This window comes from Triticum urartu, chromosome 2 (assembly GCF_003073215.2).
Source record: "Triticum urartu cultivar G1812 chromosome 2, Tu2.1, whole genome shotgun sequence".
NCBI classification, from domain to species: Eukaryota; Viridiplantae; Streptophyta; class Magnoliopsida; order Poales; family Poaceae; genus Triticum; species Triticum urartu.
This window is the reverse complement of record NC_053023.1, coordinates 725,072,752-725,143,427: the sequence shown is the minus strand read 5'-3', so window position 1 is coordinate 725,143,427 and position 70,676 is coordinate 725,072,752. Positions and strand designations below refer to the sequence as shown.

Genomic DNA, 70,676 nt, shown 5'->3' with positions numbered 1-70,676 from the left:
AACCAAACTCGCGGTCCCACTACGAGATCACGGGAGCAAGGATATGGATGACAATTGGATCAAGCGCAAATTCCTCAAGGCAATGATGCCCTACCACAAGGCCATGTCCTCCGTCATTCGTCAAAGACCGGACTTCCACACTTTAACCTCAAGCAAAGTGTTGGATGAGTTTGTGGCCATGAACATTTTGGACAAGACCGCCGACAATGCGGTGCTCCGTTCTCAACGGGCAAAGAAGCCTAACCTTGCATTGAAGGCCAAGCTCACCGTTGAAGAAGAAGAAGAGGAAGAAGAGGAGAGCAACCCCGAAGATACGAAGTATGCGTATCATGAACACATGGCACTTGCTTCAAGGCAATTTTGGAGCAAGAAAAACTCGAGGCCAAACTTTAGCAAAAACAACTCGAGTGGCACGAAGAGCAAGCAACGTGTAAGGACTTGCTACAATTGTGGCAATGTGAGTCATTTTGTCGCGGAGTGCCCGTATGAGAAGAGGGAAGACAATGGTGGCAAGCTCATTCGAAAGGACAAGGCCAAGTCATTCCCCAACAAGAGCAACTTCACCAAGAAGACTCCTCCCAAGGCATTGGTGGTACAAGAAGAGTACAATGAGGATGATGACGATGATGAAGGTGATGAGTCAGTTGCCATGGCCTCCGTTGCCATTGCGACGACTTCACGGGTGTCTCTCTTCGACTCACCCAATGAGAGCATCACCTCCAAGTGCCTCATGGCTAAAGCCACCAACAAGGTGTTTGCTTCCGGTGGGGGGTCATGGTTGCTCGATAGCGGAGCTACAAATCATATGACCGGAAGCAAGGACTTGGTGGTGGACGTGCACAAGATTCCATCTATGCCCACCAATGTCAAGTGGGGTGACGCCTCATCCTCCAAGGTATTGGGACTTGGCAAGGTGGTCATCTCTCATGATCTCATGATCGAGAAGGTCAAGCTTGTTGAGTCCCTTGCATACAATTTACTTTCCGTTCGTCAACTTGCAATCATGGGCTTTGCCACTTTCTTTGATATCGATACCGTGGCCCTCTTGTGGAGCAAGACTCTTAAAGTAGCCTTTGTTGGGCATGTCGAGAACGGTCTATATGTGATTAACTTTTCAGAGCGACCCACTAAGACCGCGACATGCCTAATGGCGAAAGTTGATGTGGGATGGCTTTGGCATCACCGTTTAGCCCATGTCAATATGAGATCTTTGCAAAGTCTCCTCAAGGGGGACCATGTCCGTGGACTAACGAATGTTAGTTTTGGTAAAGATCGTGCTTGCAGTGCTTGTATCGAAGGAAAGCTACATGAGAAGGCTCACCCTCCCACGACTATCATTTATTCAAAGAGGCCTTTGGAGCTCCTTCACATGGATCTCTTTGGGCCTCCATCCTTCGATAGTCTTGGAGGTAGGAAGTATTGCTTGGTGATTGTGGATGACTACTCAAGGTACACGTGGGTGTTTTTCTTCAAGAGAAAGAGCAAGACCCAACAAACCATCATTGACTTTGCAAATGAAGCACAATGTCAATACAATGCAAAGATCTTGACAATAAGAAGTGGCAACGGCACCGAGTTCAAGAACTACACCTTGGATGAGTTTCTTAGTGATGAGGGGATCAAGCATCAATATTCCGCACCTTACACCCCTCAACAAAACGGTGTTGCGGAGAGGAAGAACCGGACGTTGATGGATGCGACAAGGACCATGACGGCGGAGTTCAAGTCTCCGTACAACTTTTGGGCCGAAGCCATCAACACCGCGTGTCATGCATCCAATCGGCTCTACCTCCGCAAGGGCTTGAACAAGACTCCATATGAGATACTCACCGATAACAAGCCCAACCTCAAGTACTTACGGGTATTCGGGTGTAAGTGTTTCATTCTCAAGAAAGGTGTTCGGTTGTCTAAATTTGAGGCTAGAGCTTATGAGGGCATATTTGTTGGTTATGCTACAAACTCTCATGCTTACCGTGTCCTCAATAAATCCACGGGACTTATTGAGGAGACGTGTAACGTGGAGTTTGATGAGAATAACGGCTCCCAAGTGGAGCAAAGTGGCACTTGTGATGTAGGTGATGAAATTCCTCCCCAAGCCATAAGAAGAATGGGTGTTGGCTTTATCCTACCCATTGAGGAACCCCTTGTGGCCGAAGGAGAAGGACAAAGCTCCACTCAAGTGGAGCCATCACCAACCCAAGGCCCACACGCTTCCGAAGAACAACATGAAGGCCCTCATCCTCAAGGATATGATCAAGGGCAAGATCACGCTCAAGACGGTGTTGACACATCAAGTGATGCCCAAGGTCAAGTTCTCTCCTCCGAGCAAGTTCAAGAACAAGAACAATCCCAAGACAACGCTCAAGATGATCAAGTGACCACTCCTCGTCTCACCCCCGAGGAGGAATTAGAGCGTCGTGCCGCCAAGGTTGCTTCCAAACTCTCCACCAAGGATCATCTGATGATGAATGTGCTTGGAAGCTTGAGAAAGGGGGTAAGAACTCGTAGACAATTAGCAAATTATTGTGAGCATCACACATTTGTCTCTTGTGTGGAACCCCACAAGGTCTATGAGGCGCTAGAAGATTTGGATTGGCTCAATGCCATGCATGAAGAACTCAACAACTTCGAGCACAACAAAGTGTGGAGATTGGTGCCAAGACCGGCCGGGAATCACAATGTCATTGGAACCAAGTGGATATTTAAGAACAAGCAAGATGCCCATGGGATTATCATTCGCAACAAGGCTCGTTTGGTAGCACAAGGCTACTCCCAAGTCGAGGGTATCGACTACGGTGAAACCTTTGCTCCCGTTGCTCGTCTTGAATCCATTCGCATGTTGATTGCATATGCTTCTCATCATAACTTTAAGTTACAACAAATGGATGTGAAGAGTGCTTTTCTTAATGGTCCTATTAATGAATTGGTTTACGTAAAGCAACCCCCCGGGTTCGAGGATCCCTACTTTCCCGATCATGTGTATCAACTCGATAAGGCACTCTATGGCCTTAAACAAGCCCCACGTGCGTGGTATGACCACCTTACCGAGTTGTTACAAGACTGTGGTTTTGAAGTTGGGTTAATCGACCCCACTCTTTTTACTAAGAAGGTCAAAGGGGAGTTGTTTGTGTGCCAATTATATGTTGATGATATTATATTTGGTTCACCTAACAAAGCTTTCAATGAGGAATTTGCCGCTCTCATGACCTCAAAGTTCGAGATGTCCTCCATGGGAGAGTTGAAGTTCTTTCTAGGTTTCGAAGTGAAGCAAAGAAGAGAAGAAACCTTCATCAACGAATCCAAATACACTCAAGACATGCTCAAGAGATTCAAGCTAAGTGACGTCAAGCCGGATTCCACTCCAATGCCCACCAAGTGCCAACTTGACTTAGATCCCAATGGTAAAGTGGTGGATCAAAAGGTATATTGCTCCATGATTGGATCCTTGCTTTACCTTTGTGCATCTAGACTGGATATCATGTTGAGTGTGGGAATTTGTGCACGGTTTCAAGCCGCACCTAAGGAAAGTCACTATGTGGCGGTCAAACGAATCTTTCTATATTTGGCTCATACCCCAAACTTTGGCTTATGGTACCCAAGAGGATCAAACTTCAAGCTTGTAGGGTACTCGGATTCCGATTGGGCGGGAGACAAAGTGGATAGGAAGTACACTTCCGGAGGGTGCCAATTCCTTGGGTTGCTCTTTGGTAAGTTGGTCTTCCAAAAAGCAAAGTTGTGTGTCTCTCTCATCCACCGAGGCAGAGTATGTTGAAGCCGGTAGTTTTTGTGCACAACTCCTATGGATGAGGCAAACTTTAAAGGATTACGGTGTCACTTGTGACAAAGCGCCTCTTTGGTGTGACAATGAAAGTGCCATCAAGATCTCTCTCAACCTGGTGCAACACTTCAAGACGAAGCATATTGAGATTCGGTATCACTTCATCCGGGATCACATTAGGCAAGGAGAGATCGAGCTCAACTATGTCAACACTCATGACAACCTTGCAGATATTTTCACGAAGCCCTTGGATGAAGCAAGATTTCGCGAGTTAAGGCATGAGCTAAATATCATTGATTTGAGCAATGTGGCTTGAAACCTTGCAGACCCCACCACGCTCAATTTGCTGTCTAGTTTAGGTGTAGGCATGGACATAGGGGGAGTGTTGTTCTCTCAATGAACTCTCCCTCCCCCCATTATGCATAAATTGATCAAGTCTTTCACTTTAGCCATTGTTGATGGTAGTTGTGTTTCAAAGACGAGTTTTGGTCATGGGCCCAAGGTTAAAATCTTCGTGGCGCCATACCTCTTGACTCAAACATAGGTGGCCTCGGCCACCGCCCTCTCTTGAAGAGGTGTGTCTTGGTCGTTTGCTGGTGTGCTCTCTTTTCTTGTTGTTTTGTTTTTCCTCGAGCTAAGTCGTGTTCTTTGGTTGCCGTGGCATACTAGGCGGTACTACCGCTGGTGGTGCGTGGTACTACCGCTTATAAGCGGTACTACCGCCCCCCAGCGCGGTACTACCACTGAGGGACGGGACCAGGGGGTTATATCGGGGCAGGGGGAGGTTTCTTCTCCCCCATACCCATTCGCTTCGTCCCTCTTTCCTCTTCCTCTCTCCAGCCTCCTCTCGCCCCAGGAGGGCTCCGGCGGATCTCCGTCTCCGGGGCGTCCCTCTCCATTTCCTTCGGTGGAGTCGATCCCCACCTCGTTCTCTTGCCATGGATGCCGGTATTGCCCCCGTTCCTTCTCTCCTTTTGTCTTGTTTTTCAGATCTTGTTCTTAGGGGCATTGGTGGTTGCATCTCTAGATTTTTGGCTAAATCTAGGCTTGAGTAGGTTGGAGAAGGAAACTAGACTATCTTGATTAGAGTTTGGTAGGAATATTTTTGAATTTGGCAGGGCGGTAGTGCCGGATATGACCACGGTAGCAAGAAACTGTTGTTTCCCCGTCTCGAGCAGTACTACCGCTTGGGCGGTACTACCGCGAGCATGTCACGGTACTACCGCTGCCTGCCAAGCTCCATCATATTCCTGCCTTTTCTTTGATCCTTTTTGTTGTGTTTGTTAGCTTGTGCTCGTTCTTTCTAGTTGTGTTGCGTGTTCTTGTGTTTGGCTCCAGGTGATGAACATCCTGAGCATCAAGCTCGCCGTATCAACCCCGGGCGTGCAACATCAAAATGCTACCGCACCTCTAAGCCAGCCGGTGGTTCCTCTAGCACCCAACCGCCTCCAGCAAGTGCATCCGCAAGTGTTCCTCCACCTCCTCAGCACTCGCAGAGATCCTCCACCAAGCCAAAGGGGAAGACTGTGACTGAGATGACCAACAAGGAGTTTTGGGAAAGGCGTCGCCGCAGTCCCTATGAGGTGGACCAAGAACCCACTTTGGTCAACCGCCTGTTCTGGAACCGATTTCAGTTTGCCATCTATTTTGATGTGATCAAGGCCAAGAAGAATCTCTTTGTTGATGTTCGCTCCATTGACACTGATGCTATGGAGAAGGACCCGGAGTACTTTGGCGAAGCCCTTCAGATGTGCACTCAGCTGAACATTCTCAGGATCATGCAACTCAACAAGGATTTCGATGCAGATTTGGTGGCTCAATTCTTTGCCACCGTTCATCTTGGGACGGATGTCGACAGAACTCTGACATGGATGACCAATGGCAAGCTGCTTTCCGTCAAGTGGAAGGCTTTCATGGAGTTACTTGATGTGGTGGATCACGGGCTTGAGACTCCAATCGGTTTCCGCCCTCACCGCAATGCTACGTCCACCCACAAGCAAGCCCTTTGGCCCTACTGCACTGTGAAAGTTCACCCAGTGACTGAGAAGAAAACCTATGAGTTGTCTCCGTATCTGGACATTCTTCATCGCATCTTTCGTGAGACTCTCTTCCCTCGAATCGGGAATCTGGATATGGTCCACTCTTATCTCGTGGACATACTTCTTTTCTGTCAGCATGAGAAGGAAGCAAACACTGGAGAGCCTGGATATTTCTCATGTCATGTGGTCTGAACTTCTCTCTGCCGTGTCTGAGTGCAAGTGCCCGATATATGGTCCATTCATCATGAGGCTCATTGAGAGGGCCTGGGCACAGATCTATCCCAGAGTGTTGCTGGAAACTGGAGACTTGGTTTCCCATGAGATCAAGCGTTTGAGGAAGAAGGACAATTGGGTCACCCCAGAACCTCAATCCGGGGTCTGTCTACTGCTGCTGCTGCTGCCATGGACACCGAGGGTGGGGCAGCCACTGATGATCACGAGGAGGATCTTGGGCCCTCTAGTGTTGAACCCTCATGGGCGAAGAAGCTTAAACACAAGTTGAAGAAGCTTTTATGCATGGAGTCTCATGGTCAGTACATGACTCATGTGGCGGAGAAGCATGCCAGGGTGCGCCACAAGGAGCTCATGCGTCAGATGGGAGCGACAGTTGCCAGTGGATCTGAGGGTCAGATCACTGAAGAGGATGAGTGGATTCATCAGCATTGCCCTTGGACCGACTCCGACGCCGAGCAGTTTTCGACCAACGACGGAGATGCAGACGATCACGCTGAGATATGATGTTCGAGATCCTCAGCTTGCCATCACCTGGAGTCGTAGCATCGCCCTTTTACCTTTTTGGTGCCTCACTGCCAAAGGGGGAGAGAGTGTAGGGATTTGTGTTGCCGAGCTTTGAGTTTGTCGTCCTGTCATCTTGTGTTTTCTTGTGTGTTCTCTCGGTGTCTTTGTTTGGTTTGGTTTGGTGCCCGTGAGACCTAAGTTCTAGACATATGGTGTGAGACATATGCTCCCTATCGCTACCTTATTTCTTATGTCTATTCAGTATTGTAGTATATTATGAGTTGCATGCTTGTCCTGTTTTATACTCTTCTCTCATATATCTTGTGCTTAGAATTGTTGGACTATAAAATATAGGGGGGGGGTGTTGATCCGGATATGTGTGTCTTGCTTTCCTTTTGCTCCTTGAGGGAGTCCTGGATTAGGGGGTGTCCGGATGGCCGGACTGTACCTTCAGCCAGACTCCTGGACTATGAAGATACAAGATTGAAGACTTCGTCCCGTGTCCGGAAGGGATTTTCCTTGGCGTGGAGGCAAGCTTGGCGATACGGATATGTAGATCTTCTACCATTGTAACCGACTTTGTGTAACCCTAACCCTCTCCGGTGTCTATATAAACCGGAGGGTTTTAGTCCGTAGGACAACATACAGAACAACAATCATACCATAGGCTAGCTTCTAGGGTTTAGCCTCTCCGATCTCGTGGTAGATCTACTCTTGTACTACCCATATCATCAAGATTAATCAAGCAGGACGTAGGGTTTTTGTTGGGGAACGCAGCCAAAAAAATTCCTACGCACACGCAAGATCATGGTGATGCATAGCAACGAGAGGGGAGAGTGTTGTCTACGTACCCTCGTAGACCGCAACGGAAGCGTTGACGCAACGTAGAGGAAGTAGCCATACGTCTTCCCGATCCGACCTATCCAAGCACCGTTACTCCGGCACCTCCGAGTTCTTAGCACACGTACAGATCGATGACGCTCCCCGGGCTCCGATCCAGCAAAGCTTCGGGGATGAGTTCCGTCAGCACAACGGCGTGGTGACGATAATGATGTTCTACCGACGCAGGGCTTCGCCTAAGCACTACAACGATATGATCGAAGTGGAATATGGTGGCAGGGGGCACCGCACACGGCTAAGGAACGATCACGTGGATCAACTTGTGTGTCTAGAGGTGCCCCCTGCCCCCGTATATAAAGGATCCAAGGGGGGGAGGTGCGGCCGGCCCTATGGTGGCGCGCAGGAGGAGTCCTACTCCTACCGGGAGTAGGACTCCCCTCCCGTTTCCTTTTCCAACTAGGAGAGGTGGAGGGAGATTAGGAAAAGGGGGGGCGCCGCCCCTCCCTCCTTGTCCAATTCGGACTGGGGAGAGGGGGCGCGCGGCCTGCCCTGGCAGCCCCTTCCTCTTCTCCACATTAGGCCCATAAGGCCCATTAACCCCCGGGGGGTTCCGGTAACCCCCGGTGCTCCGGTTTTATCCGATACTTCATCCGGAACCTTCCGGTGTCCGAATATAGTCCCAATATATCAATCTTTATGTCTCGACCATTTCGAGACTCCTCGTCATGTCCGTGATCACATCCGGGACTCCGAACTAACTTCGGTACATCAAAATGCATAAACTCATAATAACTGTCATCGTAACGTTAAGCGTGCGGACCCTACGGTTCGAGAACAATGTAGACATGACTGAGACAAATCTCCGGTCAATAACCAATAGCGGGACCTGGATGCCCATATTGGCTCCTACATATTCTACGAAGATCTTTATCGGTCAGACCGCATAACAACATACGTTGTTCCCTTTGTCATCGGTATGTTACTTGCCCGAGATTCGATCGTCGGTATCCAATACCTAGTTCAATCTCGTTACCGGCAAGTCTCTTTACTCGTTCCGTAATACATCATCCGCAACTAACTCATTAGTTGCAATGCTTGCAAGGCTTATGTGATGTGCATTACCGAGAGGGCCCAGAGATACCTCTCCGACAATCGGAGTGACAAATCCTAATCTCGAAATACGCCAACCCAACATGTACCTTTGGAGACACCTGTAGAGCTCCTTTATAATCACCCAGTTACGTTGTGACGTTTGGTATCACACAAAGTGTTCCTCCGGCAAACGGGAGTTGCATAATCTCATAGTCATAGGAACATGTATAAGTCATGAAGAAAGCAAATAGCAACATACTAAACGATCGGGTGCTAAGCTAATGGAATGGGTCATGTCAATCAGATCATTCAACTAATGATGTGACCTCGTTAATCAAATAACAACACTTTGTTCATGGTTAGGAAACATAACCATCTTTGATTAACGAGCTAGTCAAGTAGAGGCATACTAGTGACACTTAGTTTGTCTATGTATTCACACATGTATTATGTTTCCGGTTAATACAATTCTAGCATGAATAATAAACATTTATCATGATATAAGGAAATAAATAATAACTTTATTATTGCCTCTAGGGCATATTTCCTTCAGTTTTACCTCCATCAAGAGGGCCCGAACCTGGGTAAAACTTCGTGTCCCTTGCCTCCTGTTACCATCCGGCCTAGACGCACAGTTCGGGACCCCCTACCCGAGATCCGCTGGTTTTGACACCGACATTGGTGCTTTCATTGAGAGTTCCTTCAGTCTCCCACTTGCACTAGAGTCAATAATCTAGATTACACAGTAATGATTCTAACACCCATGGAGCCTTGGTGCTGATCATGTTTTGCTCGTGGAAGAGGCTTAGTCAACGGGTCTGCAACATTCAGATCCGTATGTATCTTGCAAATCTCTATGTCTCCCACCTGGACTAGATCCCGGATGGAATTGAAGCGTCTCTTGATGTGCTTGGTTCTCTTGTGAAATCTGGATTCCTTTGCCAAGGCAATTGCACCAGTATTGTCACAAAAGATTTTCATTGGACCCGATGCACTAGGTATAACACCTAGATCGGATATGAACTCCTTCATCCAGATTCCTTCGTTCGCTGCTTCCGAAGCAGCTATGTACTCCGCTTCACATGAAGATCCCGCTACGACGCTTTGTTTAGAACTGCACCAACTGACAGCTCCACCGTTTAATGTAAACACATATCCGGTTTGCGATTTAGAATTGTCCGGATCAGTGTCAAAGCTTGCATCAACGTAACTTTTTACTGTGAGCTCTTTGTCACCTCCATACACGAGAAACATATCCTTAGTCCTTTTCAGGTATTTCAGGATGTTCTTGACCGGTGTCCAGTGATCCACTCCTGGATTACTTTGGTACCTCCCTGCTAAGCTTATAGCAAGGCACACATCAGGTCTGGTACACAGCATTGCATACATGATAGAGCCTATGGCTGAAGCATAGGGAACATCTTTCATTTTCTCTCTATCTTCTGTAGTGGTCGGGCATTGAGTCTGACTCAACTTCACACCTTGTAACACAGGCAAGAACCCTTTCTTCGCCTGATCCATTTTGAACTTTTTCAAAATCTTGTCAAGGTATGTGCTTTGTGAAAGTCCAATTAAGCGTCTTGATCTATCTCTATAGATCTTTATGCCTAATATGTAAGCAGCTTCACCGAGGTCTTTCATTGAAAAACTCTTATTCAAGTATCCCTTTATGCTATCCAGAAATTCTATATCATTTCCAATCAGTAATATGTCATCCACATATAACATCAGAAATGCTACAGAGCTCCCACTCACTTTCTTGTAAATACAGGCTTCTCCGAAAGTCTATATAAAACCAAATGTTTTGATCACACTATCAAAGCGTTTATTCCAACTCCAAGAGGCTTGCACCAGTCCATAAATGGATCGCTGGAGCTTGCACACTTTGTTAGCTCCCTTTGGATCGACAAAACCTTCCGGTTGCATCATATACAACTCTTCTTCCAGAAATCCATTCAGGAATGCAGTTTTGACATCCATCTACCAAATTTCATAATCATAAAATGCGGCAATTGCTAACATGATTCGGACAGACTTTAAGCATCGCTACGGGTGAGAAAGTCTCATCGTAGTCAACCCCTTGAACTTGTCGAAAACCTTTTGCGACAAGTCAAGCTTTGTAGACAGTAACATTACCGTCAGCGTCAGTCTTCTTCTTGAAGATCCATTTATTCTCAATTGCTTGCCAATCATCGGGCAAGTCAACCAAAGTCCATACTTTGTTCTCATACATGGATCCCATCTCAGATTTCATGGCTTCAAGCCATTTTGCGGAATCTGGGCTCACCATCGCTTCTTCATAGTTCGTAGGTTCATCATGATCCAGTAGCATGACTTCCAGAACTGGATTACCGTACCACTCTGGCGCGGATCTCACTCTGGTTGATCTACGAGGTTCAGTAGTATCTTGTTCTGAAGTTTCATGATCATTATCATTAACTTCCTCACTTATTGGTGTAGGTGTCGCAGAAACAGTTTTCTGTGATGTACTACTTTCCAATAAGGGAGCAGGTACAGTTACCTCGTCAAGTTCTACTTTCCTCCCACTCACTTCTTTCGAGAGAAACTCCTTCTCCAGAAAGTTTCCGAATTTAGCAACAAAAGTCTTGCCTTCGGATCTGTGATAGAAGGTGTATCCAATAGTTTCCTTCGGATATCCTATGAAGACACATTTCTCCGATTTGGGTTCGAGCTTATCAGGTTGAAGCTTTTTCACATAAGCATCGCAGCCCCAAACTTTCAGAAACGACAACTTTGGTTTCTTGCAAAACCACAGTTCATAAGGCGTCGTCTCAATGGATTTTGATGGTGCCCTATTTAACGTGAATGCGGCCGTCTCTAGAGCGTATCCCCAAAACGATAGCGGTAAATCAGTAAGAGACATCATAGATCGCACCATATCTAGTAAAGTACGATTACGACATTCGGACACACCATTACGTTGTTGTGTTCCGGGTGGCTTGAGTTGCGAAACTATTCCACAATTTTTCAAATGTACACCAAACTCGTAAATCAAATATTCTCCTCCACGATCAGATCGTAGAAACTTTATTTTCTTGTTACGATGATTTTCAACTTCACTCTGAAATTCTTTGAAATTTTCAAATGTTTCAGACTTGTGTTTCATTAAGTAGATATACCCATATCTGCTTAAGTCATCTGTGAAGGTGAGAAAATAACGATATCCACCATGAGCCTCAATATTCATCGGACCACATACATCCGTATGTATGATTTCCAACAAATCTGTTGCTGTCTCCATAGTACCGGAGAACGGTGTTTTAGTCATCTTGCCCATGAGGCACGGTTCGCAAGTACCAAGTGATTCATAATCAAGTGGTTCCAAAAGTCCATCAGTATGGAGTTTCTTCATGCGCTTTACACTGATATGACCTAAACGGCAGTGCCACAAATAAGTTGCACTATCATTATCAACTCTGCATCTTTTGGCTTCAACATTATGAATATGTGTATCACTACTGTCGAGATTCATCAAAAATAGACCACTCTTCAAAGGTGCATGACCATAAAAGATATTACTCATATAAATAGAACAACCATTATTCTCTGATTTAAATGAATAACCGTCTCGCATCAAACAAGATCCAGATATAATGTTCATGCTCAACGCTAGCACCAAATAACAATTATTTAGGTCTAATATTAATCCCGAAGGTAGATGTAGAGGTAGCGTGCCGACCGCGATCACATCGACTTTGGAACCATTTCCCACGCGCATCGTCACCTCGTCCTTTGCTAGTGTCCGCTTATTCTGTAGTCCCTGTTTCGAGTTGCAAATATTAGCAACAGAACCAGTATCAAATACCCAGGTGCTACTGCGAGCTCTAGTAAGGTACACATCAATAACATGTATATCACATATACCTTTGTTCACCTTGCCATCCTTCTTATCCGCCAAATACTTGGGGCAGTTCCGCTTCCAGTGACCAGTCTGCTTGCAGTAGAAGCACTCAGTTTCAGGCTTAGGTCCAGACTTGGGTTTCTTCTCCTGAGCAGCAACTTGCTTGCCGTTCTTCTTGAAGTTCCCCTTCTTCTTCCCTTTGCCCTTTTTCTTGAAACTAGTGGTCTTGTTGACCATCAACACCTGATGCTCCTTTTTGATTTCTACCTCCGCAGCTTTCAGCATTGCGAAGAGCTCGGGAATAGTCTTGTTCATCCCTTGCATATTATAGTTCATCACGAAGCTCTTGTAGCTTGGTGGCAGTGATTGGAGAATTCTGTCAATGACGCAATCATCTGGAAGATTAACTCCCATCTGAATCAAGTGATTATTATACCCAGACATTTTGAGTATATGATCACTGACAGAACTGTTCTCCTCCATCTTGCAGCTATAGAACTTATTGGAGACTTCATATCTCTCAATCCGGGCATTTGCTTGAAATATTAACTTCAACTCCTGGAACATCTCATATGCTCCATGACGTTCAAAACGTCGTTGAAGTCCCGATTCTAAGCCGTAAAGCATGGCACACTGAACTATCGAGTAGTCATCAGCTTTGCTCTGCCAGACGTTCATAACATCTGGTGTTTCTCCAGCAGCAGGCCTGGCACCCAGCGGTGCTTCCAGGACGTAATTCTTCTGAGCAGCAATGAGGATAATCCTCAAGTTACGGACCCAGTCCGTGTAATTGCTACCATCATCTTTCAACTTTGCTTTCTCAAGGAACGCATTAAAATTCAACGGAACAACAGCACGAGCCATCTATCTACAATCAAACATAAACAAGCAAGATACTATCAGGTACTAAGTTCATGATAAGTTTAAGTTCAGTTAATCAAATTACTTAAGAACTCCCACTTAGATAGACATCCCTCTAATCCTCTAAGTGATCACGTGATCCAAATCAACTAAACCATGTCCGATCATCACGTGAGATGGAGTAGTTTCATTGGTGAACATCGCTATGTTGATCATATCTACTATATGATTCACGCTCGACCTTTCGGTCTCCGTGTTCTGAGGCCATATCTGTATATGCTTGGCTTGTCAAGTATAACCTGAGTATTCCGCGTGTGCAACTTTTTTGCACCCGTTGTATTTGAACGTAGAGCCTATCACACCCGATCATCACATGGTGTCTCAGCACGAAGAACTTTCGCAATGGTGCATACTCAGGGAGAACACTTCTTGATAATTTAGTGAGAGATCATCTTATAATGCTACCGTCAATCAAAGCAAGATAAGATGCATAAAAGATAAACATCACATGCAATCAATATAAGTGATATGATATGGCCATCATCATCTTGTGCCTGTGATCTCCATCTCCGAAGCACCGTCATGATCACCATCGTCACCGGCGCGACACCTTGATCTCCATCGTAGCATCGTTGTCGTCTCGCCAATCTTATGCTTCCACGACTATCGCTACCGCTTAGTGATAAAGTAAAGCATTACATCGCGATTGCATTGCATACAATAAAGCGACAACCATATGGCTCCTGCCAGTTGCCGATAACTCGGTTACAAAACATGATCATTTCATACAATAAAATTTAGCATCATGTCTTGACCATATCACATCACAACATGCCCTGCAAAAACAAGTTAGACGTCCTCTACTTTGTTGTTGCAAATTTTACGTGGCTGCTACGGGCTTAAGCAAGAACCAATCTCACCTACGCATCAAAATCACAACGATAGTTTGTCAATTTGACTCCGTTTTAACCTTCGCAAGGACCGGGCGTAGCCACACTCGGTTCAACTAAAGTTGGAGAAACAGTCACCCGCAAGCCACCTATGTGCAAAGCACGTCGGGAGAATCGGTCTCGCGTAAGCGTACGCGTAATGTCGGTCCGGGCCGCTTCATCCAACAATACCGCCGAACCAAAGTATGACATGATGGTAGGCAGTATGACTTATATCGCCCACAACTCACTTGTGTTCTACTCGTGCATATAACATCAAACCATAAAACCTAGGCTCTGATACCACTGTTGGGGAACGCAGTAATTTCAAAAAAATTCCTACGCACACGCAAGATCATGGTGATGCATAGCAACGAGAGGGGAGAGTGTTGTCTACGTACCCTCGTAGACCGCAACGGAAGCGTTGACGCAACGTAGAGGAAGTAGCCGTACGTCTTCCTGATCCGACCTATCCAAGCACCGTTACTCCGGCACCTCTGAGTTCTTAGCACACGTACAGATCGATGACGCTCCCCGGGCTCCGATCCAGCAAAGCTTCAGGGATGAGTTCCGTCAGCACAACGGCGTGGTGACGATAATGATGTTCTACCGACGCAGGGCTTCGCCTAAGCACTACAACGATATGATCGAGGTGGAATATGGTGGCAGGGGGCACCGCACACGGCTAAGGAACGATCACGTGGATCAACTTGTGTGTCTAGAGGTGCCCCCTGCCCCCGTATATAAAGGATCCAAGGGGGGGAGGTGCGGCCGGCCCTATGGTGGCGCGCAGGAGGAGTCCTACTCCTACCGGGAGTAGGACTCCCCTCCCGTTTCCTTTTCCAACTAGGAGAGGTGGAGGGAGATTAGGAAAAGGGGGGGCGCCGCCCCTCCCTCCTTGTCCAATTCGGACTAGGGGGAGAGGGGGCGCGCGGCCTGCCCTGGCAGCCCCTTCCTCTTCTCCACATTAGGCCCATAAGGCCCATTAACCCCCCGGGGGGTTCCGGTAACCCCCCGGTGCTCCGGTTTTATCCGATACTTCTACGGAACCCTTCCGGTGTCCGAATATAGTTATCCAATATATCAATCTTTATGTCTCGACCATTTCGAGACTCCTCATCATGTCCATGATCACATCCGGGACTCCGAACTAACTTCGGTACATCAAAATGCATAAACACATAATAACTGTCATCGTAACGTTAAGCGTGCGGACCCTACGGTTCGAGAACAATGTAGACATGACTGAGACACATCTCCGGTCAATAACCAATAGCGGGACCTGGATGCCCATATTGGCTCCTACATATTCTATGAAGATCTTTATCGGTCAGACCACCGCATAACAACATACGTTGTTCCCTTTGTCATCGGTATGTTACTTGCTCGAGATTCGATCGTCGGTATCCAATACCTAGTTCAATCTCGTTACCGGCAAGTCTCTTTACTCGTTCCGTAATACATCATCTCGCAACTAACTCATTAGTTGTAATGCTTGCAAGGCTTATGTGATGTGTATTACCGAGAGGGCCCAGAGATACCTCTCCGACAATCGGAGTGACAAATCCTAATCTCGAAATACGCCAACCCAACATCTACCTTTGGAGACACCTGTAGAGCACCTTTATAATCACCCAGTTACATTGTGACGTTTGGTAGCACACAAAGTGTTCCTCCGGTAAACGGGAGTTGCATAATCTCATAGTCATAGGAACATGTATAAGTCATGAAGAAAGCAATAGCAACATACTAAACGATCGGGTGCTAAGCTAATGGAATGGGTCATGTCAATCAGATCATTCAACTAATGATGTGACCTCGTTAATCAAATAACAACTCTTTGTTCATGGTTAGGAAACATAACCATCTTTGATTAACGAGCTAGTCAAGTAGAGGCATACTAGTGACACTCTGTTTGTCTATGTATTCACACATGTATTATGTTTCCGGTTAATACAATTCTAGCATGAATAATAAACATTTATCATGATGTAAGGAAATAAATAATAATATTATTGCCTCTAGGGCATTATATTTCCTTCAGTTTTACCTCCATCAAGAGGGCCCGAACCTGGGTAAAACTTCGTGTCCCTTGCCTCCTATTACCATCCGGCCTAGACGCACAGTTCGGGACCCCCTACCCGAGATCCGCTGGTTTTGACACCGACATTGGTGCTTTCATTGAGAGTTCCTCTGTGTCGTCGCCGTTAGGCTTGATGGCTCCTACGATCATTAATGGCGATGCAGTCCAGGGTGAGACCTTCCTCCCCGGACAGATCTTCGTCTTCGGTGGCTTCGCACTGCGGGCCAATTCACTTGGCCATCTGGAGCAGATCGAAAGCTATGCCCCTGACCGTCAGGTCAGATTTGGAAGTTTAAACTACACAGCTGACATCTGCGGGGACTTGATCTTCGACGGATTCGAGCCACTGCCGAGCGCGCCGCACTGTCACGACGAGCATGATCTAGCTCTGCCGCCGAACAGTGCCCTGGAGGCCACACCCGCATCAGCTTCGACCCTTAATTCGGAGCCAACTGCGCCGATCGAGGATGGGTGGTTGGACGCCGCCTCGGGGGCTGCGATCCCAACGGCGATCGAGCCGAACACCAGCCCCGCACTTCGCGAGACTCGTGACTCCAAGGAGCCGGACTCCTCTCCGGACTCCGAACCCTCCGCGCCCCTGCCGATCGAATCCGATTGGGCGCCAATCATGGAGTTTACTGCCGCGGACATCTTTCAGCACTCGCCTTTCGACGATATTCTGAAGACACTAAAGTCTCTCTCTTTATCAGGAGATCCCTGGCCGGACTACGGTCAGCAAGGTTGGGATACGGACGATGAAGAAATTCAAAGCCCACCCACCACCCACTTTGTAGCCACTGTCGACGATTTAACCGACATGCTCGACTTCGACTTCGAAGACATCGACGGTATGGACGCCGATGCAGGAGACGATGAAGAACCAACGCCTATTGGGCCCTGGAAAGCCACCTCGTCATATGACATATACATGGTGGACACCCCAAAAGAAGGAGATGGCGATGGAATAGCGGAGGATGACCCCTCCAAGAAACAGCCTAAGCGCCGGCGTCAGCGGCGCCGCTCAAAATCCCGCCAAAGCAAATACGGTGATTCCAGCACGGGAGATAATAATACTCCTGAGAGTGCCGAAGAAAACCCCCTCCAGCAAGATTCAGCACAGGAGGATGGAGAAGCCAGCCCTCATGAGAGAGCGGCAGACAGAGAGGTCGAGGACGATAATTATATGCCTCCCTCCGAAGACGAGGCAAGCCTCGACGACGACGAATTCGTCGTGCCAGAGGATCCCATCGAGCAAGAGCGTTTTCAATGCAGGCTTATGGCCATGGCAAGAAGCCTCAAGAAAAAACAGCAACAGCTTAGAGCTGATCAAGATTTGCTAGTCGACAGATGGACTGAAGTCCTTGCGGCCGAAGAGCATAAACTCGAATGCCCCTCCAAGAGCTACCCAAAGCGCAGGTCGCTACCCCAATTAGAGGAGGAAGCACTTAAACCTACATCACCAGCACTTGATACGGCCGACCGGCCACCTCGTGGCCGCGACAGAGAGGCCTTTCGGCCCTCCACTCAAGCCGCACCTCGTACCAAGGCACAGGAAAATGCGCCAGACCTGCGAGACATGTTGGAGGACAAGGCAAGGCAAACAAGATCGATCTACAGATCGCGTGGGCGCCCCACGACTCGAGACGATAACCGTCACGCCGAACACAAATCTGGTAGGGCCGAACACAGTAGACAAAGCTCATTGGAGCTACGTCGTGATATAGCCCAGTACAGAGGCGCCGCACACCCACTATGCTTCACAGACGAAGTAATGGATCATCAAATCCCCGAGGGTTTCAAACCCATAAACATCGAATCATATGATGCCACAACAGATCCTGCGGTATGAATCGAGGATTATCTCCTTCATATCCACATGGCCCGCTGCGATGATCTCCACGCCATCAAATACCTCCCACTCAAGCTTAAAGGACCAGCTCGGCATTGGCTTAACAGCTTGCCAGCAGGGTCAATCAGTTGTTGGGAGGACCTGAAAGCCGCATTCCTCGACAACTTTCAGGGCACTTATGTGCGACCACCAGACGCCGATGACCTAAGCCACGTAATTCAGCAGCCAGAGGAATCGGCCAGGCAATTCTGGACATGGTTCCTAACAAAGAAAAATCAAATAGTCGAGTGTCCGGACGCAGAGGCCCTAGCAGCCTTCAAGCACAATATCCGTGACGAGTGGCTTGCCCGGCACCTTGGACAGGAAAAGCCGAAATCTATGGCAGCACTCACGACACTCATGACCCACTTTTGCGCGGGAGAAGACAGCTGGCTTGCTCGTAGCAACAATATGACCAAGAACCCTGGTAATTCGAATACCAGGGACAGTAGTGGCAGGTCGCGTCACAACAAGCAAAAGCGCCGCATTAACGGCGACAATGCTGAGGATACGGCAGTTAATGCCGGATTCAGAGGCTATAAATCCGGTCAGCGGAAAAAGCCATTCAAAAGAAATCCTAGGGGCCCGTCCAGTTTGGACCGAATACTCGACCGCTTGTGCCAGATACATGGCACCCCCGAAAAGCCGGCCAATCACACCAACAGGGATTGTTGGGTGTTCAAGCAGGCAGGCAAGTTAAATGCCGAAAACAAAGACGAGGGGCTGCATAGCGATGACGACGAAGAGCCCCGGCCGCCGAACAACAGTGGACAGAAGGGTTTTCCCCCACAAGTGCGGATGGTGAACATGATATACGCAACCCACATCCCCAAGAGGGAGCGAAAGCGCGCGTTAAGGGACGTATACGCGGTAGAGCCAGTCGCCCCAAAGTTCAACCCATGGTCCTCCTACCCGATCACCTTTGATCGAAGGGACCATCCCACTAGCACCCGTCATGGCGGATTCGCCGCATTGGTTCTAGACCCAATTATTGACGGATTTCATCTCACTAGAGTCCTTATGGACGGCGGCAGCAGCCTGAACCTGCTTTACCAGGATACAGTGCGGAAAATGGGCATAGATCCCTCGAGGATTAAGCCCACCAAAACGACCTTCAAAGGCGTAATACCAGGTGTAGAGGCCAACTGTACAGGCTCAGTCACACTTGAAGTGGTCTTCGGATCTCCGGATAATTTCCGAAGCGAGGAGTTAATCTTCGACATAGTCCCATTCCGCAGTGGCTATCACGCACTGCTCGGGCGAACCGCATTCGCCAAGTTCAATGCGGTACCACACTACGCATACCTTAAGCTCAAGATGCCAGGCCCTCGAGGAGTAATTACGGTCAATGGAAACACCGAACGCTCCCTCCGAATGGAGGAGCACACAGCGGCCCTTGCAGCGGAAGTACAAAGCAGCCTCTCCAGGCAGTTCTCCAGTCCGGCCATTAAACGTCCGGACACCATCAAGCGCGCCCGGAGTAACCTACAACAAGACCGCCTGGCACGTTCCGAGCAGGCGTAGCAATGCGGCCCCAACCCCAGCCCTCGCAAAAATGCGACACCAGTGCTTCGCGTACATAACTACGCTCTAGAAATACCATGGGTACAGGGGGAGGGGCACCATCATGGCACGCCAGAAACACGGCTTAAACCGCACCAGGGGCTGCCGATTTTTTAATTTTCTCTTACTTTCAGGACTCCATTCTTCGGAAGGCCTGTTCGACAGTTCAAGTGCCGCACAAACGATGCAAGAGCCAGGGAAGCAGACAAGCCATGCCGCATTACGGAACTCCCAGGTGGTCTCTATCATGAGCAGTATACCTGTTTCGCATACCATTCCGCAGCCTGCCCCTGGAACGGACATGTTAAATAGTCCAACCTTTTGCTTATCGCATTATTTGTATTGTTCTGCTTTGATCGCAACCCCTTTTTAATAAACAATGCATAGCTTTTGTCTATTTTTGCATTACTCTTTTTTTTACAAATATATGTTCCTTAATGACATGTTGCACCCGTACACTTTGGTACGGCCAAAATATTCCAGGGGCTTTAGTACCCCTCAATATGGTGTGAGAAGTCCGAACACTTTAACAAGTGCGGCACCCCGAACTTATAGCATTATATGCATCGGCTCCGAATCATGTCTTGGGTAATAGTTGGGTTTGCCCGGCTCCTATGTTTTGGTGCCTTACGTTCCGCTATATCGGCTAAGGTAGCACTAGGAGAACTACTGCGATTGTGCCCCAGTTGAGCTGGGTCGAGCACCTTAGTAGAGAAAGCTAAAACTGACTGTCATGATGAAGCGAGAGCTGGTCGCTGTTCGAGAGGTTTTTCGAGTCCCTAAAGACTTATGCCGCTTAGAGCGAGGAGTCGGCTCTGTCCGGCCAAGGCGTGGATAGCGCCCCGAAATCGGTCTTCCGAATACCAGGGGCTTCGCCGAAATTTAAAATTATAGAATTCTATGGCTAAGTGAGAGTGTTCACGCATTATAGTCTGATTGCCTTGTTCGTTGTGCTGAGCGCCTCCCACGAAGGACCCAAACATGGGGAAAAGAGCGCTCAGGTTTATCCCCGAACACCCCAGCACTAGCGGCACGGGGACAGAAACCGACGACTCGCCATCTCTCAGAATTGATAAACAGCCGCACAGAAGGTAATATTTTAAATTCCAACAACATTGCTTAGCGCACATGAACAAGTTTTCAGCGCACAGGACAAAACGAGCGAGTTTTACTCAAAAATTACATCCCCGGAACATTCATCCGCCATAAGGCGGGCACCCTTCAGAACATCCTTATAATAATTCTCGGGCTTGCGATGCTCTTTCCCCGGCGGTGGCCCGTCCTTCACAAGCTTCTCAGCATTCAGCTTGCCCCAGTGCACCTTAGCACGGGCAAGGGCCCTACGGGCACCTTCAATGCAGACGGAGCGCTTGATGACTTCGAGCCTTGGACATGCCGCCACCAGCCGCCGCACCAGCCCAAAATAGCTCCCAGGCAGAGCCTCTCCAGGCCACAGCCGAACTATGAGGCCCTTCATGGCCTGTTCGGCCGCCTTGTGGGGCTCGACCAGTTGCTTCAGCTGGTCGCTCAGGGGCACGGGGTGTCCGGCCTCAGCATACTGAGACCAGAACACCTTCTCTGTCGAGCTGCCCTCCTCGGCTCGATAGAAGGCGGCGACATCGGACACGCTACGGGGAAGATCTGCGAATGCTCCTGGAGAGCTCCGGATTCGGGTAAGTAACAAGTAACTCACGTTTATGTGTTTGCTTTGCATAAAGAATGCCTTACCCGCCACTATCTTTTTCACCTCATCCAACTCCTGGAGGGTCTTCTGGGATTTGGCCTTGGCAGACTTGGCATTTTCAATAGCCACCGCGAGCTCGGACGCCCGCGTCTTTGAGTTAAGCTCCAAACTCTCATGTTTTTCCATGCGAGCCTGGAGCTCTTGCCGCACCTTGCCAACCTGGGCCTCGTACTTCTCCCGCTCGGTGCGCTCCGTGGCCGCCCTCTTCTTGGCCTCGAGCAGCGCTTGCTTCAGGGTCGCCACCTCAGACGTGGCCCCTACAATAGCCACGATAATCATGTCATTTTTTGCAATTGCACCTTTTTTTATATATTTAAACAAGGTATTTCTTACCTTCCTTGTCCTCGAGCTGCTTCTTGGCACGCCCGAGCTCTTGCTCGGACTGCTCGAGGTTCTACTTTAGCGTGTCCACTTCCGCAGTTAGTACGGCGGACGCCAGCAGAGAAGCCTGCATACGCATATTGACTCCTTTTTGTTAGACTCCTGCGAATTTTATTTGATCCTCTATTCGGCTTTTTCTTCCCGAGCGCCAAACAGAGCATCAGGGGCTACTGTCTATGCGGTAATATTATTTACACATTCTTTACTTACCTCAAAGCCTGTTAAAAGGCTAGCACAAGCTTCAGTCAGTCCGCTCTTGGCGGACTGAACCTTCTGGACCACCGCACTCATAATGGTGCGGTGCTCCTCGTCGATGGAGGCGCCTTTGAGCACCTCCAACAGATTGTCCGGCGCCTCCGGTTGGACGGGGGTCACCGGCACGGTGGGCTTGCTCCTCTTGGAAGGAGGTCGCCCGCCGGACTTTGGAACCTTTGAAGGTTCCGGAGCGGTGTCCGGCCTAGAGCCGGACTTGGAGCCTTGGGGGGTTTTATCCCCTTTACTCCTGGAGTCCGGGAGGTCGCCTTGCGGCGCCTCCGGGACCACCTCCTCCTGGCTTGGAACCTGTTGGGACAACACTTCGGCGTCGTCCGTAGGGCGGAAGCCGTCGGAAGCGAATTCACATCCGACGAGTCTAGTGAACCGCTCGATGACGCGTCGAGCCGGTCTTTGGGTGGGCTGCATAATCATATTCGACATAAGGGAAAGCTGTACAATAAAGGAATACTATGAATTACTTTGGTATCTGGATACTTACGATTTCGCCAGGGGCTTGGCCCTGAGCGGCCACTCCTCTCCGCCGTCGTCGGCGTTGATGGAGTAGTCCGGAGGAAGGGTTTTCCCCTTCTTGGACCCTTCAGCCTCCCCAGTAAGGGCGGCCTTCCTTTTCTTCTCTCCCCCCGCTGGAGGGGGAGAGGTCTCTTCTTCCTCCTCCTCGTCTTCACGGGAGGAATGCGCCTTGGAGCCGTCGGATGATGAACCCGACACCTCCTGGCGCCGGGCACTTTTTCGAGTCCCCGTGGCCTTCTTCATGGCCTTCTTCTCCGGCACCACGTAGGGTGCCGGAACCAGCAGCTTTGCCAAGCGGGCATCGGCTGGGTCTTCGGGCAAAGGAGCCGGACAGTCGATCTGTCCGGACTTCGCCTGCCAATTCTGTCAAAGGAAAGGGAGCTTAGATCTCGCATAGAGTTAAACTATGGAAAACTAATACCCTGTAAAAGGTACAAACAACTTACCGCGCTAGCGTGACGCTGCGCGCTGAATCCGCGATCCTCGGTAGCGGATGCGGGAGCCTCAGCGCCCTTGAAAAGCACCTTCCAGGCATCTTCGTACGTCGTGTCGAAGAGCCTGCTCAGAGTTCGGTGCTGCGCCGGGTTGAACTCCCACAGATTGAAGGCCCGTTCTTGACACGGGAGGATCCGGCAGATGAGCATAACCTGGACTACGTTGACAAGCTTGAGCTGCTTGTCCACCAGGGTTTGGATGCATGTTTGCAGTCCAGTCACCTCTTCTTTGCTGCCCCACGACAGACCCGTCTCTTTCCAGGACGTGAGCCGCGTTGGGGGTCCGGACCGGAACTCGGGGGCTGCGACCCACTCAGGGTCGCGCGGCTCGGTGATGTAAAACCACCCAGATTGCCACCCCTTCAGGGTCTCCATGAAGGAGCCCTCGAGCCATAAGACGTTGGGCATCTTGCCCACCATGGCGCCTCCGCACTCCGCCTGGTTGCCGCGCACCACCTTCGGCTTGACATTGAAAGTCTTGAGCCATAGGCCGAAATGGGGACGGATGCGGAGGAAAGCCTCGCACACGATGATAAACGCCGAGATGTTGAGGATGAAGTTCGGGGTCAGATCATGGAAATCCAGGCCGTAGTAGAACATGAGTCCCCGGACGAATGGATGGATAGGAAAGCCCAGTCCACGGAGGAAGTGGGGAAGGAACACTACCCTCTCATGGGGCCTTGGGGTGGGGAGGAGCTGCCCCTCTTCGGGAAGCCGGTACGTGATGTCGTTAGACAAGTATCCGGCCTTCCTCAATTTTTTGATGTGTCCCTCCGTGACGGAGGAGACCATCCACTTGCCTCCCGCTCCGGACATGGCTGGAGAAGGTTGAGGTGGGGAGTGCGGACTTGGGCGCTGGAGCTCGAGTGCGCGAAAATGGATAGGCAAAGGATGAAGAAGGCGTAGGTGAAAAGGTGGATCCTTATTCCCTTATATGGGTGGACGCAACTACGTGTCCCCACCAGCCTGGTAAAACTCGCTTATCTCCAAGCGCCGTAATCAATGGCGCTGTTGGGTTACCCACGCCCGTATTGATGAGAATCCCGGAATAAGGGGACACGATCTCTGTTTTAACAAGACGTGCCAAGGAAACCGCCTCGCATGACACGCCGAGGTGGGACAATAAAACGATTCGAATAAAGGCTTGGCCGTGGTGCGATGTCACACTACGGAATACATCAGCAGATTAGATTTGTGTAAATATTATTCTCTCTATAGCAATATGTGAAAACTTATTTTGCAGAGCCGAACACTATCTTTGTGTTCAAAATCTTCTATGAAGTACTTGGAGGAGGAACCCGCCTTGCAATGCCGAAGACAAACTGCGCACCGGACTCGTCGTCATTGAAGCCTGGTTCAGGGCCTACTGAAGGAGTCCTGGATTAGGGGGTGTCCGGATGGCCGGACTGTACCTTCAGTCGGACTCCTGGACTATGAAGATACAAAATTGAAGACTTCGTCTCGTGTCCGGAAGTGATTTTCCTTGGCGTGGAAGGCAAGCTTGGCGATACGGATATGTAGATCTCCTACCATTGTAACCGACTTTGTATAACCCTAACTCTCTCCGGTGTCTATATAAATATTAATCAATATTAATCAAGCAGGACGTAGAGTTTTACCTCCATAAAGAGGGCCCGAACCTGGGTAAAACTTCGTGTCCCTTGCCTCCTGTTACCATCCGGCCTAGATGCACAGTTCGGGACCCCCTACCTCTTCCCCCTCAAAGCTCCATTAATGCTCAAGCATTAAATGCTCCAAACTCCATTTTCGCCCGATCTATTGATTTGCTCGGGAGTGGTTGAGAAGGCCCTGGTCTACACTTCCACAAAGGGATTTTCGATTCCCTCATTCATCCCTAGCGGATCTTGTTACTCTTGGGTGTTTGAGCACCCTAGACGGGTTGAGGTCGCCACGGAGCCATAGTCCATTGTGGTGAAGCTTCGTGGTTTTGTTGGGAGCCTCCGATTAAGTTGTGGAGATTGCCCCAACCTAGACAACCTTCTTTGATAGATATTAGTTCGTTTTAGTTCAATTTCTTGGGTTCAACTGTTTTGTTATTTAATTAAAAAATATAGAAGTTTGAGGTAAAGAGCTAAGATGACCATTGCATGTATGTGCAACAAATGTGATCTTACATCACAATGCTCATTTTGATCATAGAAGAGGGCATCAAAACAAATTTTATTGAGTGCGCGTTTAGTTTAACCTTCCACACTTCAGGCATGATGCTCCCAAAATTTCAGGCACAACAATGGGAGGTAGTTAAAATATGTGCATGTCATTAATCTCACAAGAATTACAAGGACTCTAGCCAATATGACCAGGCAAGCCTACAGATCACAGTAAAATGTTCCCTCTGTATCATTGGTACAAGGCTACAATCATGATACAGAAGTAGAGCACCATCTGCTTCATATCATCCAGTAGGTTCAGCAGCTCCTTGCGCTTGACATGGCTTTCTGCAATCAGGAGAAAGAAAAAACATTTGAGAAACCACATCTAAGCAAAGCTGATACATGATTGGCGTGTACAATTGTCAAAAAAAGAAGAGATGAAACACTTAATTAGGAAATACAAGCTCCAGTAAAAGTTTTGGTTTTACAATGCCTCAGGTTTGTCGATTGATGTCATTTTCTCGAGAGGTTCTCCCTGAAAACAGGGGCTCGAGCGTCCATTTTGCAGACAGAAACATCATTGGCAAAACCGTTTTGAACCAAATTCCCAGTACATTCATAACAGGGAGGAAAAACCATTGAAAGATATGGAGGATTGGGAAGAAGAACCATCAGCGGCAAATGTTTTGACCTCAATGTAATTCAGTCCGCATCATGGTAGGATCGCTCACAGGCAACCCTCATCATCTGGTTCTATACATTATTCCTCCAAATCCAGTTAATATCCAAGACTACAGTATTCTCACAAAGGCAAAAGCTGAAAACGGTTTCTCAAAACCAATAAGAAAATACGAAAGTCATGAGATGGCTCAGAATTAAAATGGGTTGTAAGTTTGTTTATCAGCACAAAGAGATAAATCTCTTCAGAGTGGTGCATGACTTTTCTCATCATAGCCATTATCATCATTGGAAAACTAAGGACAAACTCCATTCAAGACTGGGGGGTATTGGAAAGAAGAACCATCTGCGGCAAATGTATTTGACCTCAATGTAAATTCAGTCCGCATCATGGTAGGATCGCTCATAGGCAACCCTCATCATCTGGCTCTGTTATTATCCCTCCAAAATCCAGTTATTACCTTAAATTACTTGGTTTCCCAAAAACCAATAGACAAATCAGAAAATACAAACACGCGAAGCGGCTCAGATGTAAAATGGGTTGTAAGTTTGTTTATCAGCACAAAGAGAAATCTCTTCAGAGTGGTGCATGACTTTTCTCATCATAGCCTTTACAAAGCACCTATTAGGAGACATAAATATCAACAGAAAACAAAGTAATTCATATGCAATGCAACAAGGTTCACGAAACAAGTTACCAAGAACTGCACTGGCATTCAAAATATAAGGGACTGTAAAGAAGAACCATCAGCGGCAAATGTATTTGACCTCAATGAAATTTCAGTCCGCATCATGGTAGGATTGCACTGGGGCAACCCTCATCATCTGGTTCTGTACACTATTTACCCAAACTGGTTTATAAAAACAACTATCTATGGCATGAAAAGCAAATAAAGAAGAAATACAAAAGTAGGTATCCAAGAGGTGGCTCAGATGTAAAATGGGTTGTAAGTTTGTTTATCAGCACAAAGAGATGAATCTCTTAAGAGTGGTGCATGACTTTTCTCATCATAGCCACAATGTCATTGAATACCTCAGATTTGTCCATTGATGTCATAATACTAGGAAGTACAATATGGAATACCTCAGATTTGTCATTTGATGTCATTTTACATCTGCTTTCTCAAGAGGTTCTCCCTGAAACAGGGGCTTGAGTCCACAGGGCATCCATTTTGCAGACAGAATCATCATAGGAAAACGACAAGTAATTCATACATATCATGCAACAAAGGAAGCTAAATAAAAACGCAAATCTCAATTCAATCACTAGAACAAACTATTGTCTCAGATTTGTCAATTGATGTCACATTATATCTGCTTCATCAAGAGGTTCTCCCTGAAACAAGGGCTTGAATCCACAGAGCATACATTTTGCAGACAAAATCATCATTGGCAAAACTTAAGAAAATGATGGTTAAGGCAACAAAGATAGTTGCAAAATCAGAAGTCACACCTCAATACATTCTAACTACAAAAATAACACGGCAATAAGCAGAACAATGCTATACTATTGTCTCAGATTTGTCAATTGATGTCACATTATATCTGCTTCATCAAGAGGTTCTCCCTGAAACAGGGGCTTGAATCCACAGAGCATACATTTTGCAGACAAAATCATCATTGGCAAAACTTAAGAAAATGATGGTTAAGGCAACAAAGATAGTTGCAAAATCAGAAGTCACACCTCAATACATTCTAACTACAAAAATAACACGGCAATAAGCAGAACAATGCTATACTATTGTCTCAGATTTGTCAATTGATGTCACATTATATCTGCTTCATCAAGAGGTTCTCCCTGAAACAGGGGCTTGAATCCACAGAGCATACATTTTGCAGACAAAATCATCATTGGCAAAACTTAAGAAAATGATGGTTAAGGTATCAGGCAACAAAGATAGTTGCAAAATCAGTAAGTCGACAGACCTCAATAGATTTAACTTCTAAAATAACCACGCAAAAAGCAGAACAGTGCAAAAAGATGTCTCAGATTTGTCAACTGATGTCCTATTATATCTGCTTTATCAAGAGGTTCTCCCTGAAACAGGGGCTTGAATCCACAGAGCATACATTTTGCAGACAGAATCATCATTGGCAAAACTTCAGAAAATGATGGTTAAGGTATCAGGCTATAAAGATGGTTGCAAAACAATGCACTTAACTACTAAAATAACAAGGCAATAAGCAAAACAATGCGACAAGATGTCTCAGATATGTCAATTGATGTCATATTATATCTGCTTCATCAAGAGGTTCTCCCTGAAACAGGGGCTTGAATCCACAGAGCATACATTTTGCAGACAGAAATCATCATTGACAAAACTTGGCAAGATGCAACAAATTCAAGCCACAATAGTTTTACATAACTTAATTGCACATAACCAATATATTCACAATACAATTAGAAGAACAGTGATTTGATCCAACAGATGTAGCGAGAGATTTTGGAAGCATAACCATAAAGAGTGACCTCCCACGTTAAACTCACCAGGAATTACTATGTGCCACTATGACTGGGCAACTTTGAGAAAGAACAATCTCAAGATGCCAAAGGTGAGAGAGGCACCGGAGCACATTATAGCTCCGGTAAGCATAAGGTCAGAACTAATGAATGCTCATCAAACCACATGAAATCAAAAAAGTATTTTTTTGTTGTGATAACAATAGATGTGGCGAGAGATTTTGGAAGCATGGCAACAAACTGCTAGCAACCACGTTAAACCGGCCAGTGACTACTATGCGCCTCCATGACTGGGCAACTTTGAGAAAGGTCAATCTCAAGAAGCCAAAGGTGAGAGAGGCGCCGCACACACAAGATCCAACAGCAAGATTTGGCTATGATGGTCATCGCACGGCTCTATTCAATTCATCAGTAGGAAAGCAGCGTTGCCACAAGCATCAACTTAATTTTCCTAGCAAAATCCAAGATCCAACAGCAAGATTTGACTTTGTTATTTTCCTAGCAAAATCACGACTGAAATCATTATACAGCAGACCTCGTTTGGTTCTAGAGTAAACACATGTATCGAATTTCTGCAGTTTATTGTGCAAAAAGTAACAGATCGAGAGGAGGCAGCAGCTTACCCTCTCATGATTCGGCCTTCTTCTCCGGCGAAGCAGAACTCGGGGACGAGCCGGCCGCCGCAGCAGGGGCGTCGTGGGAGCAGCAGCCGCCGCCGGCGTGGTGGTGGTGGTGGTGCTTCTTGGGGACGGGCTGGCGCAGCATCTTGCGCATATCATAGGCGTCCTCGCCGTCGGCGTAGTACTTGGCCTCGATATCATGGATCTGGTAGCCGAGGGTGGAGGTGTACAGGTTGAAGGCGGCGCGGTTGGAGCGGCGGACGTGGAGCGAGACGTACTCGGCGCCGAAGACCTGGTCCATGGCGGCCTGCGCGGCCGACATGAGCTTGGTGGCGAGGCCGAGCTTGCGGTGGGAGCGGAGCACGGCGAGCGAGGTGATGTGGCCGTGGCAGGGCTCCGAGGGGTCCTCCTCCATCTTGGCCAGCACGTAGCCGACGATGCGGCCGCCGTAGTCCTCGGCGACGAACAGGAGCTGCGGCCACGACAGCATGTGGTAGAAGTAGTACTTCATCTGGTAGTTCTCCGGCAGGCACATCAGGTTGCACGCCTGCATCGCCAGCAGGTCGTCGATCGTCGCCTGCCGGATGCACACCATCGTGGACTCGCCGGCGATCGAAATCTAACTACTGTATGGATCTAGGGTTGGGTGGTGGTGAGGCTTCGCCGGCGGGATGGGATGAGGTGATGGTGATGGAATCGGCGGCGGTGGAGGGTATTAATAGAGGTGGGGTGGGGAAGGGAGGAGAGACCTTGACCTAACCGGCTAACCCTAGAGGCAAAGGGCCGACATTGGCCCATGGGCCAAGGCAAGTTAGCCCAATACAGAACCATATTATTATAACATAAAAGTCCAAACTCTTATAAAATAACAAAACAAAAGGACTAAACAATTCTCATCAAAAAATAAATGGACTAAAAAACGATGTGAGTTGGGAAAAAAATGTAAGAACAAGCGAAAGCATTCAAAAACTCTCAAAGGTTGACTAGTGGTGGTGAAGGTGCATTCTATGACTATGCAAAATGTCCCTTGGCTAAATAATATGTAATATTCGGTGTTATATATGTACATGCCTTTTTATATAAGCTTGATCAAAGGCCACGGAGTTGACTCTAAAAAAAGTCTATTCGCGCTGTATTTTGAAATGGAGGGACCTTTCAGGGGCCTATCACACACACTGTCGCCCATATGGTTTTTGTTTTTCAGCTTTTTTAGTTGTATATTCCCCTAATACTCCCTCCGTTCCAAAATAGTTAGTTCAAAGTTGAGTCATCTATTTTGGAACGGAAGGAGTATTTCTCAAGCGAATACAAGACGGATGAAAAGCACAATATAGATGCAGCGATTCTCCTACGATATGATACTATTCTCCAAAAATGAAGATAAATGCAACCATCGTTGCTTTCATAGGATGTTTGAAGCAGGTCCATACAAATTGCAAGTTCATCGACACATGTCGAACACGATTATAATTAGTTTTTCCAAAAGAACATAAGCTTGTTTGGAACGTGTTTTTACGTAACACAGTTTTGAACCAATCGACTAATGCAAAGCTTATGACGCCCCGTCCGCTGTGAGGAAGGGCTTGGCAATCTCATCGGTTCCATCAGTTGGTGTCACCAACATGACAGCAATGCATTTACATCTTGATTCATCGTGTTGGTTGGACACGGCTCGTAAGTTGAATTTCATTTTGGCATGTTTCAATATTGATTCGTGGTTCACTTTGCTTTGTTGCATTGTTGAATTGTTAAATCGGCGATGAATTTGTGTTATATGGTCAACGCTCATGGATTCGAGGGTTTCGAAATGAGGAGCGTGGTTTTTGGGCAAGACTTTTGAGGGGTCGTCCGACGATGTCTGGGGTCGCGCCCGGGTGCCTCCGCAAACATTTAGGAGGTGGGGGGGGGGGGGATTTGCCAAAGTCCGACTTTAGATGCTCTAGCTGTGCAAAATGTTACTACTTTTGTTCCCTAACGTAGTGCTTAAGTATCTTTTTAGAATTCAAACTTCGTAAAGTTAACCAAATTTATTGAGAGAACTACATGTATTTTCAAATAGTTATGTAAATATAATATGAAAAAAATGTCTCATCACGCATCCAATAGTATATAGTTGGTATTTGGTATTGCAAATGAAGATAACCTTTTAAATGACCAAGTTTTCAAAGTTTGACTTAATTTCAAAATCACATTTCGGGGACAGGAGCAAGTACCTTGTCACTGTTTCAGCCAAGTTTTTTTTCTCAATTGACATTGAAGATCAAATTCTCAGGGACAGGAGCAAGTACATTGTCACCCAATTGTTTGTTGCCCGATGCGGCTCTGCCTTTGCCTGGCTGGCACTAAAGCATCTATAAATTGAGGGTGAACAGTTTATTTAACTTTGAACTCATAAAACGAGCATGAAGAGAGCTCTGCCTTTGCCTGGCTTGCACTAAAGCATCTATAGATTGAGGATGAACAGTTTACTGAACTTGGTTGAACTCGTAAAACAAGCGTGAAGAGAGCAGCAAAAGACGCGCCCACGAAACAAAGCTGCTATTTTTCCATGGTATTTTGTTTGTGAGCAATTCTGGTAAACTTGTATCTTCACCTGATATTTCATCAAGCTAAAATGCAAGATAGATGCAGCCATTCTCCTAGAACCATGACAACATTCTCCAACAACGAAGATAAATGCAATCATGGCTGCTCTGAAAGGATGTTTTAAGTAGCTCAATACAAATTACAAGTTCATCAGCACATGTCAAACACGCGTACATTTAGTTTTTTTTCTCTCCAAAAGAACAGAAGCTCTTTTGGCACATGCTTAACACAGCTCTGAACTAATCGACTGGTACAAAGCTTATGACGCCCCCTCCGCTGCGAGGAAGGGGTTGGCAATCTCGTCGGTTCCATCAGTTGGTGACACGAGCATGACAGCAGTGCCTCTGCACACCTGCAACACAAAGTATCATTGTATCAATAGATGCATGACATGTACTCAACAACAGCAAATCAAAAACACAAAAGGATTAATGAAACAATCAATTAATATCCAGCATAACAACTGATGAGCACATGGGGAACTAATTGCTGAGAAAGATTAAGGGCCATATGGTATATATATTAATATAACGTCGGTAAATAATGGAGGATAGCATCCACTATCAAGATATTCAAAATGATAGGCAGAGGATTGAATCCACATGTTGACTGATAGAGACAATAGTAAAAGAGTACTTACAATTAGACCAAGTTGTCTGGTCTTGGTCGACAGCTTCAATGGGTCATCTTGCTCTACAAAAGAAAATTGCAAGATGAAGGTTATTACACATGACACCGTAGAAGAAAGGAGGGCCATTATTCTCTTTAAATGTGCAGGAGTTACGATGATCATGTTGTTTACAGAAAACATAAACTCCACATTTGTTGCAATCTACTCCCTCCGTTCCTAAATATTTGTCTTTCTAGACATTTCAAATGACTGCTACATACGGATGTACGTAGACATATTTTAGAGTGTAGATTCACTCATTTTGCTCCGTATGTAGTCACTTGTTGAAATGACTAGAAAGACAAGTATTTAGGAACGGAGGGAGTAGTACTCAATGCAGTGCTCTATACAAAGTTAGCCTTGACGAATTTTTAGTAGAACAAAAGATTCTATGCTGAACAAATAAGTCATAGCTCTCACCCTAAGCTCTAACTGTAGAAACCGTCAATCATTAGAAAAAAAAATAGATGGACAGTAAGAGCGTGTTCGGATTCACTCCGCTCCACAGCTCTGCTCCAGGAGCGGGCCGAGCGGTGCCGAACGCTACTACTCCGCAGAGTCAGAAGAGCGGAGCGGAGCAGACTGTAGTTCAATCCGGCGGAGTCGCTGAAACCGAGCTCCGCATGCCACTCCCTAGCCTCTCGCGCAAAACTTACGGGTTGGCTTGATCCAATTTTCTCGCTAGCGCGCAGCAACTACCTGAACCTCACACCCCGTCGTGGAGGGAGTGGAGTGGTTAACGAACGTGATAGCTACTCCCGATTTTTTGGGGCGGAGCCAATAATCCAGGAGCAGGGAGCGCCGGAGCGGAGTCAAGGATTCAAAGGAGTGGAGGGGATCCGAACACGCCCTAAAACCCAAATGAAGGAAGCCTAAATACCTCTTTCAGACTCGACTGCTTCATCCAGCACCAAGTTCAGCAGCTGGTCATATCCCTTCAAAGTTCCTGTAACTGCAAATATGCATATGTCACGTCAGTATATAACTGCTAGCAAGAACACAGCAGGAGATAAACAGGTAGTACCTCCGTTCATAAATATAAGATGTTTTGGATGTTTCAATATGGACTACATACGGAGCGAAATGAGTGAACAAACACACTAAAACGTGTCTATATACATCTGATTCATAAAAAAGTTTGAACATCTTATATTTGTGAACTAAGGGAGTACATAGGTTTCATAGAGCTGGCCACCATAGGAGCTTAAACAATTTTCAACTACTAAGGTAAGAGACACCTCATACCCACACCCTGTCAAAATTTATAGACAAACATACCCAACAAAAAAGAGGTGCAAGCAAGCACAAGCCTGTAAATGATTTGCGATAAAAGTCCATACATCACGCTAACACATGATGAATTACCATGATCCAGGTTTAATTTCACTTTCCCACCGCACCTGTTTCCTCACTGTAGAAACAGGTATCCTAGCACACATCTAGACTAGATAAACTCACACAGAGGCATTTGTTTTCTGACTAGAATGACAACAGCCAACAACTCACACACAGACACATCCTTCAACACCAGAGAAACACAAAACTCACCAACTAAATCAGACAAAGGCCAGCTAACAAGTCACGTCAGTAACATTCGCGACATTCTCTACGAGTCTCTCTACACCAAACACTGCACCGGTGGCAGAGCCTAACGCAAAATAAATAGGGAGCCCTCTAGTGGATCTGACGATGTATCTTATCATAACACTGGGAAGGGATATTAGAAGAAAAAGAGGGGATTTGGGCATCAACCTTGGCGGCCGCCGGTGAGCTTGACCTGGACGCCCTTGTCGACGAACTTGGCCAGGTCGAGCGCCGTCTCCTTGCGCCCCGCCTGAGCAGAAACCAACAGCAAAACATCAACGACACGCCCGCACCAACACGAATCGAACCACCGAACCAGCCCGCGCACCAGCTTACCATCTCGCCAGCCGAACCCTCCTCTCGCCTCGAGCGCGCGGACCGGGCGAGGAGTTTGCCCTAGAAATCGATCGCCGCCGCAGGTCGGGAAGGAACGAACACTCTCGTATCGCGTAGGAGGAAGCCGGGAGCAGCTCGTGGCTATGGCTATGGGCTACGGACGGGCAGGGGAGAGAGGTTCTATCCTGGGCGGCCCAGGTGGACCTACCCCATGGGCCGGCATTCAGGGCCGAAGACTCGTGGGCCTGTTTAGCCTGGCGACTCAGAAAGGAAGTAAAGCCGCGAGGGTCCCGCGACCGGCGGGTCAATTATTTTCTTTCCTTTCCTCCCGCTGCCTCCGGTTCGTCCGCCGCTGACACAGGTGGCGCCGCGCCGCTCGGGTCGTCCCTGGTCAGCAGCCGCGACTCCGACGCCGCCGTTGCGTGCAGGAGAGGGTGCGAGCGGTCCGTCGGTCGAGCTGAGACTAGCGTCCACCGACTACGGCTTCGCGCCAGGTCGGTCGCCGCGGTGGGCTTCTCCCATCGACGGCGGTGGAGGTGGCGACAGGAGAAGAGAAGGTGATTGCCGTGCTTCTCTCGCCGTAGACTCCGGCGTCTCCGCGTTTTCCGCGTGCCTTGTTTCGTGGCGGCTTGCTGCGTGCGAGGTTGGCTCTGGTTTGGGCGTGTGGTGCAGCTGTTGTGGCGCCCAGCACCTGTTCGACGGAACGCCTCCAAGCCTCCATCGTGCTCCCGCCACTCGAGTCGTTGGTATTGTCGCTTGTCAGCTAACCGTGGTTGTGTGTCTGTTGTCCTTGCAGTGAGCTGTTGATCGGAGACGAGTGCTTTGGCTATAGTTGGAACCAGCAGAGGCAATGTGAGTCCACCTGATCATCATAATGCCTTAGTGGCATGATAATCTGGATAAATACATAGTAATCAATCCGAATTTTTTGCAATTAACTACTCGTTGCATAGAGACAACTACTACTCGTTGCATAGAGACAACTATCTTTGTGCATTGGGGCATTCGATTGGCTGCCACCTGCCACTAGGCTGACAGCCACATGATGCTGTCCTGTCCTGTCCTCCTGACCTGTTCGCTGTTGAATGCCACTGCAGGGAAGACGACAGAGACACGCTCCGGATACTTGTGGCCACCGACTGCCATCTGGGCTACATGGAGAAGGACGAGATACGGAGGTTTGATTCGTTCGAGGCTTTTGAGGAGATATGCTCGTTGGCAAAGCAGAAGGAGGTTCGTAGGAGCAATGTTTTGCGTGCGGTTATTTTGATCCACCTGTTCATCCTGTCGTGGACAGCCCATTATTGGCCTGTAATAACTGGGATGAGACTGATTCGCAGGTAGACTTTGTGCTTCTTGGTGGTGACCTGTTCCATGAGAACAAGCCTTCGCGTTCAACCCTGGTGAAGACCATTGAGATTCTACGCCGCTACTGCCTGAATGACCTGCCAGTGAAGTTCCAGGTTGTCAGTGATCAGACAGTCAACTTCCCAAACAGGTTGAACAATGAATCTCAAAGCTCAACATTCCATTTCATAACGGTCCTCATATTTTGGTGATTACTCGATTTAAAAATTCAAGAAGGACAACCACATGATTTTTCATGAGAAAGCCTATTACTTTTAATTTATTTTGATCTTATTTATCTCTTTATCATGCATGAAAACCGTAGGAAAGATGCGTGCAGTTATATTCTTGGCCATGTTCTCAGATGAACTTTCCTGTTCCATTACCAGATTTGGCCACGTAAACTATGAAGACCCACATTTCAATGTTGGCTTGCCTGTGTTCACTATCCATGGAAATCATGATGATCCTGCTGGGGTGGTATGAGCTTATTTTTATGATCTTTTGAATTGTATGGGTTTCTACTGAAATTATCTGTATTATGTCTCTCCACTTTCTTTTATGCATTCGTTCATTTTTCCTCATTGTAGGATAACCTCTCTGCTATTGATATCCTTTCGGCTTGCAATCTTGTAAATTATTTTGGGAAGATGGACCTTGGCGGCTCTGGTGTTGGTCAAATAGCTGTCCATCCAGTACTTGTTAAAAAGGTGAACTACTTCAGTCCCAGGCAATATCATGAGCTCTCAGATGCCAAATCTGTAATTTCATATCATTTCAGGGTACAACTACAGTTGCACTATATGGCCTTGGGAACATTAGAGATGAGCGACTGAACAGAATGTTTCAGGTGCCTCTCCATTCTGCTAGTTTGGTTTGGAGCTTTTTATAGAGCAATATTTTTTTTGTATCTTTGTACATCTGCAACGCAGTCACCCCTTTATGATTTCATATTCTGTATCTCAACACTTCAGACACCACATTCAGTACAATGGATGCGACCTGAAAGTCAAGAGGGTCTATCAGTATCTGACTGGTTCAATATCCTGGTACTTCATCAGAACAGGTATGCATTTTACTAATTTATTTCAGTCCTTAATCCTGCATGCTGGAAAGCAATTTACATCTGAAGTTCTGAACACATACAGGATAAAGACAAACCCAAAAAGTGCCATCAACGAGCATTTCTTACCACGTTTTCTAGACTTCGTGGTATGGGGCCATGAGCATGAATGCCTTATTGATCCCCAGGTAATAATTTGGGATTTCTTTTTGAAATTATTATTTTTTTCAAGGAAAAAACTTACTGTGCACTTGCCTTCTGATCAATTGCCTGTAGGAGGTCCCTGGAATGGGTTTTCACATTACGCAGCCAGGCTCATCAGTTGCAACCTCCCTGATTGATGGTGAAGCAAAACCAAAGCATGTTCTTTTGTTAGAAATCAAGGTTAATTTTCTTCTTCTTTTATGTTAAACACTACATTGTTGTGGTGTTCAGAGTTTTCTTATTCCTTGCATATTCCTTCAACAGGGAAACCAGTATAGACCAAACAAAATACCTTTGATGACCGTTAGACCTTTTGAGTATGCTGAGGTATGCCACTCCTTACTTCATGCTTATATAAGTGATTCTCGGTTTCTCATGGTGTTGAATGTGTAGGTTGTGTTGAAAGATGAAGCAGATGTCGACCCTAACGATCAGGCCTCTGTTCTTGAACATTTGGATAAAATTGTGAGTTTTCAGTTTCCTGTTTTGTGTTTAGAACTTCAGATATTGTCCCTTTTCCTATAAGCATATGGCATTGCTGGTGTGAATTCATCAATAATTCTTATTTGCCAGTTTCTTTAGTCTGGTGAAACTCCTTTGTTAAATGGAAACGATTTACCTCGATTTCAGGTAAGAAATCTGATCGAAAAGAGTAGTCAACCAACAGCCAGTAGATCTGAAGCCAAACTTCCATTAGTTCGAATCAAGGTAAAATATCAGTAGAAGTAATCCGCGAAAAATAATGAAGATATATAAAACACATTAAAGTCTGGGTACTGTTTTGCAGGTAGATTACTCTGGGTTTTCAACAATAAACCCACAGCGATTTGGTCAGAAGTATGTCGGCAAGGTACCTCGGGCACTAATGCATTAATTATTAAAGTGTTCTTCTCAAGCTTAGCTGAACGAACTCATTTCATGGCCTCTTGTTGTAAAGGTTGCGAACCCCCAAGATATTCTCATTTTCTCAAAAGCAGCAAAGAAGCGCCAGACTACTACAGGAGGTATTTTGCTGTGTTTAAGAAAAACAGTGCACATGATGTTTGATTAGTGAGAGAAAATACAGAGCTATGAGAAATTTTGAGTAAACGTTCATTGACGTTGTCTTTAATATGTTGTAGAGAATATCGATGAGTCCGAGAAACTTCGTCCTGAGGAACTAAACCAACAAACTATTGAAGCTTTGGTTGCAGAAAATAACTTGGTATTTCTTGAAACTACATCTATTATATTTCTTCTTTCAGAAGGGGATGGGATACATATTGGTATCTGTTTTATTCTTAATGTCATGCCCTCTACTTGTATAATACATGATATCAGGAAAACAAAGCATCATGCATTAAAGCGGTTTCAAATGCTCACTGTTAGTTTAGTATTGGAGAAATATAATATGCTTCATAAAATCATAAATATAATGACAGATAAATACTTTTGGCTAGAAGGTAGAAGCTGCATTGTGATAGGCATTGGGCCATTGATCAGTTAATATGATGCACCTACATGGCTATTCGGCCGCATTAAAATTTTACATGAGCTGAAAGTTGATAACAGTATTGTGAGACAATGGATGATTTTATTTTCCAGCGGACTTCCAAATTTTGTTCTACAGATTTGAATACATTCAAACTTTATTTTTTATTTCTACAATGGTGCACATTTCTTGTTTGCAGAAAATGGAGATTCTTCCAGTTGACGACTTGGACATTGCATTGCATGACTTTGTCAGCAAGGATGACAAGACCGCATTCTATGCCTGTTTGCAGCGAAATCTGGATGAAACAAGGGTATGATTTGCTACCGTTCTGTAGTCTTGGGCATATAGTGTTAGTCCTCAACTTGGCCGCATGATGCCTGAGAAGTTATGTCTAAGCTCCAAACGTTTTGTTCGAAATTGCAGAAGAAACTGAATTCCGAAGCAGAGAAATTTAAAATCGAGGAAGAAGATATAATAGTCAAAGTTGGCGAGTGCATGCAGGTACAAACCCTTGTACTGTAGTTTTGCGACGAGGTTCTGGCAGAAAGGTTTATGATTGACCATTTTATTCTCTAGGAACGTGTAAAGGAAATATCTCTACGCTCCAAGGGAGACACAGGGCTCGCATCAAGCACTCAAAATTTGGTGATCACATATATTTAAGCCCTTGCCATCTGCCGCACCTCCTTATGCTCCAGTTTCTGACCTGCTTATTGCTCTGATGGTACTCAAAGCAGGATACTATTAGAGGTAAATCTGTAGCAGCTGAAAGTAGCATGAACACTTTTAGTGATGACGAGGACACCAGGGAGTTGCTTCTTGGTACCAGATCAACCAGGTCTACAGCTGGATTTACTAGACCCTCTAAAGATGCTACTGGTGCCGCTAGAGGTGGAGCTTCCAAAAGAGGCAGGGGGAAAGGCTCATTGAAACAAACCACCCTTAGTTTCAGTCAATCAAGGTTTGTTAAAATTCCTTGCCATTTTTGTCTTTTCAGCACTGAAAATTTCTAGTCTGGTGTGAACTATATGCTACCTTGGAGAAATTTATGGATTAACACCATGAGTGTGGAGCTCATGGACAAAGGGAACTCTAATCAGTTGTCTGCAATTTACCTATGTTGAAGTTTCTGAATGTCGTAGAACTTGTGTGCTGGAACTTCAACATTGATCTGACCGAACAGCATTTTCAGGTCAAGTGCTGCTATTCGCAGTGAGGAGGTGGACTCTTCCTCAGATGAGGACGCAGCGAACGAAGTAAATGAAGTTGTTGAAAATTCAGTACGTCTGTTTCCTCGTTATACTTACACAGTCATTATACATCCATGACAAATTGGCAATCTGGACCGCCTTTGACAAACGACTTCATGAACTGTGTTTTATGGTTCCTCGAATGCTCGTAGGATCCCGAGGACAGTTTCCCACAAAGTGGACGGAAAAGGCCGGCTCCTAGAGGCAGAGGTTGGGCCAGAGGCACTACCACTGCGAAAAGAGGGAGGAAAGCCGACACTGGTTCCATGCCAAGCATGGTGATGAGCAAAGACGATGACAGCGACGAAGATGACAAGCCTAAGAAACCTCCGCCTCGGGTAAGCGAAGTCACGTCGTAATTGTCGTGTGAGAATGTTGTTTGTGTCGTGTTACATGATTGATATCAAGAGTTTTGCTGTTTTGCAGGTCACGAGGAACTACGGAGCCGTCAAGAGGAGATGATTCTCATTCTGATGAAGCGATCCGGAGAATCAAGGGCAGGGTTAGAATAGCTGATGTGTTGTTCCCATCAACCTGGCTGGCGGTCTGTTTGCAGTGGAAGACAAGTGGAACTCAATCACACGATCTCGTGTACTGTAATTTATATGCTTGTAACTGCTAAACGCTGGTAGTTAGTTTGCCAGTTTACCATTGGGAACTACAGTATTATCATCGGCATATACTCTGTTGCAGGCTAGTCTGTCGTGTGAGCTTATGGCATCCTCTTAAGTACTCCCTCCGTTTCTAAATATAAGGCTTTTTTGATTTCAATACGAACTATGTATTAGATGTATTTTAGGGTGTAGATTCACTCATTTTGCCCCGTAAGTAGCCCATATTGAAATCTATAAAAGGGCTTATATTTAGGAACAGAGGGAAGTATGTTATAGGCATTGATCTGAAACTGACTAGAAGATCATTTTCTCAAGCAATTACGAAAATAGTACTGATAATCCAGGAAAGGCCATCTTCTCATACGTGCAAAACTATACATAATGCCACAATTACAGAAACAGTTTCCTGGGAACCTCAAAAAGCAAATTACAGAGGCATGTTAGGTCACGTTTATCTAATCTTCTCTGGTATCCTCTTGATACCCGGAGCTCCAGCACTCCCTACCAACGGCCTGGCTGTGCATTCATGTAGTAGGGAGGAGGGGGAGGTGCTGAAGGCGGCGGCCCAGGAACTGGATGCAGAAGAGCTCCGTGCGGAGGCGGCATGGGGACTGCAGCACCGTACTGCGGGCTCGTGTTTGTGTAGCGCGCATCTGCCATTGGTCCAAAGAGAAATGTGTCAGTTTTCTACCAATCAACTCGGGTGTATGTAATACAGAGTGAACTAAAGCAAGAGCCTGGGGCATGAGCTAGGCGCTTACCAAGAGGCTGCTGTCCATAGGGTCTGTAACTGCCAGAGCTCCATGAGGAAGCACCATCATGACGCTGATGAACAGCTTGAGGCAATGGCTGGACATGGACTGGAGCTGCAGGTGCGTAGCCGGATGGCTGGGCATGGACTGGGGGTGCAGGTCCGTAGCCGGATCCCACGTATTCTCCCTCTGGCTCAGGAGTCTGGTAGATGTTCATCGCGTAACCAGGGCTGCTGTATGGACTTGGGTACCCTTGGGAACCATATGCATTTGGTGATCCATATCCAGGAAGCGGGGCGCTTGCGTAGCTTCCGTAGGCTTGATGCTGGTCTGCGGTGCTTGCGTAGCTTGTGTGAACTTGATGCTGGTCTGCGGTGCTTGTGTAGCTTGCGTGAACTTGATTCTGGTCTGCGGTGTTTGGATAGCTTGGATTTGGGTAGCTTGCGCATGTCTGTTGCTGATATGGGGCATTCGAGTAGCTTGACTGGATCTGATATGGAGCATTTGAGTAGCCAGCCTGTGCATCCGGAGCATGCACACCTTGTCCATAGGAGTAGTTCATTGGTGGTTCAAAGCCTGGCGACGGAGATGGTCCTGCCACAGAAACAGTCCCGGTATATGCTGAGCTCACCTGTAAAACAATCTCAGAGAAGTCAGTTAGGATACTTATGGAAAGACGCATGGGCAGAACAATTTCAGAAAGAGTAATGACACCATACCATCTGGTTACTGAAATTGCCATGGCTGGTAGTCGAGGCTCTTGGCAGCAGACGCTTCATCTCGTCTAGGTCTCTCTGGGCATCATCCCTGGAAAGCTCCACAAAAATCACCTGTGCACAATGAAGAAAAAATGAGCTTGATAAAAACGTGAAGTGGCCAAACGTTGCATTGCATCATCATGACTTGTAGTAAACCTCATCGAAAGGCTCCTTTGAACCAGGAATGTCATTTGACAGTGGCAAGACAAAATTGGCTGAAAAGAGAAGCATTTAGTAAATTATTAGTGACTTATAAAGGATGTAGATAAAACAGGGATAAAAAAACACCCCAAAAGTTTGCCTAGATAGTTACCTGTCATCTGATCAACTGCTTCAGCCGGTACATCCTTCCCCATCTCCTGGAATCGTTTTGCTGCCCGGGAATTGAGTTCACTTGGCGATGGGAAAACAACCACAGCAATCTATTGCGTATAAGATATAAACCATCCAACATTAGCACGTTGTTAATTTATTTAATAACAACTCCTGAAAGCAGGGTATGTCTCTTTTCGGGCGGCTTACTTTATAGTAGTTTGCAAATGGCCTCAGCTTGCGAATACGGGCGCTTTTGTACACATTTGTTTGGTCGAGAATGTAATTGCGGGGGATCTTTGCGGCTCTGTCCAGCAATGTGTTGAAAATCTGTGTGGCATGATCCATCAAACGGTCAAAGCGCTCACCATAGTTGTTCTTACGAAGCAATCCCGGCACCTGCAATGAGCACAACAAGATGAAAAGCAAATTCCAAGTGAACAAACACTGCTTGTAAGATGGGCGGGGTTGCAGCGGTTACCTTCATTTGGTCCAATGCAAGGTTGGTTCCAAGAAGGACGAAGCGTTTCTCCGGATGTTCCCTGACACACTTCTCTGCCCAAGTAGTCTTCCCCGAAGCCGGGAGGCCAACCATCATCATAACCTCACACTCCTTCCGTTCTGCAAACACAGGCCCAAGCACCGCATTGCCATCGACCAAAGATGAGGTCCAGGGCTCGTAGCCATCGACCGGCTCCAGCCCATCCTCCCTGCTAAACTGCATCTCGACGACGACATTCTTCAGCAGGACATGCGGGAAGATTGCTGACTCCCACTGCATCGGCCTCACAGGAGCATCAACCAGACCAAACCCCTTGTGTCCGGCATCAAAGTAGTGAGCAATGCCGAGCCACTCGCCGTTCTTGGCGAACCCAATCGAGGCCATGGGCTTGGAATCGAGGTCCACGGCGCAGACGACGGTGTCCCCGACCCCGAACGCGGCGCCGTAATCGAAGAACCTGCCCCAGTGGGAGAGCTTCCCCGTGCCCCCGAACCCGAAGCCGCGGCCACCGGCCTCCCCGAGGCCGCCCACGGGGTCGTCCCCCCGGGAGACGCCGACGCGGCAGAGGTGGCGCTGGGCGGCCTCCGTGTCGCCCATCTCCACGGCCTGCTCCGCCACCACCCTGCACCCGAAGCAGTACCGCCCGCCGCCCCGGACCCCCGCCGTCGCGCGCGCGCCCGACCAGCAGTAGGCGAACCCGCCCCCGTGCAGCGCCTCCCCCCGCAGCCCGCCGGCGCCGACGTCGAAGTCTGGAGAGAGAAGCAGCGGGACACGTGTCCAGCAGTCCTTGTGTGAGCGAGGGTTTGCAGACAGTTTTAATTTCGGCGGGTGTGTGTGTGCTTACCGAGGTTGCAGTCCGCCGGGTTGAGCTGCACGCGCGCCGGTGCCGGCGCCGGCTCGGGCTCGGGTCGGTCGCCGTCGTGGCGGGGGCGCTTCGGCGGGGGCTGCGCGGTCTCGTCGCCCGGCCTCGTCGCCATTGGTGGGTCGGTGATGTTTCGGTTCGGCTCGTTGGAGTCGCTCGCGGTCGATTCGATTGGGACGGAGTCGAGTCGGTACGGAGGGTGCGGCAAAGGCGAGAGGATTAAAAAGCGAAAACACTAACGCCCACACGTCTGAATTGTCGTTCACGCTGTTTGCCAGCTGCATTGTGTGGACGAACTGCTTTTCGTTCACACAGCCACCAACTAGGTCATGCGCGTGTGAGCGAATTGTTTTTCGCCCACACGACACTACTACCTTGTGGATGACAACTGCAGTTACGCGAACGTGGCAACTCGATAGACACACATGACAACTGTGATTCTTTGCTACATGGTAACTGCAGTTACGCGAACGTGTCAACTTGGTACACACATGGCAACTGTGATTCTTTGCTACGCGGCAACTGCAGTTGCGCGTACGTGGCAACCAGATAAACACACATGGCAATTGTGATTAACAATACATGGCAACTATGGTTGGACCACACGTGGCAACTAGGTAAACACACATGGCAATTACTGTTTTGACCATATGTGGCAAGTAGTTAATCACACACGGCAACTACGGTTTGATTACACGCGGCAACTACCATAAATTAGACATGGCAACTATAGTTAATCAAAATAGATAGAGTTGCCATGCTTTTACAACTACACTTGCCATCCCGGATAACTACATCTGCCAACCAGGATGACAACTAAATCGTCATCCCGCGGGGTACCTAACGTAGCTGCGTCAAGACGTGTGGGCATTTTTACTTCGTGCCACACGCATGGGGTGAAGATGAGTAGTACTTGTTGGGCGTGTGGCACGAAGTAGCCGCGCCCACACGTGTAGGCAATTCTAATGTCCACCCACACACAGCCCGTGTGGGCTGCCTCCTGCTCACACCACACACGGTGTGTGGGTGTATGTCGTATATGCCACACGTGTGGCAGTTATCGGCGTCCTTAAAAAGAGGAACGTGCTAGAGGCTTCGAGTCGGTATCGGCACGGGTCCATATGTTGAGTTTCTCTACAGTATTACTCTCTTGTTGAATAATGTGCATACAAATTTTCAGAAAAGTCAAAACTCGACAACTAAAATATTTACATCTAGAATGTTAAGCATATATTATTAGGTTCATCAAAAGACGTACTCCCTCCGTCCCATAATATAAGAACGTTTTTGGCACTACACTAATGTCAAAAACGTTCTTATATTATGGAACACCTCCATTCCACAATGTAGCGCTTCCTTTATCCACGTGCTTCAACTTTGACCGTAAATTTAACTACCAAGACCGATTGCGGCGGGAGCAAAAATTATATCAGTGAATTCGTATTCGAAAGAAGTTATCAATTACATAATTTTTTCTCTCGTCGTAGTTGGTCTCGTTGGTTAAATTTATGATCAAAATTAGACCTCGAAAAGCGTGGGCGCACTATATTTTGGAATGGAGAGAGTATTTTATATATTTGGTTAATACTTTTCTCTATAAATTTGGTCAAAGTTTGATTTTAGAAAAATTTATATGCAGTACATTATGGAACGAAGGGAGCATTAGTATTTTGAAAATTAATTTCTTTCAAAACTAAGTGTCCTTACAATTACTAAGGAGAAAATTCCTTATATAACACTGTTTTAAATATTGGTTCCCTATTTAACACTAATAAATTTTCTTCCCTAAATAACACCAAGTGTAATTTTTTTCCCTTTCTAACACTTTCGTCAAGTCCGTTAGCATATGCCGTTAAGATCTGGATTGACTGATGTCAGTATTTTCTTGTTGGACGAAATTACCCCTTTGAGGAAAAAGAAAAACAGAGACCAAACCGGTCTCTCTATTCTCTCCCGACCCGACTCTTCTCATCCCCTTTCTTCCCAACCCTACAGGCGGCGGCGGCGAACCTCCCAGACCTAGCGACAGCGGCGGAGGGCTATGGATGGCGGCAGTTCTGCGGATGGAGACGGCGCGGCGGACGACGGCCATGGCGCGGCTGCGGACGACGGCCATGGCGCGGCTGCGGACGTGCTTGCCGATGGCGCCGGCGGGGCTGAGGTCAGGTCAATCCAGGGCGTCGGGCTAGCCTCGGGCTGCGGTGGGGTTGAGCCAGCATCGGTCCAGGCCGGAGACTCGGCTACAGCTGGCTCGGGCCTGGCCGGTGGCTCGGCTGCAGCTGGCTCGGGCCAGGGCGTGGCAGTGGCTGGGGTCTCTGGCGAGGGCACGGCTGGGTCGTTCTTGGCAGCAGCTTCAGGCCAGGGAGGTACTCAGTTGCCGCCAGCAACATGGGCGTGTCCAGATGGGTAAGGGCCAGTCCATCTAGTAGCAATTATCATGCATAGATTGTGCTAGTTTGTGTAGCTGTGTATTTGAGGAAGAGATCTTTTCACTTAATTTCTGTTAATGATCAGATTGTCTAGCAATACTCATGTATAGGTTTAAAGCAAAGTTTAAAGTTGTCTTTTAATTCACAGGATGGATCCAAATTCGAGTTATTTGCTCAAAATTAAATTGTTTGGCAATCCAAAGAAAGCTCGAAAGGACATAAGATGTTTTTGTTTTGAGAAGGTTATCGATTGTGACTTGACAAATTATAAGGATTTGGTCGAGTCAATTGTAGAGCAGTACCCGTCGCGTTATTTGGAAGTTGCACATGTGCAATATTATGACTATGCTCTTAAAAACTGTCCAAAAGTAAAATCTGACCAAGATTTGATGATTATGTTTGAAAAACACTCGGAGACAAAGATGCTGCATATGATTATTGCATATTGTGATCCCTCGGAACCATATGAGCCTATCACCGAGTGGGATGAACCTAACAGCAATATAGAACATGAGGATGATACTTACCTTCGCAACCCAAGACCTGAGAATGAGCATGTTGGTGTTGATGAGGAGAATATGTATGAAGTGGACGAACCTATGCCCTTAGATGTGGTTCTTTGTCGTAATAAAGAAAAGGATGATGAAGTAGAGGCGTCTGAAGTAGAGGACGATGAAGTAGGGGAGTCTGAAGTAGAGGATGATGAAGTAGAGGAGGATGAGGAGTTCCATGAGGCAGAGCATACTCCACATGTAGAGTATGACAAATTAGACCCTCCAATGACAAAAGGCTTTACATATCCCAGCATGAAAGAGTTCAAGTTGGCACTTTCTCAGCATGCAATCAAACATGAATTTGAGTATAACACCGAGTATAGTACACCTCATCGGTTTAGGGGCTATTGTTCAAGACGAGATGCTGATAATTGTCCATGGAGGATACATGCTTCTACGACGGAGGATAAGTGTACTGTAATGGTAATTGTTTAACTCTATTCATTTGTGAACATTTATTGCATAATTGTCAAGTGTTTTTAGCTAATTACCTCTATCTCTCTTTTTAAGGTGAAGAAAAACCCATGTGGTCATGATTGCTCTAGTACAAGAAGGAAAAAGAAGATGAAGAATGCAACCAAGTTTTGGATATGTGATAAGGTGAAGGATTGGCTGATTGAAGATGCTACTCTCGGAGCGAAGGCATTACGCAAAAAGATTAAAGAACACCACAAGGTTGACATCCACTACAAGAGGGTATATATGGGTAAGAAGCTAGCTCTGAAAGAACTATATGGTGATTGGGATAGCAGCTTTGACAATTTGTATAGGTTTAAAGCACAAGTTGGAATCTCTTGCCCTGGTAGCATAGTGCAGATTGATCATTACACTATAAAAGAAAAAATCAGGTTTAGAAGGTTCTTCTTTGCTTTGAAACCTTGCATAGATGGATTCCTTAGTGGTTGCAGACCGTATTTGGCAGTAGATAGCACATTCTTAACAGGCAGGTTTAAGGGGCAGCTAGCCAGTGCTACTGCTGTAGATGGCCATAATTGGATGTATCCACTTTGTTTTGGAATTTTTGATTCCGAAACAAATGAGAACTGGATCTGGTTCATGCAATTGCTTAGGCAAGCCATAGGATCGCCAAGGGGTTTAGCCATAAGCACTGATGCTGGCCAGGCGGTGATGACAGGGGTAAAGGAAGTTTTCCCAGAGGTAGAACATAGGGAATGCATGTTTCACTTGGTGTCAAACTTCAAGAAGAAGTATCACGGAAAGGTATTTGATGACCATCTTTGGGCTGCTGCTTACTCATGGAACAAGTATATATTTGAGAAAAATTGGGTTGCAATGGAGACAGCAAAGCCAGCGGCAACTACATATCTTAGGAAGTGGCACACTAGGTTGTGGACTAGGAGTCAGTTCTCAACCATTTGTAAGGTGGACTATGTAACCAACAACCTGGCAGAGTGCTTCAATAAATGGATTAAGCACCACAAGTCCTTGAACTTGGATGACTTAATGGACAAGCTTAGGCAGATGATTATGATCATGTGGAATCGAAGGAGAAAAGTAGCAAAGAAGTTAGCTGGCTTATTAATTTTGCCCCACATAATGAAGAAGTTGAATGCAAAGAGTAGAGAGTTAAACTTGGAGGTGGTAGAAAGCTCGGAAGAAGTTGCTAAAGTTACTCAATTGGGAGGCAGCGGGTTTAGGTTTGTCGTCAACTTGCATAACAACACATGTTCTTGTAGACAATGGCAAGTTTCCGGCCTTCCTTGCAAGCATGCTCTAGCATTCATCACATCACTTGTCAATGCACATATACAGAATTATGTGGACTCATATTACTCCATTGACAAGTTTAGGGCAGCTTATGGCCAACTAATCCCTGCTATGTGTGACAAGACCCAGTGGCCTGAATCTAACCATGGATTCTTCATGCATCCACCCTTGTTAAAAGCTGTAGCTGGTCGGCCCCAAACTGAGAGGCATAAGGGTTGTGGTGAGAAAAAGAGGAAAAGTGGCCAGCACTTGTGCCCTATTTGCAAGGAATACGGGCACCATTGGCATAAGTGCAAGAAGGGTAACAAAGATGACATTGCTGCTTTCATGGCTGTGAGGTAATCAACTATCCATTCTACTCTCCTATTGCATGTTAACTACTTTCTTGCATTATTGTTTTGTAATCACCTATGAATGTTCACTACTTTCTCATTTCTCGTGTAGAGAACCACCAAAGAAGAGGAGGAAGACTACTAAAACATCCGAGTCATCCATTGTGCCAAGAGGTGATGACGCGCCGGCAGCCGCTATTTTCCACCAAGGTTACCTATTCTACACCAATGCTTGTTCCAAATAATAACTGAGTTTTTATTTGTGCCAAACGAAAACTGAGTTCGATTTGTATGTATTCATGCAATCCATAGCCAAAACTTGGAAACTACAACCAAGAAGAAGGGAAAGCATAACCAAACATTGGAGACTACAAACAAGAAAAATGCAAAAGGGGGGAAAAGGTGACCTTTTCTGTTTCTGGATTTTAATATCACATATTATGCATAGTTGATATTGTTGTTTGCTGCCATACATGTATCAAATATATCCATATGTATTGTTGTCATACATGCACTAGAATAATTTGACAGCCATGTTGTTATTTTAAGGGCCACAAGGAAGATGGAGCTTGCTAAAAAGGATCAAAACAATCTGATGGTTCCATTTGACAGCCCTGCAATGGGCACTAGAAGCAAAAGAGCTTACCCAACTAGCCCTGCAATGGGCACAAGAAGCAAAAGGCGGCTCAGCTTGTGAACTCCATCTAATTTCTTTCACTTAATGTCACTTTTGTTGCTGCTCATGTCATGTTGTGTGGACTTGGAGTAATGTATGTGAACCTGGGTATGATGTGAGCCACTTTTGGGTTGCTAATATGATGTATGTGTGGACTTGGAGTAATGTATGTGAACCTGGGTGTGATGTGAGCCACTTTTGGGTTGCTAATATGATGTATGTGTGGACTTGGAGTAATGTATGTGAATCTGGGTATGATGTGAGCCACTTTTGGGTTGCTAATATGATGTATGTGTGGACTTGGAGTAATGTATGTGACCCTGGGTATGATGTGAGCCACTTTTGGGTTGCTAATATGATGTATACGCATGATGTATGTGAGTCTGGATGTATATGGAGTGCCTCATGCCATTGGCAAATTTGAAAGGTGTGTGTTGAACAATATACATATGAATTTTGTCGCAGGTTCTGCACAATTTTGAATTAAATTTCGAAATAAAAAACTGTCCAGAATTGCATGTTTACAAGGAAAGTTCTGCCCAGTTTTGCAATTAACAACAGGAAAAAATTATTGATCCCCATGTGAATGATTTTGATCACAAGTTGCATTAGGGGTAAGATCGTCTTTTCATGTACCATTTAACACCGTTAGTATTCAAAATAGACGGAAGTGTCACAAAGGGAACAAATTTTAGCATTGTTGTTAGATAAGGAAGAAAAAATTTTACGGTGTTAAATAGGGCACAAAAATTTAAGCGAGTGTTAAATAAGGAATTCTCTCATTACTAAGCTCCCTCAGAGAGGCTAGAAGAGCTTTAATCCTTTTTTTTGAAGTGGACCCCGTTGGTAACCGTCTGGTTGGGCATAATTGTGTAACCGTCCTGCATAACAGTATCAGAACCAACATTCCATTAACACACTTTAAAAATAGGAATTTTCAATTTTGTGAATTTCCAAAATATTCATTTGTTTTGGAAAAAACATTGAATTTAAACAATCCTAGTCACAATTACTAAGCTCCCTACAAACAGAGGCCCAATAAAGCTTTAAAATTTTCCCTTCAAGTGGACCCTGCTTGTAAGCGTCTGGTTGGGCCACCGGTCCTGCATGACAGTATCAGAACCAACATTCCATTAACACACTTTAGAAAAAGCATTCATTAATTTTATTTTATTTGAATTTTCAATAATATTCATAATTTTAGAAAACATTTATGAATTTAAAAATGTTCATAAATTTTAAAATTGTTCATAAATATGAAAATATACCAATGAATTCTAAAAACTGTTAACGAGTTTTATAATTGTTCATGACTTAATAATGTTCACGGACTTAGAAAATCTCTGTAAGTTTTTAAAGAGTTCATGAATATGAAAAAATCTTCAAGAATTTTTAAAAGAATGCTCACAATTTTGAAGAAAACATTTTTTATTTGAGGAAATGTTCAAAAGTTCAAAATATGTTCCTGATTTTCAAAAACAATTCATGAATAAACAATGAAAAGTAAAACAAATATACAAGCGAATAGGAAAAGTATGGTAGAGAGATTATTTTCTAGGAAAAATCGAACGAAATCACAAACCTGCATGGCCAACCCAGTACTGCCCATGAGGTTCATGTTTGCTCGCATCTTGCGGGATTAAGTCGGTGTTGGTATTCGATGGATCCGTTTTTGATCCAGTTTTGTCTGTATGTTTATAGATTTAATCCTTTTGATATACGATTCTCTTTATCGGTGATGGTTGCTGCTCTGTTGCGCTAGTCCTGTAGGGCTTAGCACGGCGATTTTTTGACTGTCTATTACAATAAGGTTTGCCGGTTCCGGTGAGGGATGGACGAAGAAGGCGACATGTCTTTTGTCTTGCTCCAATGCTTATAGTCGTCGCTGGTGGTCATATATTTTTGGTTGTAATTTTTGTACATCTGGTGTTCTTTTGTACTGCCACGATTGATTATAAATAGGTTGAAAATTCCCCGCAGGAAAAACAATGATCACCACCATAGTGCTAAACTAACACATAGCATATCATCGGATAGCATACAAAATAAGTTCATTTTACCCATCGATAACCTTATAGGGCCCACACTCTTTCACATCCTCCTCTTAGATACCGGGGCTATTTCTCGCACGTTGTGAGACTTAACTCGGTTTTGCCTTTGGCTCGGCCCAGTATTATAAACAGAGAAGAAAAATAAACTAACATGTAGGAAGCTACTTGGGCCCGCCCATTACTAACAACGCCTGAGGCGATACGAGCTTGTGTCTCACCATAAATGAGACGAAGACGCTCCCCCTCTTAAACACCGCTTGGATGTAGATGTTGGGCCTAGAATTCAACTTTGGTGTTTGGGTGGCTCGTATATCATTGTTTGAAAAGCCATGACATTCTTTGGCAACGGATATTTGAAGTCCCGCGACAACACTCATGTGCCCCAGCCATCAATTTGGAGACAAGACCCTAAGTTTCCCCTCTTAGTTGGCATCCCTCCCCCTCCGCGTGCGCCTCGCATACCCCTTCATCTTGCTCGTGGCGAAAATAAAAGTGGTATTAAACAGTCCTCGACGCATTGTGCAAGGCAGTCGCCTGTCTCCGCCCTCCTCCTCCGTCTCTCACCTCTCCGGCGAATCTCCGACACCCCATAGCGAGCGCCTCCTAGAAATGAGCAATCCCAATGGGCAATGACCATCCAAACAAGCATCATAATGGAGTCTGTCCTCCGAATTCCATGTGCCAATTGCTGGAACATCCAAACAACAAATTTTGAGTTCAGTCTCATTATCAATGTCCTTGGTTGGAACCAATTCAATTCCATGGCCTTCAATAACAAAACCTTACTTTCCCATTCACTCGTCCTTTCCCCGACTAACACCTGGTCGTGGTCCTGATAAAAAACTTAGCGATGATCCAACACCTAATGTTTGTGACGCTAAAAAAAGCAGCTAATGCTTTTGTTAGGCTAGACACTCACCCCTCTACAAGTATGTACTTAAGTTGAGTTGGAGGGCTTACTTTGAGATGGACAGTCGAGGCAGCTGTCTAGCATGGAGAGTTGGCCATGGCCTTGTTCAACTGGAGAAGGATTGGGGATGGAGGGCGACAAGTAAAACTCCACTTGCTCCCAGTGAATTTCCTTATGCTATTTTCACCCTTTTTTCATATAAAACTGTATTTTAACATCGTATTGATTCATGGACGCAATTTTCAAGTACAACTTTGCAGCAAAAGGAAAATACATTCGCCTTGTTTTCATCACGGCCAGAGCACCGCAATGATCGGAGAGAGGTCGTGGGGTAGGTGGGAAGGTGTGGGGGATGCAATGCAAGGAGAAGATTCTTTGCATCGCCGGAGCTCAAGGCCGTGGCACGGCTTGGGAGATGGGGTGGCTGGCTAACACATGCTTTGGATGTGGCACAGAGCTTGCGAAGGACGGTCGGCGATGGTGCCTCCCTGGAGCACTGACGGTGGGAGGCTTCGTTTCATTCGCATGTGGCAGCTTCTGCGACGGCGGGGAGAGTCGGTGAGGGAAGGATTAAGGAACACAAAAAGGCGGCAGCGGGGCGCCTCACACACAGGAGGTGTGCCTACGACAGAGAACAGAGGCAACCGGAGGCATTGGTTGGACGGTGAAAATTCCTCCGACCAGGTGTTTCTTTTAGAGCTTTTATTATTAAAATATTTCAAGAGTTTCCCGCAAAGGAAAGAAAAACAGTTAAACATTTTCTTCGATTGTTTTCTGGAGTGCTTATGTCTTGTGATCACTGAATGCAAACCCATGATCAAGACAATTACATCAGTTTTCTTACAAAAGTATCCTATTCCTACGTTTTGCTTGCTCATTTCACCTGTCTTTCTATGCAAGCGCAAACATATACTCCCTCCGTCTGAAAAAGCTTGTCCCTCAAATGAATGTATCTAGCATCGAGTTAGTGCTAGATACATTCATTTGAGGCACAAGTTTGGGACAAGTTTTTTCGAACGGAGGGAGTATAATCTAAGACTTTATTTTTTCTGTTGGCTTGCATGTCTTCACCATCATGATCATGATATGCGTCCCAACCTGCTGCTGATATGAGGTTCTACTTTCTATCTGAACTATGTGTATTTACTTGACCCAAATAAGAGACATTCACACCTCTTTCCTGTCTCTCTTTTATTGCCTACAGTAGGAGTATAATGCAAACTGTCTCGCTTGAATCTTAACCATAAGGAACAGCCGAACAGGGGCATTGGAAGAATTGTCATGCACACAAGAAAGAGCCAAGTACTAATCTGGCAATCATAATGCCTCAGAGCCAACAGAAAATGCCACTTTTCAAACACCTAGCGCATCAGCACAACATACACAACACACCGACGTTCAAGAATGACACTGATATATACTCCCTCCGCCCAAAAAAGTTTGTCCCTCAAATAGATGTATCTAGCACCAGGGACAAGCTTTTTCGACGGAGGGAGTATCAGGCAGCACATGCTCACAAAGCAGAAAACTTGTCCAACAGAAAAACACCCATATTTCTGTCTGCCATGTAGTACCAACAAAACCACAACTTAATAGTACAATAGCAGACAGAGGGACATAACTGGGTCAATCAGTATACTATTATTATTCAAGGTACGGTGTTCATCAAGAGCTAGCATGGCTTTATCAGCACATCAAGTCGACAGAGCTGTGCATGGACACTTGACAGATAACAAAGATGTGCATGAAAGTAAATCCTCATTCTCAGGGTCGGAGCATCTTTTGCCATCCAACGAGGAAGTCGTCGTCGACCTCGACATAGCCTCGCTTCTCATACTCAGCCCGGACAAGTGCGTGGTACTTGTTCAATCTCTCTCGAAAGGCGAACATAGCGCGGGCAGCATTATAGAGATCAACCTTGGACCTGTCCATCTGCTCCTCCGGTGAAGGCAGCAAGCTGGGGTTTTCGCGCCTCAGGGACTCGTAGTGATGGGAGACAGGACCATCCACCACGAAGGCAAGGGTCCAATTGATCTCTTCCTGCGTCAGCCGCGTCAACCTTTTCTCGCGTACGGCCTCCACTGTCGGCTTCAACGAATCTGCGGCGACTTCCGGCGCCGCCTCCGCTTTGCACACCTTCAGCGGACACTCCTCGCCAGCCGCCGCAGCCTTCTCGGCCTTCCTTTTGGTGGCACCACTGACCGGCCATCGACGAGCACCCTTCATGTTCATGGCCGGCCATCCCCTTGCTCGCCGACTCCTCATCCGCCGCTTGGTGATACTACTTCCTCACTCCCGTGAAATTTGGGGACTTGGGACCGATCTACCTCTCGTGATCTTATAATTTGTTTGTGTTGTTGGAGTTTTTTCTTTTTCGAGACAAGTTTTGCATGCGGCCCGTGCGACGGCACAGGGCGTTCAATTTTTTACGGTCCCCGGATTCCCATTGCAGCAATTTTTTTCCAATAGTATACGTATGCCCTATTTCTGTCGGTTGCCCATTTTTTATATCATATCAAGCCCTAAAATTTGCTACAAGTACTACATAGTAGTTTCAATACTTCTAGCGGTTGCCGTAAAAATACAAACTCTGCTACACGAACCCAACCGCGCCACAGAAACTTTCCGTTACCGAGTCGCCACCCATCCACCACCGCTACCTGACATCTACGCCATGGAAGGCACCACCAATGCGACCGCCGATGCCGCCGACCTCCCCTTTTCTAAATGTATTATTTTCAAAATAATTTCTTGAACAATTGTACTTATTTTCCTGTAATTTTCAAAACAAATATCATCCCAGTCGTCCCCGGAAAGAAATTTGGGGCTTGTTATCTTCAAAACCCAATGATAATCTTATCAGACCCACGCTCTCCTGTATCCTCCTCATAGACGCCAGGGTTGTTTCTCGGACGCTGCGATAGTTAACTCGGTCTTGTCTATGGCGGGGCGTTAACTGTTGGGGAACGTAGTAATTTCAAAAATTTCCTACGCACACGCAAGATCATGGTGATGCATAGCAACGAGGGGGAGAGTGTAGTCTACGTACCCTCGTAGACCGACAGCGGAAGCGTTATGACAACGCGGTTGATGTAGTCGTACGTCTTTACGGCCCGATCGATCAAGCACCGAAACTACGCAACTCCGAGTTCTAGCACACGTTCAGCTCGATGACGATCCCCGGACTCCGATCCAGCAAAGTGTCGGGGAAGAGTTCCGTCAGCACGACGACGTGGTGACGATCTTGATGTTCTACCGTCGCAGGGCTTCGCCTAAGCACCGCTACAATATTATCGAGGATTATGGTGGAGGGGGGCACCGCACACGGCTAAGAGAACGATCACGAAGATCAACTTGTGTGTCTAGGGGTGCCCCCTGCCCCCGTATATAAAGGAGCAAGGGGAGGAGGCCGGCCCTAGGAGGGGCGCGCCAGGGAATAGGATTCCTACTCCTAGTTGGAGTAGGTTTCCTCCTTTCCTAGTCCAACTAGGAGAAGGGGGGAAAGGGGGGAAGAGGGGAAGGAAGGGAGAGAGGGGCCGCACCCCAAACCCCTTGTCCAATTCGGACTGGGCTTGGGAGGGGCGCGCGCCACCTCCTGGTCCTTCCCACTAAGGCCCATTAAGGCCCATTGCTTCTTCCTCGTATTCCCGTAACTCCCTGGTACCTCCGAAAATACCCGAATCACTCAGAACCTTTCCGATGTCCGAATATAGTCGTCCAATATATCGATCTTTACGTCTCGACCATTTCGAGACTCCTCGTCATATCCCCGATCTCATCCGGGACTCCGAACTCCTTCAGTACATCAAAACTCATAAACTCATAATATATCTGTCATCGAAACCTTAAGCGTGCGGACCCTACGGGTTCGAGAACAATGTAGACATGACCGAGACACGTCTCCGGTCAATAACGAATAGCGGAACCTGGATGCTCATATTGGCTCCCACATATTCTATGAAGATCTTTATCGGTCAGACCGCATAACAACATACGTTGTTCCCTTTGTCATCGGTATGTTACTTGCCCGAGATTCGATCGTCGGTATCTCAATACCTAGTTCAATCTCGTTACCGGCAAGTCTCTTTACTCGTTTTGTAATACATCATCTCGCAACTAACTCATTAGTTGCAACGCTTGCAAGGCTTATGTGATGTGCATTACCGAGAGGGCCCGGAGATACCTCTCCGACAAACGGAGTGACAAATCCTAATCTCGAAATACGCCAACCCAACATGTACCTTTGGAGACACCTGTAGAGCTCCTTTGTAATCACCCAGTTACGTTGTGACGTTTGGTAGCACACAAAGTGTTCCTCCGGCAAACGGGAGTTGCATAATCTCATAGTCATAGGAACATTTATAAGTCATGAAGAAAGCAATAGCAACATACTAAACGATCGGGTGCTAAGCTAATGAAATGGGTCATGTCAATCACATCACTCTTCTAATGATGTGATCCGTTAATCAAATAACAACTCTTTTGTTCATGGTTAGGAAACATAACCATCTTCGATTAACGAGCTAGTCAAGTAGAGGCATACTAGTGACACTCTGTTTGTCTATGTATTGCCTCTAGGGATATAAGGAAATAAATAATAACTTTATTATTGCCTCTAGGGAATATTTCCTTCATTAACTGCCGCGAGGTTTTTCCTCCGTGGTTTTCTTTATCGTTTTTTCACTACTTGCATCAGTTTCCTTCGGTTTTTTCTCTATTTTCTTTGTTTTTTCTTTTTCCCTTTCCCTTTTTATTTTTTCTTTGGTTTTCATTGTTTCTTTATTTTTTTACCTTCTAGTTTTCCTTTCTTTTCCAACACAGTTTATATTTTTTTTTTGTATACATCAAGAATATTTTTCATACACATTTACCTTTTTAAATAAATTATAAAAAATACAAATATATTTTTTGATACCTTATTTTCTTTACTACACATTGTATATTTTTGGTATACATCTGAAACATTATTTATGTACATGTTTAAGATTTTTCAAAGAAACAATTAACCTTTTTTCAAATTCATGTTTTTGAACATTTTAGCTGTTAAATATTTTTCTTTGTTTTTTTGCGGTTGAACTGTTAAATATTTTTTAAATACACACTTGAAACATTTTTCTGAATGATATGGTTTTTATAGAATGTGAACAGATTTTTACATTGTATAAACAGATTTTTTAATTTCATATTTTTGAAATGTGCGAGTATTTTTTAAATTCTAAGGTACATGTTTTGAATGGTATGATTGATTCGAATCACACTAACATTTTTTACATTGTATGAAGCTTTAAAAAAAATTGCACATACATTTTACACGTGAACCTTTTTCTTAAATGGTATCAACGTTTTCTTAAATTAATTTGCAGTTTTTTATTTTTTAGGTAAAATTAAGTTTAGAAATATATGTATGTAGAATGCTTTCAGAAATATTAACAAAAGAAAAAAAGTGAATGATTAAAAGGAACAAAGAAGAAAAATAGACTAACCAACATGAAGCTACTTGGCCCGGCCCATTAGTAGCAATGCCTGAGGCCGAGACGAGCTTGTGTCTTGCTATAAGCGAGACAAAGCGGCTCCCTAGACACGAGCTTGTGCCAAAGTTGCTAAACCCTAGACACGGCTTGAATGTAGATACTGGGCCTAGAATTCAACTTTGGCGTTCAGGAGGCTCAAATATCATTGTTTGGAAAGCCTTGACATTCAGTCTAATTGACAACCAATATTTGACGCCCCACCACAATAAGCATGTGCCCTAGCCTTCAATTTAAAGGCAAAACCCTTGGTTCCCTCTTATGTGGGCAGCCCCCCCCTTTCCAAGTGCGCCTTGAATACCCCTTTTGTCTTGCTCGTGGGAAAAAAGTGGTGTTAAACAGTCCTCGACGCATTGCATAAGTCAGTTGTCCGTCTTTGCTCTCCTCCTCCGTCTCTCACCTCCCCGGTGAATCTCCGTCACTCCTTAGCGACCGCCTCCTACAAATGAGGAATTCCAATTTGGACAATGGCCATCCAAGCAAGCATCACAATGGAGTCTATTCTCCGAATTCCAAGTACCAATTGCTCGAACATCCAAACAAATTTTGAGTTCTTGGTTTGAACCAATTGAATTCCATGGCCTCCAATAATGAAGCCTTGCTTTCCCACTCACTCGTCTTTTCCCTGATCAACACCTCGTCGTGGTACTGATCAAAGTCTTATCACGGAGCCAACACCTAATGCTTTTGTCAGGCTCTCTACAAGTACATACTCCCTCCATTTCAGGCTATTTTCACCCTTGTTGATATAAAACTGTATTGTGACATCATATTAATTCATTGATGCAATCTTCAAGTACAATTTTGTAGCAAAATGAAAATAAAAGAAATACATTCGCCCCTTTGTCCAAATAAGTTATGTTCATCACGGTCAAAGCACCGCAATGATCGGCGAGAGCTCGTGGGGGAGGTGGGAAGGTGTGGGGGATGCATGGACCAGATTCTCTGCATCGCCGGAGCTTAAGACCACGACATGGCTCGGGAGACGGGTGGTTGACTGACACATACTTTGGATGTGGCGCAAAGCTTGCGAAGGACCACAGCGGCGCCTCCCTTCGGGGGGCCTCCGGTTCACATGTGGCAGCTTCTCCGACAGCGGGGAGAGTCGGTGAGGGCAAGGAACACAAAAAGGCGGCAGCGGTGCACCTATGACAGAGAACAAGAGGCGGCCAGAGGCGGTGGTTGGACGTTGCAAATTCCTCCGACAAGATTTTCTTGTTTTGTTAGTTGGATTGGGAGGTCCCAAAATTTTCCAGAGTATTAGAAGAAGCCATGATGTGTTTCTTTTAGAGCTCTTAAAATATTATATAGGAGTTAATTTATTTTGATTGTTTCCTAGAATGCTAAGTCTTGGTGATCACTGAATGCAAACCCATGATCGAAGACAAACCTCCGTTTTCCTACGAAAGTATCCTACCTTTTGCAGATTTCACGTGTCTTTGTAAGTGCAAAAATATACCAATAATCTGAGACTTGGTTTTCACGTGTCTTTGTAAGTGCAAACTAATATAATTTGAGACGTGCAACCCTACACCATCATGATCATGATGCGTCCCGATCCGCTGATGACATGAGGTTCTACTTTCTATCTGAACATTGTGTAATGGAATTGGCCCAAATAAGAGGCGCTCACACCTCTTTTCCGTCTCTCTTTTATTGCCTACTAATGCAAACTTACTATAAGGAACATGCAGATATGAAAGCAATTGAGACAAGTGATAATCTGGCAATCATACTGTCCAGTTCATCAGAGCCAACAAAAAATGCCGCGTTTCAAACACCTAGCCAAGTATGGCCATCCAATTACCCAAATTGCTTCACTAATGTTTAGCATGCCAAGTAATTATCTCTTAATAGCTACTCCCTCCGTCCCAAAATAAGTGACTCAACTTTCTACTAACTTTAGTAACTTTGTACAAACTCGAGTAACTTATTTTGGGATGGAGGATATGTTATTAGGCTCCATAATTATCTCCCGAAATCTTCTCCTCCCTAGGCATGTAAAGTCCGCTCGAACTTTGAGCCCAACTTTTCACTAACAAAATATTAGTTATGTGCCACATAAATTATACCATTGGTAACTTCTTTCGTATACAAATCCAATGCTATATTTTATATGGCATATAATTTAGATTTTATTAGTAAAATTTGTAGTCAAAGTTAGGCTCAAAATTTGAGGGGTGTTACACATTTGGAAGGAAATAGTATTATTATGTTTAACAAATGAGTTGGGAAGTCAACCGACTCAAGAGGAATCATAGGGTTGCCTGAGATTTGATCGTCGGTATCCCAATGAGTTGGGAACCCATGTTGGCTCCCACATGTTCCACGATGATCTCATCGGATGAACTAAGATGTCAAGGACTCAAGCAATCCCGTATACAATTCCCTTTGTCAATCGGTACGTTACTTGCCCGAGATTTGATCGTCGGTATCCCAATACCTCGTTCAATCTCGTTACCAGCAAGTCACTTTACTCGTTCCGTAATGCATGATCCGGTGACCAACTACTTAGTCACAATGAGCTCATTATGATCATGCATTACCGAGTGGGCCCAGAGATACCTCTCCGTCATACGGAGTGACAAATCGCAGTCTTGATTCGTGCCAACCCAACAGACACTTTCGGAGATACCTGTAGTGCACCTTTATAGCCACCCAGTTACGTTGTGACGTTTGGTACACCCAAAGCACTCCTACGGTATCCGGTAGTTGCACAATCTCATGGTATAATAAAATGATACTTGACATTAGAAAAGCTCTAGCATATGAACTACACGATCTTGTGCTATGCTTAGGACTGGGTCTTGTCCATCACATCATTCTCCTAATGATGTGATCCCGTTATCAATGACATCCAATGTCCATAGTCAGGAAACCATGACCATCTGTTGATCAACGAGCTAGTCAACTAGAGGCTCACTAGGGACATGTTGTGGTCTATGTATTCACACATGTATTACGATTTCCGGATAACACAATTATAGCATGAACAATAGACAATTATCATGAACAAGGAAATATAATAATAACTATTTTATTATTACCTCTAGGGCATATTTCCAACAGTCTCCCACTTGAACTAGAGTCAATAATCTAGTTACATTGTGATGAATCGAACACCCATAGAGTTCTGGTGTTGATCATGTTTTACCCGTGGAAGAGGTTTAGTCAACAGATCTGCGACATTCAGGTCTGTATGCACTTTACAAATATCTATGTCTCCATCTTGAACATTTTCACGAATGGAGTTGAAGCGACGCTTGATGTGTCTGGTCTTCTTGTGAAACCTGGGCTCCTTGGCAAGGGTAATAGCTCCAATGTTATCACAAAAGAGAGTCATCGGGCCCGACGCATTGGGAATAACTCCTAGGTCGGTAATGAACTCCTTCATCCAAATTGCTTCATGCGCTGCCTCCGAGGCTGCCATGTACTCCGCTTCACATGTAGATCCCGCCTCGACGCTTTGCTTGCAACTGCACCAGCTTACTGCCCCACCATTCAAAATATACACGTATCCGGTTTGCGACTTGGAGTCATCCAGATCTGTGTCGAAGCTAGCATCGACGTAACCCTTTACGACGAGCTCTTCGTCACCTCCATAAATGAGAAACATATCCTTAGTCCTTTTCAGGTACTTCAGGATATTCTTGACCGCTGTCCAGTGTTCCATACCGGGATTACTTTGGTACCTTCCTACCAAACTTACGGCAAGGTTTACATCAGGTCTGGTACACATCATGGCATACATAATATACCCTATGGCTGAGGCATAGGGGATGACACTCATCTTTTCTCTATCTTCTGCCGTGGTCGGGCTTTGAGCCGAGCTCAATTTCACACCTTGCAATACAGGCAAGAACCCCTTCTTGGACTGATCCATATTGAACTTCTTCAATATCTTATCGAGGTATGTGCTTTGCGAAAGACCTATGAGGCGTCTCGATCTATCTTTGTAGATCTTGATGCCTAATATGTAAGCTGCTTCTCCAAGGTCCTTCATTGAAAAACACTTATTCAAGTAGGCCTTTATGCTCTCCAAGAGCTCTATAACATTTCCCATCAACAGTATGTCATCCACATATAATATGAGAAATGCTACAGAGCTCCCACTCACTTTCTTGTAAACGCAGGCTTCTCCATAAGTCTGCATAAACCCAAACGCTTTGATCATTTCATCAAAGCGAATGTTCCAACTCCGAGATGCTTGCACCAGGCCATAGATGGAGCACCGGAGCTTGCATACCTTGTTAGCATTCTTAGGATCGACAAAACCTTCCGGCTGCATCATATACAATTCTTCCTTAAGAAAGCCGTTAAGGAATGCCGTTTTGACGTCCATTTGCCATATCTCGTAATCGTAGAATGCAGCAATTGCTAACATGATTCGGACGGACTTCAGCTTCTCTACGGGTGAGAAGGTCTCATCGTAGTCAACCCCTTGAACTTGTCGATAACCTTTAGAGACAAGTCGAGCTTTATAGATGGTAACATTACCATCCGCATCCGTCTTCTTCTTAAAGATCCATTTATTTTCTATCGCCCGCCGATCATCGGGCAAGTCTATCAAAGTCCATACTTTGTTTTCATGCATGGATCCTATCTCGGATTGCATGGCTTCAAGCCATTTGTTGGAATCTAGGCCCGCCATCGCTTCTTCATAGTTCGAAGGTTCACCGTTGTCTAACAACATGATTTCCAGGACAGGGTTGCCATACCATTCTGGTGTGGAACGTGTCCTCGTGGACCTATGAAGTTCAGTAGCAGATTGATCCGAAGTACCTTGATCATCATCATTAACTTCCTCTCTAGTCGGTGTAGGCACCACAGGAACATCTACCCGAGCTGCGCTACTTTCCGCTTCAAGAGGCAGTACTTCATCAAGTTCTACTTTCCTCCCACTTACTTCTTTCGAGAGAAACTCTTTCTCCAGAAAGGATCAATTCTTGGCAACAAAGATCTTGCCCTCGGATCTGAGGTAGAACGTATACCCAATGGTTTCCTTAGGGTATCCTATGAAGACGCATTTTTCCGACTTGGGTTCGAGCTTTTCAGGTTGAAGTTTCTTGACATAAGCATCACATCCCCAAAATTTTAGAAACGACAGCTTAGGTTTCTTCCCAAACCATAATTCATACGGTGTCGTCTCAACGGATTTCGACGGAGCCCTATTTAAAGTGAATGCGGCAGTCTCTAAAGCATAGCCCCAAAATGAGAGCGGTAGATCGGTAAGAGACATCATAGATCGCACCATATCCAATAGAGTGCGATTACGACATTCAGACACACCATTGCGCTGAGGTGTTCCAGGCGGCATGAGTTGTGAACGATTCCACATTTCCTTAAGTGTGTGCCAAATTCATGACTCAAATATTCCCCTCCACGATATGATCATAAGAACTTTATTTTCCTGTCACATTGATTTTCAACCTCACTCTGAAATTCCTTGAACCTTTCAAAGGTCTCAGACTTGTGTTTCATTAAGTAGACATACCCATATCTAGTTAAGTCATCAGTGAGGGTGAGGACATAACGATAGCCACCGCGAGCCTCAACGCTCATTGGACCGCACACATCAGTATGTATGATTTCCAATAAGTTGGTTGCTCGCTCCATTGTTCCGGAGAACGGAGTCTTGGTCATTTTACCCATGAGGCATGGTTCGCACGTGTCAAATGATTCGTAATCAAGAGACTCCAAAAGTCCATCTTCATGGAGCTTCTTCATGCGTTTGACACCAAAGTGACCAAGGCGGTAGTGCCACAAGTATGTGGGACTATCATTATCAACCTTACATCTTTTGGTATTCACACTATGAATATGTGTAACATTACGTTCGGGATTCATTAAGAATAAACCATTGACCAGCGGGGCATGACCATAAAACATATCTCTCATATAAATAGAACAACCATTATTCTCGGATTTAAATGAGTAGCCATCTCGTATTAAACGAGATCCTGATACAATGTTCATGCTCAAAGCTGGCACTAAATAACAATTATTGAGGTTTAAAACTAATCCCGTAGGTAAATGTAGAGGTAGCGTGCCGACGGCAATCACATCGACCTTGGAACCATTCCCGACGCGCATCGTCACCTCGTCCTTCGCCAGTCTCCGCTTATTCTGCAACTCCTGTTTTGAGTTACAAATATGAGCAACCGCACCGGTATCAAATACCCAGGAGCTACTATGAGTACTGGTAAGGTACACATCAATAACATGTATATCACATATACCTTTGGTGTTGCCGACCTTCTTGTCCGCTAAGTACTTGGGGCAGTTTCGCTTCCAGTGACCACTTTCCTTGCAATAAAAACACTCAATCTCAGGCTTGGGTCCATTCTTTGGCTTCTTCCCGGCAGCTTGCTTGCCGGGCGCAGCAACTCCCTTTCCGTCTTTCTTGAAACCCTTTTTACCCTTGCCTTTCTTGAACTTAGTGGTTTTATTCACCATCAACACTTGATGTTCCTTTTTGATTTCCACCTCCGCTGATTTCAGCATTGAATATACCTCAGGAATGGTTTTCTCCATCCCCTGCATATTGAAGTTCATCACAAAGCTCTTGTAGCTCGGTGGAAGCGACTGAAGGATTTTGTCAATGACCACGTCATCCGGGAGATTAACTCCCAGCCGAGACAAGCGGTTGTGCAACCCAGACATTTTGAGTATGTGCTCGCTGACGGAACTATTCTCCTCCATCTTACAACTGTAGAACTTGTCGGAGACTTCATATCTCTCGACCCGGGCATGAGCTTGGAAAACCATTTTCAGCTCTTGGAACATCTCATATACTCCGTGCTGCTCGAAATGCTTTTGGAGCCCCGGTTCTAAGCTATAAAGCATGCCGCACTGAACCAGGGAGTAATCATCAACACGGGACTGCCAAGCGTTCATAACGTCTTGGTTTGCTAGGACTGGTGCTTCACCTAGCGGTGCTTCAAGGACATATGCTTTCTTGGCAGCTATGAGGATGATCCTCAAGTTCCGGACCCGGTCCGTATAGTTGCTACCATCGTCTTTCAGCTTGGTTTTCTCTAGGAACGCGTTGAAGTTGAGGACAACATTAGCGTGGGCCATTTGATCTACAAGACATATTGTAAAGATTTTAGACTAAGTTCATGATAATTAAGTTCATCTAATCAAATTATTTAATGAACTCCCACTCAGACAGACATCCCTCTAGTCATCTAAGTGACACATGATCCGAGTCAACTAGGCCGTGTCCGATCATCACGTGAGATGGACTAGTCATCATCGGTGAACATCTTCATGTTGATCGTATCTTCTATACGACTCATGTTCGACCTTTCGGTCTTCCGTGTTCCGAGGCCATGTCTGTACATGCTAGGCTCGTCAAGTCAACCTAAGTGTATTGCGTGTGTAAATCTGGCTTACACCCGTTGTATTCGAACGTTAGAATCTATCACACCCGATCATCACGTGGTGCTTCGAAACAACGAACCTTCGCAACAGTGCACAGTTAGGGGGAACACTTTCTTGAAATTATTGCGAGGGATCATCTTATTTAAGCTACCGTCGTTCTAAGCAAATAAGATGTAAAACATGATAAACATCACATGCAATCAAATAGTGACATGATATGGCCAATATCATTTTTGCTCCTTTTGATCTCCATCTTCGGGGCGCCATGATTATCATCGTCACCGGCATGACACCATGATCTCCATCATCATGATCTCCATCATCGTGTATTCATGAAGTTGTCTCGTCAACTATTACTTCTACTACTATGGCTAACGGTTTAGCAATAAAGTAAAGTAATTACATGACGTTTATGTTGACACGCAGGTCATAAATAATAAATTAAGACAACTTCTATGGCTCCTGCTGGTTGTCATACTCATCGACATGCAAGTCGTGATTCCTATTACAAGAACATGATCAATCTCATACATCACATCCTTTTGGCCATATCACATCACACGGCATATGCTGCAAAAACAAGTTAAACGTCCTCTAATTGTTGTTGCAAATTTTTACGTGGCTGCTATAGGTTTCTTAGCAAGAACGTTTCTTACCTACGCCAAAACCACAACGTGATATGCCAATTTCTATTTACCCTTCATAAGGACCCTTTTCATCGAATCCGATCCGACTAAAGTGGGAGAGGCAGACACCCGCTAGCCACCTTATGCAACTAGTGCATGTCAGTTGGTGGAACCTGTCTCACGTAAGTGTACGTGTAAGGTCGGTCTGGGCCGCTTCATCCCACGATGCCGCCGAATCAAGATAAGACTAGTAACGGCAAGTAAATTGACAAAATCGACGCCCACAACAACTTGTGTTCTACTCGTGCATAGAAACTACGCATAGACCTAGCTCATGATGCCACTGTTGGGGATCTTTGCAGAAATTAAAAATTTTCTACGCATCACCAAGATCAATCTATGGAGTAACTAGCAACGAGAGAGAGAGAGGGGTACATCTACATACCCTTGTAGATCGCGAGCGGAAGCGTTCAAGAGAACGGGGTTGATGGAGTTGTACTCGTCGTGATCCAAATGACCGATGATCCTAGCGCCGAACGGACGGCACCTCCGCGTTCAACACATGTACGGACCGGTGACGTCTCCCACGCCTTGATCCAGCAAGGAGGAGGGAGAGGTTGAGGAAGAGGGTTCCAACAGAAGCACGACAGCGTGGTGGTGATGGAGTGGCAATACTCTAGCAGGGCTTCGCCAAGCTCTTGCGGAGGAGGAGAGGTGTTGGGGAGGGGAGGGGCTGCGCCTTGGATGTGGTGCTGCAGCCCTCCCCTCGCCCCTCTATTTATAGGGAGAAGGGGGAAGGGGGCCGCCCCTCCAGATGGGATCCAGAGGGGGGCGGCGGCCAAGGGGGAGGGGGCTTGCCCCCCAAGCCAAGGGGGCGCCCCCTTTAGGGTTCCCCCCAACCCTAGGCGCATGGGCCCTAGGGGGGTGGCGCCCCAGCCCACTTGGGGCTGGTTCCCTTCCACCTACAGCCCATAAGGCCCTCCAGGGCAGGTGGACCCCCGGAACCCCTCCGGTGGTCCCGGTACAATACCGGTCTACCCCTGGATATTTTCGGCGACCGTATGATGACTTCCCATATATAAATCTTCACCTCCGGACCATTCCGGAACTCCTCGTGACGTCTAGGATCTCACTCGAGACTCCGAACAACATTCGGTAATCACATACAAATCTTCCTTATAACCCTAGCGTCATCGAACCTTAAGTGTGTAGACCCTATGGGTTCGGGAACCATGCAGACATCACCGAGACAACTCTCCGGCCAATAACCAACAGCGGGATCTGGATACCTGTAACGCCCCAGATTTACTTTCCATATTTGTATCCAACTCTTGCCGTCTCCGGCGCTAAGTTATATTTATTTCTCGGGTTCGGGTCTTTGTCCCCGCGTGTTGTTTTTCTTTTTCGTGCATCTCTTATCATGTCATCTCGTGCATTGCATTTGCATACATGTTCATCTCATGCATTCGAGCATTTTCCCCGTTGTCCGTTTTGCATTCCGGCGCTTCGTTCTCCTCCGGTGGCCTTTTCTAGCGTTCTTTCGTGTGTGGGGATTAAACATTTCCGGATTGGACCGAGACTTGCCATGCGGCCTTGGTTTACTACCGGTAGACCGCCTGTCAAGTTTCGTATCATTTGGACTTCGTTTGATACTCCAACGGTTAACCGAGGGACCGAAAAGGCCTCGTGTGTGTTGCAGCCCAACACCCCTTCAATTTGGCCCAAAACCCACCAAACTCTGCTCCATGTCCTAGAGCGTTCGATCACGATCGCGTGGCCGAAAACCGCACCTCATTTGGACTCTCCTAGCTCCCTCTATGCCTATATATACACTCCTCCATTTTCGGATCATCTCCTTCCCCGAAACCCTAGATCCATCCCTCCCCGCCGCCGCCGGACAACGTCCGCGCGAGCCGGACGTGTCCGACCTGACCGCCAGTGCCACGTGGCTCCTCCCCATTCGCCGAGCCGCCGCGCCCACTTCGCCGCGCCGCCACCCGCGCGCCGGCCCGGGAGGCCCAAACCGGGCCCCCGCGAGCTCGTCTGCTCCGCCGCCGCCTGCCTCCCCGGCCCGCGTCCGCCGCCTCCCGCGCCGCCCAGCGCCGCCGTGCACCGCCCGCCGCATCCCGCCGCTCCGGCCGGCGACCGCCGCCTCGCCACTCGCCACCCCGCCGCCAAGCTCGCCGCCGGGCCGCCCCACGCACCGCCGCCGCCGCCTCGGCCTCCCCCTCACCCCCTCGCCTCGGGAAGCGCCAAGTCCGGCGACCCCCCGACGACTCCGGCCACCTCCGGCGAACAGGAACTCGAAGACCGGCGATCCTCGTTATCCGCGCCCGGCCAGATCCAGATCTGGGATATTTTCCCCGGTTGACTTTTATCTCCTAACCCTAGATTTTTATGCCTACTTTGACTGCCCGTAACTTTGCATCCGTAGCTCCGTTTTGGACATATGATATATCAAAATGTTCGTCTCGACGAGTACATCATTTCATTCCATTACATCATTTTCATTTGAGCTCATATTGATGCCCAAAATGCTGTTAGAAGGAGGCTTCGTGAGTTAAATTGCAGATCCGTTAGTTCATCTTGCACTTTTGTCATTTTTGCCATGTTTAATTCGTGCATGATATGCCTATGCCCCTTTGGGATGAATTGTTAAGCATTTTGTCTTCTTTCCAGATGTGCCACCCGTGCATTTTTAGGATGTGTGTGTTGTCTTGTGCAAGCTTGCGAAGAGAGGTACCTGAGATTGCTGATTTCAGGGACTTAGTGATTTTCACCAAGTCTGAGATATTTTAGTTCATGATGCTATATGTCCAGCTTGTTTCCTAGTGATCCGTGCCTCTTTTGAGGATGATCAGTAAGGGAGTTTTGATATTTATGTTGTGCCCTATCCATCCGTGTCTTTGTTTGCATATATGGAGTGCTCTAGGTTGACTCAATCGAGCTCAACTTTTGCTTCGTTGTTAATCTGGGCAGATCGTCAACTTGTTTGCGATTTTGCCGATGCTACCGTTAGTGTCCCATGCATGCTATGCCTTTGTTCTTGCCATGTCTAGCTTGTATTTTGTGCCTTCTTAATGGCCGTATGCTTGTCTTGCCATGACTTGCACCGTGGTGAGTGCATCGAGCTCGTTTACATGCCTTCGTGAGTTAAATTTCTGCATGTCTCAGTTTTCACTAAGTCTGAAAACTGATTGTGATCGAGCTATGTTCGTGAGCTCAGTAGAGTATTTTGTGAACCCTTTTGGCCCCAGGTCACTTTGGGTATTTTGTTAAGCTTGTTGAGTAGCTCCATGCCATGTTCTTACTTGTCATGTTCAGGTCATCTTTCATGTTGTTTTTCTGCTCCGAAGAGGGCTTCGTGATCTGAAATTTCAGGCTAGTGTTAATTTCACTGTCTGGAATCTGTTTTGCATTTGCGTTTTTGCCATGCTTGTTTGAACCTCTTAATTGATGAATTTGCCTATGGCTCAGTGCTAGTGTTTTGTTAACCATCTTGTGTACATCACTGCCATGTATTTTGTTTTCATGTTTGGTGGCTGTAGCATGTTCATTTCGTTGCGTTTAGATGCCTACTTGCTGTAAATCGCAGACCGGTGTCATATCTTAAAACGCTTGCCATTTCCAAACCGTAACTCCGATTCCAATGATCTTTATATCGTTTTCAAGCAATTTCATCCCCTCTATCCAGTGGCACCCTTGGAATTCCAATTTGAGGCCAGGTTCATGCATTTCCTGTCATATCTTGCATTTTGCATCCCGCATCGCATCCCGCATAGCATATCATCATTTCATCATATTGCTTGGTCTTGCACGTGGTTGATTGTATCCTTGTTGCTTGTTTGTCTTGTTTGGGTAGATCCGGGAGACGAGTTCGCTACCGAGGAGCCCGTTGAGTTTGCTTGTGAGGATCCAGTCAACTTTGACAACTGTGCAGGCAAGATGATCATACCCTTGAAATCACTACTATCTTTGCTATGCTAGTTTGCTCGCTCTTGCTATGCCAATGCTACGATGCCTACCTTTTGCTTGTCAGCCTCCCAATTTCCATGTTGAACCTCTAACCCACCTTGTCCTAGCAAACCGTTGTTTGTCTATGTTACCGCTTTGCTCAGCCCCTCTTATAGCGTTAATAGTTGCAGGTGAAGATTGGAGGCCGTTCCTCGTTGGAACATTTATTTACTTGTTGGGATATCATTATATTGCTATGTTATCTTAATGCATCTATATACTTGGTAAAGGGTGGAAGGCTCGGCCTCTCGCCTAGTGTTTTGTTCCACTCTTGCTGCCCTAGTTTCCGTCATATCGGTGTTATGTTCCCGGATTTTGCGTTCCTTACGCGGTTGGGTTATAATGGGAACCCCTTGATATTTCGCCTTGATTAAAGCTTTTCCAGCAATGCCCAACATTGGTTTTACCATTTTCCACCTAGCCTTTTCTTTCCCTTGGGTTCTGCAGACTCAAGGGTCATCGTATTTTAGCCCCCCACGGGCCAGTGCTCCCTCTGAGTGTTGGTCCGAACTGAGCTGCCTGCGGGGCCACCTCGGGGAAACTTGAGGGTTGGTTTTACTCATAGCTAGTCTCATCTGAGTGTGCCCTGAGAAAGAGATATGTGCAGCTCCTATCGGGATTTGTCGGCACATTCGGGCGGTGTTGCTGGTCTTGTTTTAACCTGTCGAATTGTCTTGTTGTACCGGGTTACTGAGTCTGATCGGTGTGTCTCGGGTGGAGGTCTAATCCTTCGTTGACCGTGAGAGCTTGTCATGGGCTAAGTTGGGACTCCCCTGCAGGGATTGAACTTTCGAAAGCCGTGCCCGCGGTTATGGGCAGATGGGAATTTGTTAATGTCCGGTTGTAGATAACTTAAACCTTAATTAATTAAAATGAATCAATCGCGTGTGTTGCCGTGATGGCCTCTTCTCGGCGGAGTCCGGGAAGTGGACACGGTGTTGGAGTTATGCTTGCGCAGGTTGTTCTTCTAGTTTCTCGCTCGCGCTTTGCCTCCTCTTCTCGCTCTCTTTGCGTATAAGATAGCCACCACATATGCTAGTCGCTTGCTGCAGCTCCACTTATATTTGCCTTATCCATTCCTATAAGCTTAAATAGTTTTGATCACGAGGGTGCGAGATTGCTGAGTCCCTGTGGCTCACAGATACCATAATTCCAGATGCAGGTCCAGGTGATTCCG

The 70,676-nt window shown here is 46.2% G+C and overlaps 4 protein-coding genes and 4 non-coding genes across 9 annotated transcripts; 1 reads left to right on the top strand and 7 right to left on the bottom strand.

Annotated features, from left to right (window-relative positions):
* Positions 1-25,337: 25,337 nt before the first annotated feature.
* Positions 25,338-29,658, bottom strand: LOC125540164 (N-terminal acetyltransferase A complex catalytic subunit NAA10). Its single transcript, XM_048703752.1, has 2 exons — positions 28,955-29,658; positions 25,338-25,537 (listed from the first exon to the last, which is right to left on the bottom strand). Exon 1 carries the CDS (start codon positions 29,544-29,546, stop codon positions 28,959-28,961), a length of 588 nt encoding a protein of 195 aa, XP_048559709.1. The 5' UTR covers positions 29,547-29,658; the 3' UTR covers positions 25,338-25,537; positions 28,955-28,958.
* LOC125541877 lies at positions 26,058-26,149 on the bottom strand. Its single transcript, XR_007297717.1, has one exon. It is a non-coding gene; the product is annotated as a small nucleolar RNA Z221/R21b (small nucleolar RNA).
* LOC125541879 lies at positions 26,392-26,481 on the bottom strand. The gene has a single exon (XR_007297719.1). It is a non-coding gene; the product is annotated as a small nucleolar RNA Z221/R21b (small nucleolar RNA).
* LOC125541880 lies at positions 26,796-26,887 on the bottom strand. Its single transcript, XR_007297720.1, has one exon. It is a non-coding gene; the product is annotated as a small nucleolar RNA Z221/R21b (small nucleolar RNA).
* On the bottom strand, positions 28,075-28,188 carry LOC125541863. Its single transcript, XR_007297703.1, has one exon. It is a non-coding gene; the product is annotated as a small nucleolar RNA Z278 (small nucleolar RNA).
* Positions 29,659-31,624: 1,966 nt separating the features above from the next.
* On the bottom strand, positions 31,625-34,294 carry LOC125540163 (sm-like protein LSM7). Its single transcript, XM_048703751.1, has 5 exons — positions 34,128-34,294; positions 33,960-34,041; positions 33,088-33,159; positions 32,178-32,230; positions 31,625-31,889 (listed from the first exon to the last, which is right to left on the bottom strand). Exons 1-5 carry the CDS (start codon positions 34,128-34,130, stop codon positions 31,797-31,799), a joined length of 303 nt encoding a protein of 100 aa, XP_048559708.1. The 5' UTR covers positions 34,131-34,294; the 3' UTR covers positions 31,625-31,796.
* A 142-nt stretch (positions 34,295-34,436) lies between these two features.
* On the top strand, positions 34,437-40,175 carry LOC125540161 (double-strand break repair protein MRE11). Of its 2 annotated transcripts, none has more exons than XM_048703750.1 (23): positions 34,437-34,684; positions 34,924-34,979; positions 35,225-35,360; positions 35,468-35,625; positions 35,864-35,954; positions 36,065-36,184; positions 36,256-36,324; positions 36,449-36,540; positions 36,623-36,725; positions 36,814-36,921; positions 37,006-37,068; positions 37,135-37,206; positions 37,372-37,449; positions 37,529-37,591; positions 37,679-37,745; positions 37,863-37,945; positions 38,412-38,525; positions 38,639-38,716; positions 38,792-38,860; positions 38,953-39,176; positions 39,408-39,495; positions 39,618-39,803; positions 39,892-40,175. In XM_048703750.1, coding segments are annotated over exons 2-23 (2,100 nt in total). In that variant the 5' UTR covers positions 34,437-34,684; positions 34,924-34,977; the 3' UTR covers positions 39,928-40,175. The 2 variants fall into 2 exon arrangements, with proteins under 2 accessions (XP_048559707.1, XP_048559706.1); XM_048703749.1 differs by having other exon boundaries at positions 38,950-39,176.
* A 189-nt stretch (positions 40,176-40,364) lies between these two features.
* Positions 40,365-43,444, bottom strand: LOC125540160 (heterogeneous nuclear ribonucleoprotein U-like protein 1). The gene is made up of 8 exons (XM_048703748.1): positions 43,248-43,444; positions 42,383-43,152; positions 42,112-42,300; positions 41,903-42,011; positions 41,746-41,804; positions 41,551-41,661; positions 40,841-41,462; positions 40,365-40,732 (listed from the first exon to the last, which is right to left on the bottom strand). Exons 1-8 carry the CDS (start codon positions 43,378-43,380, stop codon positions 40,581-40,583), a joined length of 2,145 nt encoding a protein of 714 aa, XP_048559705.1. The 5' UTR covers positions 43,381-43,444; the 3' UTR covers positions 40,365-40,580.
* Positions 43,445-70,676: the final 27,232 nt, after the last annotated feature.

Coding starts and splice junctions, on each gene's coding strand:
- LOC125540161 (XM_048703749.1), top strand. Junction 35,626..35,863: donor ACAGTCAACTTCCCAAACAG/GTTGAACAATGA, acceptor TTCCATTACCAG/ATTTGGCCACGTAAACTATG. Junction 37,946..38,411: donor TGGTTGCAGAAAATAACTTG/GTATTTCTTGAA, acceptor TCTTGTTTGCAG/AAAATGGAGATTCTTCCAGT.
- LOC125540163 (XM_048703751.1), bottom strand. Junction 33,160..33,959: donor GCTCACCGGCGGCCGCCAAG/GTTGATGCCCAA, acceptor GCATATTTGCAG/TTACAGGAACTTTGAAGGGA. Junction 31,890..32,177: donor CCAGACAACTTGGTCTAATT/GTAAGTACTCTT, acceptor TTTGTGTTGCAG/GTGTGCAGAGGCACTGCTGT.
- LOC125540164 (XM_048703752.1), bottom strand. CDS start 29,546: ATGGTGTGCATCCGGCAGGCGACGATCGACGACCTGCTGGCGATGCAG.
- LOC125540160 (XM_048703748.1), bottom strand. CDS start 43,380: ATGGCGACGAGGCCGGGCGACGAGACCGCGCAGCCCCCGCCGAAGCGC. Junction 42,301..42,382: donor TTGCATTGGACCAAATGAAG/GTAACCGCTGCA, acceptor TGCTCATTGCAG/GTGCCGGGATTGCTTCGTAA. Junction 42,012..42,111: donor CATTTGCAAACTACTATAAA/GTAAGCCGCCCG, acceptor TATACGCAATAG/ATTGCTGTGGTTGTTTTCCC.